Source organism: Vitis vinifera, chromosome 14 (assembly GCF_030704535.1).
Source record: "Vitis vinifera cultivar Pinot Noir 40024 chromosome 14, ASM3070453v1".
Lineage (NCBI taxonomy): Eukaryota > Viridiplantae > Streptophyta > Magnoliopsida > Vitales > Vitaceae > Vitis > Vitis vinifera.
In genome coordinates, this window is record NC_081818.1 from 4,261,663 (window position 1) to 4,323,731 (window position 62,069).

The following is a 62,069-nucleotide window of genomic DNA, read 5'->3' on the forward strand; positions in this document are numbered from 1 at the left end:
CAACATTCCATTAAAGAGAATCAATTATACTTCAATTCTCTATGTAAATAACAATGAGATTGAGTTTAGGTTTGTGACTTGATATCCACTAAATGTAGACTCTCCATAAACTGATATCTATAATATAACAAGGTAGTATTATCACCTATTAAGATTACTTTTACAATCCCTGAATTACAAATCTTACTTATTATGTGATCAACTGACATAATCTAACTCCAAAGACCATATGTCGAATTACACTAAAGAAATTACTTCGACTACAAATTTCATGATTACATGTCTCTTGGATCACCCAAGGGGACACGTTATCTCAAACTCATGAGATATTATGGTGTTTTTGTTGAGAATACATGTTGCTACCAACCTTCATCAATAGTGATCTAATTCTTAGAGATATATGATCATTTTAGGGTCTTACTCATAGGTTAAAGTTTCCTGTTAATTTCAACATGAACTCAATATCCCCTCAAGATTAAGAGTTCATGTAGTATAATAGCTTAATGAATCATGACAACTAATAACCTTACGTCATGATTCACCATAGATCCTATTTAGTGTGCATTACATACACTAGTGCACTCACTATGGGAAACCTATTCCAACAACCAAGACAAAGCATCCCTCAAATTAGAAGGTAATGCACTATAGTTTCTATTGAATGCCTAAATCCATGAACCAATTATGGACAAATCGTTTACTTACAAGAAACTTATGACTTGTATTCTCTATGTAACTCCTAATGCACTTAAATTATGTACAATGTAAGATATATGAATCAAATGTTTAAATCAGTGTCAATGCATAAAAGGGACAATAAGAGGATAGTCAAGTTTGACTTTATTACATCATGCCTTACTTTAGTTTAATCCTAACACGTATTTTGTGGTGGCGCATTTGTTTTGAGATATTTGAATTTTAGGTTCATAAGTGTGTAAGAGTGTTGTTTAGATTGCACATAACTTCGTTTTTTATGAAAAAACCAAGCATGTTGAGATTGATTGCTACCTCACTCATCATCACCTTCAACATGCTACTCTTACTTTGTCTTTTGTTCATTCTTCCTTGTATATTGCAAACTTGTTTATCAAGTCACACCCACTTCCTTATTTTTGGTTTTTGGTTGACAAACTCTTGATACTTCTTAAAGTTGCATCGATGAGTTTATGAGGGATATTAGATTTATTTTTTATTAGAGTTATTTATTTATAATGTAAGCATTATTATTTTTTTTAACATAGGGGTAAATTAGTCTTTTATTTCTTTGATCGTAATCTTATTTAAAGCCTATTTTGTGTTATGTGTATTCATTGAATGGTTATAATAATAAAACTTAAAAACTTTTTTTCTCCTTTTCTTTATGGTTTTTTGAATCTCACAAGTGTGGGGGGCTTCCTTTCACGTGTCCTTCCCAGACTTAAGACCCTTTGGTCGTCCAGGGCAAACATATAACTCATCTGGAATCACTCCGTTTGGATCAAGATGAGCTCCGTCTAACACCAGAAGTGAGAAGTTTTCCTTCTTCCACAATGCTAGACGAAATGGACAAATCAAGTTAGTTAACCTTTTAGACGGGCCTACAATGCCAGACGGAATGGGCAGGTCGAGTCGGTTAGACCTATCAAACAGGCAAATCCATCCAGTCAGGTCCTCAGGATTTCTGGCATGCATGGTCTACCACGCATGATGTCTGAGCATTGGTCTAGACGTCTGATGTTTGAGCGTCGGACTAGACGATTGATGTCTGAGCAACAACCTAGCCCTGATGTCTGAGTTCCGGCTTAGTTGCTTGATGTTTGAGTGTCGGCCTAGCCGCTTAATGTCTGAGCGTCGGACTAGACACCATTTACACCCAAAAGTCAATGTTAATTAATTGTTACACACATTCCCAGACATTGGCAAGTTAAATGGACAGTCAGCTACACAGTCCGAGATTTTGGCACAACAGTCAGCAAATGGCACCAGTTAGCCGCTCTTACTTGATGTGATTGCCCAATCCACACCGCAATAACGACGTTGACAATCCACACAATCATCATTACAAGATAAAGGACAGTGCCATCAACTCTATATAAACCCCCCAAAAAGCACGAACAAGGTACTCACGCATACCCTCATTCTCTCCTAAAAAATAGTTTGAGTTATCCTCATCTAACTTAAGCTTCGGAGGAGTGTGCTAGGACTACCCGTCCGAACATCCTTATATGCAGGAAAAAAGTTTGTCCGACTTTAGTGAAGTTGGACGGACTCCTCAAAAAGCACGAACAAGGGAAGAAGTTCGCCTGACTCCAGTGAAGCTGGACGGACCTAACTCTAGTTGGCTCGACACCAACAACAAAGACCTTCCTTTTTTTAATACAACCTCGCTTCCTTTAAGCCTTGTACCTGTCGATTGAGCTCATCAATCGGAGAGTAGCCTACGTGAAAATCATCTCCCATTCCAACCTCATAGTTGAATTCCGCAAGACCTCAAAGCCATACAAGTACATTTTCATTCTTCTTCACAAGGTTCTTGACTTATTCCCTCGTCGGTGCCACCGCAATCACCACCCTCAACCTTTCCTCATCCCTAGCATCACCATATGTAGTCCACTACATTTCTAAGCAACTCCCTTATCATTGACATCATGATGGGAGCAATAGCATCAACACCAGCTTTATAAAATCAATCAAGGCGACTATACCTACATGATCACCTTCCAAGAACATCATGGATTATAAAATGGAGCGTAGTTTTTTCTCAATATATACATATTCTTAATTTTATATTATTTTTAAAAATAATACAAAATAGCCTGGGGTTGTTCTTTAAAAATTAATTTTTTAATCTTGTTTTTAAAAACTATAACTTAAAAACATTTGTTAAACATGAAAAAAAAAAAGAATTAGAAAAATTGTTTTCTAGTTTTAAAAATAGAAAATTATTTATAAATTACTTGGCCAAACAAAATTTTAGACTATGTTTGGTTCCCGGAAAGTTTAAACGAAAATACAAAAAAAAAAATAGAGAGGAAAAATAGAAAAAACGAAGGAAAATAAATATTACATTTAAAATCGATAAATTATTTTTATTTATTACTTCAAAAAAAATTTCATTTATAAAAAATTAAATAATGTAAAAATATACAAATTTCTTAATAATTTTAACTTTCTTTCGCATTTTCCATAACAAAACAAAACATGAGAAAATAATTTTTTTAACATTTTTTTTCTTTCTCTAATACTTTCCAAAACCAAACATAGACATAGGTTTTATTTTTACATGATTTTCAAAAACCATTTTTTTTAAATTCATTTTTTAAACATTCTTATTAAAAAACAAGTTTTTTTTATCATATTTTTTTTTTTCAAAAACATTTATTATGATTTATTGTAATCTTACTATTAATATTTTACTCAAAATTTTTTATTTTTAATGACAATAAATTTGATTAATATTATATAAATTGAGTTTATAATTTTTAACAAAATCAAAATAAAATTTTAAAATCAACTTATCCAATTAAACAAGTTTTTATTTTTTATTTCTAAAAAGTGTTTTTTTTTTAATTTTTCAAACACCTTTAGTTAAAAAAAATACTAAAAAATAATTTTTTATTGTTTTTAAATTTTAAAACAATTTTTTAAAAAATAGGTATTAAAAAACATGGCCAAACGAGGGTTATTTTATCAACATTAATGTTGGTGCAATGTCAACCAAATTGAGTCCATCTACCTTCTCTGGAGTCAGACAAGCTTTTTCCCTATACAAAAGGATGTCCGAACAGGTGGTCTGGGCATGCCTCTCAGAAGTTTAAGTTAGAAAAGAAATAGGACGGATCTAATTCTTTCGAATGGCTCTATATGCGCGTACCTTTTTCATGCTTCTCATGGGGCTTTTATAGAGTGGATGACATTGTTATCATAGCGCTGATGATGCCTTCATACCTTTTCTATGATGGTGGTTGCTATCAAGGCAAAAATCAAGCCTTAGCAAGAAAGTCAACGTCATCATCTCTGCGCGGATTATGCAATCATATCAAACAAAATCCGCTGACTGGTGTCATTTGTTGGCCATTGAGTAAGAGTCTCGGACCATATAGTTAACTATGCATTTACGTTTGTCAAAGTCGCAAATTGCGCGTAGCAATTAATAGACATTAACTTTCAAGCATAAATGTCATCTAGGCCGTTGCTTAGGCACTAGATGTGATTATCCGTCTACTCAATGCCTGGAATCTTCAACTGTATTGGTTAATCCGTCTGGAGATCTTAGTTGACATGGTTTGTCCATTCTGTACAACTCTTAGAAAGAAGGAAATTTCTTTCCTCTTGTGACAAATGGAATTTGTTTTGGTTCAAATGGATGATTCTAGAAGAATGATTTGCTTACCTTGGACGGACCAAGGGTTTTTTATTTGGGGACGGTCATGTGGAGGGAAACCCCCCACAATTAAGGACATTTATATATAACCAATCTTAGTGCTCGTTTGGCCACATTTTTTTAAACTTGTTTTTAAAAACTATTTTTAAGCTAAAAAAAAAAAAAACTGGTTTTAAAAATAAGTTTTGAAAAATGTGGCCAAATGGATTTATATTTTCCTTTTGTTTTTAAAAACTAGTAAAAAGAACTCCTACTTGTTCTTTAAAGATTGTTTTCTATTTCATTTTATTTTTAAAAATCATTTTCAGAAAAGAACAATGAAACATTATTAAAAAATTTTAAAAACAGAAAAATGTTTTTAAATTACATGACCAAACAGACTCGTACTTTTTTTTTTGGTCTTTGACTATTTCAAATTCATGAGATAATAGGTTTTAGGTATAGTTTTTATAACCGACAATGAGCCTTTCAAAGGTAAGCTACTTAGAAACTTTCATTATATCTACGTGACAACATTCATTATTTAGTTAATTTTGGTTTTTGATAATCTATAATTAATCTCTTTTTCCCTTTTTACCTCAAAATTATTGTTATTGCCATGCATGTTGATGTACATGAGGTTTGTTTTATAATTTAGCCCTTTGTCATGTGGCAACACTCTACATAAAATCAACCCAATTTAAAAGCAATCATCAATGAATGAATGACGGAGCTAGCAGTTTAGTTGGAGGAGCAACCCTTCAAACAAATATGAGCTAGCTTTAACCCATTGGTTCAGAATTGTCATTAGGGGAGAGGAGGCACTAGCTGGCTCCGCCATCAACCTTCACTCATCCACCACCTCCACCAAAGGTTGCATGAGTACAAAAATCCATGCAATAGACCTTTGAAGACAAGATTGACCATATAGTCCACGGTCATCGCCACCAATTCCGACTTTATCATGAATCCATGGAAAACCACTTCAATATTTTTGTACTCTCTTTCTTAATATAGTTTGACGAAGAGAAAAAATATATATATATATATATATAAAATCATATCTTTCATCGTGGAAGAGTTAAAAAACAAAAAGTAGAAGATGAGTGTTATCCATGTGGTGGGCCTACTTACCTTTTTTATGTTGCCGACATATATATATGAGGCAAATTTTAATTTGCAAAATTTGATTTTTTTTTTTCATATTTTGTCAAATTAAAGTCATCCCAGTTTTTTCGTAAAAATATGCAACAAAGCATAATTTTTTAATATATATTTTATAAAATTATTAATTTATCATGAAGTAGAATTTTTCATATAATCTTCAAATATCTCAAAAGAATGAAGAGATAGTCATATGTATATTTATAATAACATTTTTTCTTTATGGATGTTCAAGTTTTGAATATACATATAATTTGAGATTGGGTTAATGAATATTTCAAGAAACAATCAATTCAACCTCAATCTAACCTAAGGTATTTAACCTAAACTCTGATTTAACCTTATTTTTCTAAATTCGGGTTGAATTTGGGTTGTTCAAATTAGATTTAGGTTAGTCGGATTAGACTCAGATTGGTAAAATTAGACATGGATTGGTCAGGTTATATAATTAAAATTTATTTATAATATTTAAAAAAAACTTTTTTAATGTATTTAAATGAAAATTTAAGTAGTAAGTATAACAAATTTTCAAGATATCAACAAAAAAATAAACACTAATATATATATATATTATTTGATTTTTTTTTAAAAATAAAAAAATAAATATTATTATATAAGATAATATACATTAAAAATATTATAAAAACATTAAATCAAGTTTTGGTTAGACTTGAGTTGTCTAAACATTAGTCTAAGTTCAACTCAAATTGAGTTCGTGTTAAAAAAACATAACTTAAGTTCAACTTGATTAGGGTTTGGGTTAGGTCAAGTCAACCAATCCAAATTACACCTCAAATATATATAACTCAAGTTTGTCTTAACGTGCGATTGGGTTTGAGTTAAGTCTAGTCAACCCACCTAAATTACACCTCCAATATGTATATATCACAAAAGTAATTATATAATTATATATATTTTAAAATATATATCAACAAATATAAAGATAAATTTAATTACAGAATTTGAGATTTTTTCTTTTATATATTCATTAAATTACTAAGTCAAAACCCACTTTTTCATAAAAATATGCAACAAAACATAATTTTTTGATATATATTTTATAGAATTATTACTTTTTCATAGAGTAAATTTTTTCATCAAACCTCCAAATATCCCAATAAATAAAATAAAATTAAGAGACAGTTGGACACTATACACGTGTATTTATAATTTTCTTTATAGATGTTTAAGTTTTGACTGGTTTTAATTTATATATATATATATAGATATATGAAAATATTTTTTCTTATTTAAACAGAAATTTGAGTGGCTCAAGAAACCAGGCCATCTGTTCCAGGTGGATCCTCTGATTAGTTTTAATTGAGAATTATTAATTCATTGGGTTCCTAGTACATCTAGCTCTAAAAATTATTTTTATGCACCGAAAATAATATGTCATTAATTTATATTAAATAATATTAAATGTCATAGTATGTGTATTAGGTTCTTATTTCAAAATTAACATAATTAACGGTCATTAATTCAATTTATTGTTTTCTCTTTCACACGAAACCTCATGTGTAGAGTTCATAGCCTTTTGATTCAAGCTAACGTAACATGAAAATATGGAATCTAATCCACCAATACAATCTTAGAAGAATATTCTATAATCTAAAATATTTTTTAAAATATATATATATAAAATTTAATGATTAGAAATTTATTTTTTATTTTTAATAATAGAATATCTTTAAAAAACATCTTTTAATTGTTTTTTTAATTTTTATTTTTTAAAATTGTTTTAAAATATAATTATATAAACAGTGTATAATAATTAAAAATAAGGTTTTAGATATAAAAATTATTAAAAACTGATAACTTTTGTTTTATAAAATATTATAAAATAATTTTAAAAAATTATTTTTTAGAATTGTTTTTAAAAAACAGTTATCAAATTGGGCTAAAATGTTTTGGATGATTTATTTATTTATTTATTTTAAATTTACTTTTTCAACAAAAAAGAATGATTTTTCTTCAAAATTAGGAGGGTTTCTTCCATTTTCAAAACTTGAAATTGTTTAAATACCATTTATATTCTTGATTTCTTAAATTTAAAAAATATATATTATGATGTGGTGCATGCACATATTAGCCGTCGAAATGAATCATTTTTCTAAGTAAATACAATGAATATTTAAAAAATCAAGAATATTTATTGCTTATATTCCTTAATAAATATCTATAATTTAGGGACGAGTAAGCAAATTTAAGATAATAAAATAAATTTATTTATTTTTTTGGTATCAAGGGAGATTCCGAGGCGGATCCCTTCGTATGTGGAATTACTTCCTTAGCCTTCCAATTTAGTAAATAATTTCAGAATTTCTACATTTTTAAATACATGATAATAAAGATTATCCCACGTGGAGAGTAAATATAAAAAAAAATTAAATTAAAAAAAAATATATATATATATATATATATATATATATATATATATATATATGTATTTATGTATTTATTTATTTTTTAAATAATTTATATTATCTGAAAAAACACTTCACGCTATTTGGGTTCGGCATCTGGTTTAAGATATTCCAATTGCCGTGTGGCTCGTGTCGTGACGTAACCAATTTTATAATCAAATAATAATTTTTTACTTCCCTTTCAATTTACTTTCCGTAATTGTTGAATCTTCCCATTAAGTTTTCAATATTATCACTACCACCCCCACTATTTTCAAAAAATATCACCGATATCCACGATGGCATGAGTCATGAGTCATGACCCTTGATTATCGCGGTTTGGGATGAGGGTCATGAGTCATGAGTCCTGAGTCCTGATACCCTGACTAAGGACCCATTTGCCCATGCAAGAGTAATAAAATCGATGTGTGTAGATGGGCAAAATTGGAACTCAGTGCGACAGAAACAAGACACCATTTTATTTCATCTGTACAAAATTTCTTGACTTTGAATTGAATATTGTAATGTCCCCATCATCATTCATGGCTATGAAATCGAGATTTTAATTATTTTATTTTTTAATTTATTTTTACCTTTCAAAAAATAAAAATATAATTTTATATTTTTATTAACCCGCTTTTATCTTATTGGGATTTGCTTCCATGTGTTGTATAGGGCATTGCATTCTTGTGTCATGCATAGCCATCCGATGTGTCTTGTTGTCCGCAGTCTTAATAGGTGTGACAAAATCATTTTACAATTAATAAAAGTATATAAGTGGAAAATTGTCTTATTTCAATTGTAATTTCTAATTAAAATAATAATAAAATAGTTATTAAGTTTCAAAAATAGTAATTTCTTATTAAAAAAATTATTTTTACCTTTTCTTAATGCATATTTCAAATTGAATCCCTTCCTAAAATAGAAAAAGGTGTTAATATTTATAATTTTTTTAAAAAAATTTAAAGCCAAAAATGCAAAATGCCACGTGCTGAGGTGGCAAAATGTAGTCAAAGAGATGGTTGCCAAAACTGTAGGCACAACCTAGAGGCTAGACCCAACCCACCAAGATATAGGTATTTCAAAAAAAAAAAAAAAAAAAAGAGAGAGAGAAATGGAAAGCTGTGAGAGGAGGGGCAATTACAGAATTTCAAAAAAGCTTGCTTACAGAGCAATTAAGAAAAACGGAGAGCTGAGAGAGAGAGAGAAAGAGAGAAACTGAGAGAGAGAAACCGTCGCTGTTAAGGTCAAACCCAACAAACCCTCACCAATAATCATCATTTTCTCTCTCCCTTTTTCTCCTTCGGATGCTTTTTCCGATCGCTATTTCTCTGCCGCCGGCGCCGTCGGACCTCTGCTTCCCGGTGACTCCCCGTTGGTCATGAAGAATACCAACCACAAGCCTAAGAATAATGGCTTCATCCCCAATTCTCTTCGATTCATTTCCTCTTGCATAAAGACAGCCTCCACCGGCGTTCGCTCCGCTGGCGCTTCTGTCGCCGCTTCTATCTCCGGCGATCCCGACGAGCGTAAAGACCAGGTTATCATTTTGTTTCTTTTTTGTTGATTCTGTATTGTTCCTTTGGATTTTGATGATTTGTTGGATTGGGTTGGGCTGTGTTTGGTTGTTGATTCAACTAAAGAAATGATAGTTTTTGTACTCTTGTTGCTATTATTGTTGTTTTGGGATATTGATTGTTTTGGAATTTAGGTTATAGATTGAAGTGTTTTGTGTTTTTCTAAGCTTTTTGGAACTTTATCTGTTGGATTGTTTTTGGGGAATTCAGTTGGCGTCTGCTTGCTCGACGAGAAAATGGGGGAAAATTGGAGAACTAAGAAATGTGAAGGAAAAGGAAACAAACTATTGAGTGTTGTTTGTTTGTAATTTGTGTAGGAAGATGAACTACTCGGCTGAACAAATGGGGTGAATTTTTATTGATATTTAATTTTCTGAGGAAAGTATGCTCTTTATGGTTTTCGAATTTAATCTGTTGGATTTATTTTGGGGGATGCATTTGAGCTTTGTTTGTTTGCTGAGAAACAGAACGAAAAGTTTTTATTTTTTTTTTAGGACCTTTATATTGTAGTTGATAACTTGATAGTTAAGGGAAAAAAATGAAAGGGGTTTTATGAATTCTTCCTTATCTGTTCTTCCCTTTCATTTTCCAAAGAGTGTTGTAGGATTAACAATCTGGGTAACCCAATATCTTCCTTCTTTTTTATCCTTCCAAAAATTTATTCACATAAATGAAAACATCAAGATAACATTTCCTTCTTTTTTTTATAAGTTGAATTGTATGAGCTAATTTTTCTCAATTAATTTGGCTAGCCTGCTGGATGTACAAATTTATCTAAGCAGTAAAAAAAACCAAATTCATGATTGGGTTATGCTGTCTTAAGACTGAGAAAAATGCTTTGGAGGATTTATATTACTCTTTTTGGGAATAATGATGAGATAAAAATAAACTCAAAATATAGAGAAACAGAATACATATTGTGCATAACATGACAGTAATGATTGGCATGAATTACAGAATTAGTGAACTATGTCCTATATAATATAATGTTATGTTTACACCACTGGTAAGTACATGTGGGGTCCGTGTTATCATGGGCAACATTGAATTGTGTATGCTTTCCACCTTATCATGCATGGCAAACATTAAGATGATCAAAGATTAAGAGCTACCCATCCTACAACACTCCAAACCAGTATGTCATCCTATGTTATTAAAGAAATCAAGTTATGCATCAGATGATTGCTAATATCCATTCAATTTTATATTTATACATAACATGCATTGGAGATACATGATCTAGTGCTGGGCTTGGCAAAATATGGATCTCGCTTGAAACTACAATATGTATTAGATAGCATTCTTTTACACTAATGCAGATTAGAAGTAGAAAAAGTAGTATTGCTTGAGTATGTACTGCTTTGGCGAAGAAAAATGGCTTCCTTTGAACCTCATATCAATACACACCACAAAAATGGCAGAGTTGGCCCGAAATTGGTTTTGTAAGTTGAGAGTTCTTACCAATGATTTATGGTGTTTTTTTTTTTTTTTTTTTTTGCTTTTAATGGATAAAAAAAAGAAGCAAATTATGGTACACCCACTATGATTTTAGAGTATGCTGAAACACACCACATAGGATAAGATGCTGTTTTATGGTGTATTTCACATTGTACAAAATTGCTATCACATTTTGCATGTTCACGGGATGCGAGGGCTTGTGGGCAACATTTAGGCTTAATGTCATTAATGCCATGTTTTGTGTGCTATGAGAATTTGCAATGTTATTTTAACTTAGAAACAGTATCTTTGGTAGTGATTTTTTTTTAGTTTGACTTAGATCATAATAGAATTGTTACTCCAGATAGCAGTTTTTGTTTTCTTTATAGGATTACCATCTGAGATAGCTGTTTATTATCTTTTAGTATCCAACAGAACTGCTACCTGAGAAGGTGGTTTTGTAAAAATTGCGGTGAAAAAGCATGCATTGTGTGCCATATGTTAAATCTTGTTTCATGTGGTGAGATTTACCATGGTATTATAATTATTTAGGGGTGTGGTTTGTTCCAAAATTTATTTCATTTTTTTGAATTGGAAAAAACAACACTTTGGTTAGAAAATCGGATTTAATAGGGAGTCAAGCATTAATTCCTCCGAGGAGGAGGTGAGGTAAGACCAATAAGAAGCAACAGATAAATAGTAAGAAACATCTAAAATTACTCCCTTCATTAATAATTATATTGATGGTAGGGAAAACCTTCAAGCAGGGGGGTATTATTTGGAATACTTGTTTTACCCATCATCATCCTGCTATATATTTGATGAAATTACATACCATATATTCTGCTTATTGCTAATTCCAAAAACCTGGAAACCTGCTGGCTGATATTTAATTCCTTAAAACTGATAGCATTCTTAAAAAGACTGGAATGAGGATAAGAATTTATGATATTGGTTTTTTATATTTCATGTACATGGTACTTAACAAATAATGAATATAGTGTGTGTGTGTGTGTTTGTAGACATATGCACTTGCATCAATTGGAAATAAGAGTTAAGGGGTAAGAGAATTAAATCTCATGCCTAATCGAAAAAAAGATGAAATGATGAACAAGGCTTTACAATCTCGATGAGGACTTGCACCTGTATGCCACTTATGAACAATGCTATAGAGAATTTTGTCATCTGCTATATGTATCTGCCATTTTGTTGCTTTCATTCTATGTCTTAATAGATTAAATAAATTAAGACCCTCTAAATTCCTATGCTTTTTTTGTATTACATCATGTATACTAGCATGACCCAAATTTTTTTGGCCAACAGGTACTATGTGCCTGCTTTGACAGACTAGAGCTTGGTCCATCTAATTTCAAACATGTTCTGTTACTTGGCTACTCCAATGGTTTTCAAGTCCTTGATGTTGAAGATTCCTCTAATGTCAGTGAACTGGTTTCAAGGCGCGATGATCCAGTTACATTCTTACAGATGCAGCCTATTCCTGCCAAGTCCGAGGGTCGTGAAGGATTCAGAGCATCACATCCTTTACTCTTGGTTGTCGCAGGTGATGAAACAAAGGGCTTAGGGCCAATTCAAAGTGTTAGAGATGGGCCTGTCAGAGATGGCTATATTGAGCCTCAAGCAGGAAACGTTGTCAATTCTCCTACAGCTGTTCGGTTTTATTCATTGAGGTCTCACAATTATGTGCACGTCCTGAGGTTCCGATCAACTGTATATATGGTTAGATGCAGTCCCCGAATAGTGGCAGTTGGTCTTGCAACACAAGTAAGCATTAGGTTGGGTTAGGCATGTATCATTCATTTGAGATTCCAGTGTTGAATGTAACAAATTAATCTACCAAATTGGTTTATATATATATATATATATATATATATATATATATATATATATATATATATATATATATATATATAATTCTAGTATATCATATATGATTGCTTTTACTTCAGAAATATCCTTGACCGAATAAGATAGGTTTGATGATTATATATATATGTAATTCTAGTATATCATATATGATTGCTTTTACTTCAGAAATATGCTTGACCGAATAAGATAAGTTTGATGATTATTACAATCCAATAGATACTTTTATGGGGTTTTCCATCCAGTTCTTTTTTACAACCCAGAAGAATAAGATTGGAACATAGCAGGAGTTCCAGTAATTAATCAAGATTTCCAGTGGACAAAGGGTTTGTCATCTTGATGCAAAGATTTGTTTCATTTCCATTTGGTTAAGTTAATAAATGGCGCTAAACAATTTACATCTTTCTAATGTTTTCCTTTTTAATATTTTGGTGACAGATATACTGCTTTGATGCTCTCACTCTTGAGAATAAATTCAGTGTCCTCACCTATCCTGTTCCTCAGTTGGGAGGTCAAGGATTGGCTGGGGTTAACATTGGCTATGGTCCAATGGATGTTGGTTTAAGGTGGTTGGCTTATGCTTCCAACAACCCACTGTTATCAAACATGGGCCGCCTTAGCCCACAAAGTCTTACTCCTTCTCCAGGTGTCAGTCCATCAACTTCTCCCAGCAGTGGAAGTCTGGTGGCTCGGTATGCTATGGAATCTAGTAAGCAGTTGGCTGCAGGGATAATTAATTTGGGGGACATGGGTTACAAAACTCTATCTAAATACTGTCAAGAGCTTCGGCCAGATGGGTCTAGTTCTCCTGTATCATCACATTCAAGCTGGAAAGTAGGAAGGGTTGCATCACATTCAAATGAAACAGATAGCGCTGGAATGGTTAGTATTCACTCTGTTTGAGAATCATAATATTTAAAAGTAATGTTTGTTATGTGTTTACGAGGAATGAACGATAGTCAATATTCAAAATCTTGGCTGCAATACTATATTTTGGAACGAGCTCATGATTTTTAGTCTAGTACACTCGCTGAAGTTAAAGAAAAAACAAAAGAAGATATCATGGGATAACTAATATATCCAGTTGGTTTCTGGAAGTCCCAATAGACTTTTGAGACTTACAAAACAGCAAACAGATGTTATATTGTAAATAATTCTGTTTTAGAAACTCAATTATCTATGCATAATTTCGGGATTTTCTTTTTTTTTTTTTCCTTTTATGGTTTATTGCAGGTTGTTGTTAAAGATTTTGTTTCCAGAGCTGTTGTATCACAATTTAGGGCTCATACTAGTCCGATTTCTGCCCTATGTTTTGATCCGAGTGGCACACTTCTGGTTACTGCCTCTATACATGGGAACAATATAAATATCTTTCGGATTATGCCATCCTGCTCACAAAATGCATCAGGTTATGATTGGAATGCTTCACATGTACACCTTTACAAGCTCCATCGTGGCATGACATCAGCTGTATGTTCCCTCCCTCACTGTTTCTCATCCCTTTTCTTTTTTCTATACTCATGTTTTTATTTTATTACTGTTTTCAATTGTTGTTTATATAACAGGTGATACAGGATATTTGTTTTAGCCATTATAGTCAGTGGATAGCTATTGTTTCATCCAAAGGGACTTGCCATATCTTTGTTCTATCACCTTTTGGTGGCGAAAGTGGTCTTCAGATACAAAATTCTCATGTCCGTTCCTCCCTCTTGCCAGTTCTATCTCTACCATGGTGGTCTACTTCATCTTTCATGATAAACCAGCAATCTTTTTCTCCACCTCCTCCACAAACTATTACCCTGTCTGTAGTTAGCAGGATAAAAAACTCTGGGTGGCTGAATTCAGTGAGCAATGTGGCATCTTCTGCAGCTGGAAAGGTCTCTGTACCATCTGGTGCTGTTGCTGCTGTTTTTCACAGTTCTGTACCTCATGATTTGCTACCTGCTCATTTAAAAGTCAATGCTTTGGAGCACCTCTTGGTTTATACTCCTTCAGGTCATGTAATCCAATATGAACTTTTGCCATCAATGGGGGGAGGAGAGCCAAGCGAGACTGCTTCAGGAACTGGGTCAGGTTCTTTAGTGCAGGTACAAGATGAGGAGTTACGGGTCAAAGTTGAACCTGTTCAATGGTGGGATGTTTGCCGAGGAATGGCTTGGCCTGAAAGAGAGGAATGTATTGCTGGGATTATGCATGGCAGGCAAGAAACTGTGGTAATGGATACTTCTGATTGTGAAGATAATGATACCGGAGAAATGGATTTGGTCAAGCCCCATGAACGGTTGCATTGGTACCTTTCCAATGCGGAGGTGCAGATTAGATCTGGGCGGATACCAATTTGGCAAAAGTCTAAGGTATCTGTTATAGTTCCAATTCTTTGGTGCTCTTAATTGTCACTATTTTCCTCCATGCTTATATCCTTCTATCTATCCTTTTTTAGATATATTTCTTTACTATGGACCCTCTGGTGTCTGATGAATGCAATTTCACTAAAGATACTGGTGGAGAGATTGAAATCGAGAAGTTTCCTGTTCAAGAGGTTGAAATAAAACGGAAGGACTTGCTTCCTGTTTTTGACCATTTCCATAGGATTCAATCTGATTGGAGTGAAAGGTAAATGTCAGTGATATCCATGCTAGCTCTATTTTTTACCATTTCCATGGTTTATGTTCCCCCACTCAATGCTGCATCGGTAGGTATCTGTGATCATGGATTCTTCAACTTCACCAACGTACCCATGTAAACTAGATATGACAATAGTGTGGATGTGAGGGTCCTTTTCAAGTACTTCTATTTTGCTTTGGATATTTGCTATTTTTTTTTTTCTTCATTTCTAAAAATAAAGATAGAAGAGACAAAAAAGAGAATTTTGTTTTTTCCAAGGGATTAACATATTTTTGCTTCTAATAGATTTCAATAGACTTCCAATTGATTTTTCTCTTTATTATGTTATATGCAATCACCATTCAAGATCACTTTTTAGCCTAGTCCTTGTATCCTAAAATTTGATGTGTGAATGATCAAATACTTAGACATATAACCACACCGAACATCCATACCTAAAGCCATGTAACTTAGGAAGGTATTAATTGGAGATTGCAAGGCTTGGCTCAAGTAGTAAGAGGTTGGGGTGGGGGTGGTGGGTGGAGTTCACCTATCCAAGAAAAGAAAAAAAAATGTAGATTGTAAGCTCAACTGTATGTCCTTAGTGTTGAATGCTCACACAACAAAGTGCCAAAGGTACAGTTCCTAGATATGGGAATAATAAGGGTACATTTGTTTTTGCCTTTTTTGGTATAAAAGTAAGCAGTGAGTGAGGGGATATACATAAATTATATTTTAATAATATTTTTTTGTTTTCATTTTCCTCTTCGTGGGAGCATAGAAAATTTCTGGGGAACTTCTGGACTCTGATCCCTTTTAGATTTGCAATGTATTGAGCCCATAACATTTGGGGAATTACAATGCTTATTCACTCAATCCTTATATGGATACACTTTGACCATTGCTTCTGGTATGGTAGTGATTACGGATAGTATATTTGATTGTCTCAATGCCTGTTTTGACTTGAATAGTAGTTTGATTTATATGATGCATTTGGAAATTTTGGGTAAGTTTGAACATCCTGTAGAATTGGAATAAATTCCATTGGTTTAAATTACATTTGGTATAAGTCCATATCATTTTCACATTGTCTGGCATGACTTTACTCATTGCGTGTCATGCAGTTTCAAATTTTTTGTCACTCCATTTTTTCCTGTACCTTTATCCTAATGGATGGATGCCTTTAAATTGTATGGAAAAAAGGATGAAATAATTCTGTTTCACCATTTGTCCAAATGCAACCATATTCCTCCAGCTTTTCATTTTATAATTTATAACTTAAACCACTTCCTAGTTTCTCCTAATGGAGAACTCTTTGCAGCTTCTTTGGCTTGCTTTGGCACCCAGCTGCTGAATGACACCATTCTTGGCATCTCAAGAAAAGCTGAATTGCCTGCAGTTATGTGGGAAACATCCACCAAATGATCTAAAACAAATTGAGTCTCCTTTCTTGCACAAAATGAGTCTAACTAAAGCCTGAAATCAATTTGTTGGGCTTGTCTTTCTCTACCCTTGTTTCTTTAGTATAGAACATGTTAAGATGCCTGCCTGGTTATCTTGTGCAGGGACCTTAGTCGTGGAATATCTCCAAGTTCATCTTCTGAACCTCATGGTGCAAAAGAGAAGTTCTCAGAAGGTGTGGCTAATCCCCAATCTAAGCTGGTTGTGCCTGGATCAGTTGGAAACACGGATGGTGGTAAGAGAATACTTTGATTCTGGTATCATTTAGTTCTATTAAAATGAGGTTCATACAACTCATCTTATTTTTGGCATTTCCATCAGGTCCGCCAAGCAAAGATGAGACTCCATGTGATTTAAATCAAATGAATACCGTGAAAACCAGTTCACACATTATCCAAACTGTGAAAGAGAATGGAGTGAAAAGTGGGAGTGGTATTTTAGCACCATCCCTGCCAAATCATGGCCCCTTTAACAGAGATAGTGTTTCAGGTTCTCCCAAACAAATGATGGGCATTTCTCCTATCGAAGACAGTTATTTTGTAAATAGTATATCCTCTATCAAAAATGGTTCACTTTCTTCTGCAAGGACTATTGGTAAAGAAGTTGAGTCCTCAGATAGTGTTGGAACCAGTGAAGCTTCAAACACAAGTTCTAATCGTTCTGATTCAAGCATGAACATTCTTGATGAGGGGCCAGTAGAACCATTATATTTTGGGCAGTATTTTCAAGAGGGGTATTGTAAAGCATCGACTCTTGATGAATGCCGTGAATTAACTGAAGTTACTGATGTGGACAGCGGCAGTAGTCCCTGTGACAGGGAGAAATCCGAGGAAGATGAGAACAATGATGACATGCTCGGAGGTGTATTTGCCTTCTCTGAAGAAGGTAGGAATCTAAAACAATATAATTATTCAAGCATCCTAACTTCCCTTTTGTCTTATGCCTCAAAAAGTTTTGAATGACTCATGTTGCCCATGCCCTTTTCTTCTTAGAGCTTTGCCAACATATGCGAACATTCTCCTTGCATGCATGTTCACCACATCAACCACAACATGGTTAATGTCACAAAACTGAAATTAAAAAAATCAAAATTTATTAATTGATTACTGGATGGCACTTGTTTTTCAAGAGATATATTATGACAAACTTAATTGTGATTGTTTGTTGCTTAAAATTCCATATCTTAATATGTGATAATTGGATCATTTATACACTGCATTCTTGAGTTATTTTGTTCTTGGTTAATTTTTTGTTATGCAAAATGAGATAGGATGATACCTGGGTCTTGCCTCCTGAATCTGTTAACTTGTTTACCCTTAGGCACCCGATTCACGAGTTACATATTCACTCTTATGACATCTAATACATTGCTATGACTTGTGAATTCCGTTGTGCATAGTGCCTTTACTGTATAATTTTAACCATTGATTTATATTTCAACCTTCCTGAAATTTTCATTTCATATGTTCCAGCTTGATGTGTAGCTTCGTTCCTGTATCTAAAAATGTGCTGAACTTATTACATCTCCCCACATGTTTCTCTCAACCTTGTAGAAAGGTTGGTGAGGGGCTAGCCAAAATGAAGGGTGTGGATCCAGTTCGACCGAAAGTGCAGGGCAGAGGTTGACCGATGAAGGGTGTGAATCTTGTTGGATACAAATTGCAGGCTACTGTCATTTCAACTATCAATTCGCCACTGACTGATTGATACAAGAATGTGAGGTGTAAACCTTGGCCCATCCTAGTGTTGCCAGACCAAATGCCTGGTTTCTTCCTTTCTAATTCTGGTGTACATTTGTAGATTGGAATTCATAATACAAATGATTTGTGTGACATGTTCTTTCTACTATGTGTAACATTATTTATTCTTCAAAGAAAATGAAAAAAAAAAAACAATAAAGATGAAAAAAGAGAGCTCTTTATACCGTACAAAATGCATTATTTCACTATCCTATCCACAGGTGCACTCTTTTGTGATGCTTGGATATGACTATTTCAACACCCCTTTTCTAAAGAGGGAATCATCCTACCTTTTTTGTCAAGCTGGAGTTTAAGGTGAGAGCTGTATGGCTCTTTCTTTGCTGTGATCATTGACTTCCATGTCGGGTTTCTGTTGAATAGGGTTCTTGTCAAGACCTAAGATTGGGATTAACTTCAAAATAGAAAATGTTTCTTATAGTCTTGTGGGGTCTTGTTTACTGATGCAATTTGATGTCTTCAAATTTGTTTTTGGTCAGGGCATATAGTTATACATGCACCCCCGTTTTTAACTTAAGCCTAGGCATAATTTCAAAATTTTGCATACTTGTCATGATATCGGTGGATGCCAATATTTCCAAGTCTTGCTAAATACCAGCTGGGGCGTGTGTTTGTGTGTGTGTGAGAGAGAGAGAGGAGCAATGATTGGAGAAGTTTGATGTACATTTTTGGAGGCATTGAATGGGTAATTGGTAACACAAGCAGGTGTGTGGGCACAGAAGATTCAGTCATCCAAACTCCCCTTTGATGGTCACTGTTAATTGAATTGCATTGGATACCATCCTTCATCTTTGTACTCTTGTGGCCTGCCATACAATTGCCAAGAAACAGATGCTTTCCCCTTCGCCACTGCCCCACTTTGATGCCCTTCACATCACCCACTCAAATAAATATACAAAACCAGTGGTCCCTCCCAACTCAATTCACTGAGATACTCTCCACAATCCATTAATATCCTTTCCCAGCTTCATTCATATATGTACCCCCCAACCACCCTTTCAACAAAATTGTAAGATGCCACCAATCCCATAACTGGCTAAGCCTTCATTTAGATCATCTCTGAGGACGGCACGGACGTGGTCGGTGTCTTATGTGTTCAATGCGTTCCATGCTCTATAAAGGTTACCATCCTTGGCCTCAAGTTGTCATAGCACCAGTCTTGAGCTGGTTTTAAATGCAGGTCTGACAATGGTTTGGGTTTTTATATAATAAGGTCAAAATACTTCTAACTAAATCCACACAAGGGTTTCAAGCAGACCAAATCTGATGTCTTAACTCCCAAAAACCCACCCCCAAATGTGGTTTTTCTTGAATCTGCTAACAGGTTCAGGGCCTCACAGATCAAATCTGACTTCTTAACTCTACCTAACAGTGAGCTATAATCATGGGCTGTGCTTAGCTTTTCATAGTTTAGCATGGGCCAGACTGCAATAATCTGCAGCCCATTATCAACCCTTGATGAATAAATGCACTCTTGGTTTTGCTTTGAGAAATTACCAATTCTGAGGGCCAGAGGCCTACACAGATGGATTATGCATTACGGAAATCACTGAAGATTGACCAAAATGAAACTCTAGCCTGAAAATGAGTTGCTACAAATGGGCATGGCATTTTAGAACACTAAAAACATTTTAGGTCAGGCAGGACTTGATCAAAGTTAGTTGAATTAGTGATTATGAATACATGGTCTTTTTCATTTGTTGCTTGAAAGTTTCAGACTTGTCACAAGTCTAACAAGAGGAACCACCCATCATCATCCAAACCATTATCAATCTTCTACGACATCATTTCTCATTTGAATGCTAATCCAAATGCAATCAGTACAAGAACCAACCAAAAACTAAAGAAAACTGTCCCCTACCAGATCCTTGAGCTGGCGACACCTGTGCAATCCCTGTACCCGAAAAATCTTCTCTGTAATCGAAATTTTCCACCCAGTGTGAAGGATGAAACATCTCAACATCACCCAATACCAGAAATGAAAGATTAAACCTTACACCTTATTTGGAAGAATGAGGACAAAAATTTAGGCTGTATGGCATATATCCTATATGCTCAATTGTCCCTTTTCTAGTTCCTTCAAACCAAAAAACCAATGAAGACTCCAACCAACCAACCAAACAGCAACAGCACCACAAACAACAACAACAACAAAAACAAAGGTAGCAGCAATTTGATAAGAATCTTGAGAGGATTTAAAGCATAGATGTGAGATGTGAAATGTGAAAGGATAAGGAGGGAAATTTTGGAAGGGGGGGATTAGGTGAAGATAGAAAGAGATATGTTCTTTTGTACAGCTACAGCACATCAAATCTTTCTATTATACCAACTTAATCTTTGGTGAAAGAGATGTTAAGTTTTCACTTTTATAGTTTTATAGCATATCTTTTACATTTTTCTTTTCAAAGTTACGGAATCTAAACATTAAAAATTAAAAAGAAATCTTCTAGATATAGATTTAATATTTCTCCATCACTTTCGCGGCGTTTGACTAACCACTCTTTAAAGTAAGTTTTACGAGCGTTAAAATCTTATCATATTAATATCCTTAAAAAAAGATCGAGATCCATCATTTGACGTACGTTGATCATTTGAGTTTTGGAATATTTTCAAATACCTTGTTTTTTTGGTAGTTTTTGTTGGAACCAGAACATTTGATAAGGATCAAATTGAACTGATATCTAGAAGACTTAACCAACTGCAACTGGGTTGTCCCAATTCATTTCATGCTGATGTGATGCTGTGTTGGTGATATGGAAGGATTTTTAGTGCAGAAAATGTGATGACCCCACAGACAGATTAGCATCTTGGAGAAGAAAAACAAAAGAAAAACCAAGGAAGAAATATAAAATATTAGGGAGAGGTAGCAATAATTACTAAAAGAAAAAGATGGGAAGGTGAATGGTACATGGCATCAAGTTTTGGATCTTGTGAGGCTTTTAAATTTCATAGTTTACCTTGCTCATAAATGATGGGTTGGCAGAGGGAAGCAAAGGAACAGAAGCACAAATCCAGAGAGGTGAAAAAGGGTGTGGGGGGACTATATATACTGTAAACATATTACCACAAAAGCAGGAATCTTTGGATTTCTATGCTTTCCTCCTACCGAAGCACTTTCTGAGTCTTGAGTCTTACTGAGAGACAATTGATAATTCTTTGTTCTATGCAATGAACCTATAAGATCTGCAAATTGAGTGAAGAACTTGAGAGCAGCTACCATGGATGGTGTGGTTCAGTTGCAAAGGCAGTTGCTTGACTACACAACCCAACTGTTTCAAGAGGTTGGTATATTAAGCTATGGACAACCGAGGAAAACCCAGATGGGTTTTGTTCTGTTTTTTGCTTCTACTTTTCCGATTTCTTCTCCCTCTAGCATGTTGGGTTGGCTTTTGATGATGGGTTCTTGTGTGTGAGAAGGGTTTCCTAAATGATCAGTTTACCCAACTTCAGCAACTCCAAGATGAGACCAACCCAGACTTTGTGGTTGAAGTGGTGTCTCTCTTCTTTGAAGATTCTGAGAGGCTTCTTAATGAACTGGCCAACACCCTGTGAGAATTTAATACATCAACACCTTTCTTTTTCAAATATTTCTTCTTTTATGGTAGGATTTCCCTTTAAAAACTCAGAGTTTTCTCAATGTTGCTGTGTGTTTCCTTTTATTCTATCTTTGATACAGAGATCAGCAGAGTATAGATTTCAGGAAGGTGGATTCGCATGTTCACCAGTTGAAGGGTAGCAGCTCAAGGTATTGTAGGTTTTCTTTATTTTTCTGCTCATGTTGCTACTTTTTTATCAAGCTGATTTTATCTGTTTCATTCAATTTTCTTCACAAAAATAGAAATTTTTTCTATGATGGATCATGTGATGTGAAAGTTTTTCCAACTTCTTACCACTTCTGTCTAGCAAGAAGAGAAGCACATGCATCCAGGATACCTGGGTTGAATTAATCAGTGTTTTATGGCAACTTTTGAATGTTAATAGAAGCCTATCGATTCAGTTGAACAACTTCTGAATTAGTCATAGAAAATTTTTGGATCAAGGTTTTAATATCTGAAGCTCATCTGGATCCAAAAGTTTGTCACTGAAGATGAGATGATTAGATTGTTTATTGCTATTGGAATCATTCACCAGCTGAATTTTTTTAATCTTGTACCCATTCATGCTGTTTTCCTAGTAAATTTTCAAATATTTTCAATTCCCATGTCATTGTCATACTGCCGTAGTCATTTAAGAAAATGGGGTCCTTCCATTGTGCTTCCTTGTGAAAGCAAGCATATCCTTAGTTTGGATGCTGAGAAAAATAAAATTTTGAATCTTATAACTAGTTTCCTTCTGGTTTCTTCATATATAATATGTTCTCATTAGGGCCGGTTGAGAGGAGGTTTTTGTTCTCTTCTCTCAACAATGAAAAATCTACTATTAAGGTTCTGTTTCATTTCTTCTCCTACTTTCTTCAAAGACCAAACAAAGCCAAGGGGAAAATTTTTGTTTATTTCCAATTCCTTGATGTAACAGCATTGGTGCACAGCGAGTTCAAAATGTCTGCATTGCCTTCCGCAACTTCTGTGATGCACAGAATACTGAAGGGTGAGTTTTTTCCGTTCTTTTACTTAATAAAATATTTAGATTATGTTTGGTTCTTGGGAACTATGAGGGAAAGGAAATGGGACCTCAATAAAATTTTCTGATGAATTTGAGCTTTTTAAAGTTAGCCTTTTCATATTCTGATGGAAAAGGGGTCTAGTGCAGGTGCCTGAAATGCCTGCAACAGGTAAAGAATGAGTATGCCCTTGTAAAGAACAAGCTTGAGACTCTGTTCCAGGTAAGGAAAACATCTTATCATATATTCCTTTTGTTTGGAGACAAGCTTTTCAGATTCCTTCTCTCAAGCCCTACATTTCTACTTGTTTTCCTCTAGCTGGAGCAACAAATTTTGGCAGCTGGTGGATCAATTCCTATGTAGTAAAAGGCAATAGGCTGTCATCCATGGTGAGCAAGAGGACAAATGGCATATTGCATTTGTAGAGAAGTTTCTTCTGCCTTTCTTTTTCTCCTTTTTTCCTTTCAAGGTGATTACTAGAGGGTTATGACGACGTTTGAGCTTGAGGTTGTACTATATCAATGGATGAATAATGACTGAATGTGAATCAATGGCATCACCTTTCTTCTCAATCTTGTAGTTTTTCTGGATTTACTTGTTCATTTCCAAGCATCATCAAATTGCTTCAGAAAGAGCATGTGTGTAGAGGATAAATCCCTCTCTCAAAACACCTTTCCTCCTATGATTTGTTCAAGATCATATGGATTAGTAACAATGGATGAAGTGTGTGGACTCAAGTATTGTCTAGACATTCAGGTTTGACAGAAAACAGAAAACAGAAAACATAAACTAGCCTTTTTGTTTTCTCATGGCTGACATGAATGAACTACAATAACTCCATAGTCCATAGGAACAAGCTACTCCTCAAGAGTGCAACCGAGTCCACACCTCAATCTCATTTTATATTTCAGTGTTTTTCATATTCTTGGGTATATTTATCAACAGCCATTGTTGGGATGTAACAATGCTACTCTTAAGCCCAATGATGGATCACTCAAATGATGGTGATTTCGAATGCCATAAAAAACTTAACCTATCCTCACCGGACACCAATTGATTTTAAAATAAGATGATCAAAACCCGAATTGGTATTAGATTCAAGGGTTCATGGGATGAATACTCATTGGATGGTTAAGAAGAAGCCACCTAACCTTGGGTTTCGGTAGAGTAGGTACTTTATTGTCCTCAATTTGTATGGCAGCTCAACTCAGACAACTTTCCTCCAAGTTGGAAATGGAGGGTCTCTTACCATGTCATGACATAACCTATATCTAAATTTAAAATTTAAATAGAATTTAATTTTCTCTCCTTCTTCCAAGAAGAAAAAGGTGACATTAGTAGGCATAGATGCATGAATCTCCAAAGGAATCCTCAAGCAATCAACTTCAATGACCCTGCCAAAACCAAATCAAATTAGTCTATCAGTAGTTTATGACTTCTGCCACAGCGCATTTCTCCCATCTGGATCAATTTTTTCAAGCCACTAATATGATACAAGAGACATTCCAGCAGGGATGGACAATAGGCATATAAATTAATCAATTTAATTCACATACACCGACCATTGGTTGTTAAGAACTCATCATCCTTTCAGCACATCCTTTTGTTTTGTTCTGTCTTTTGTTTTTTCTTTAGATGCCAGTTTGTGGGGGTGTGAGACAAGTTTTTAATAGTATATTAAGAGTATCGAAAAAGGGGAAGAAACCCCACTTGGGTTGATCTATGGAAGTTAACAATATTTTTAGTCACAACGACCTGATCTCTACTCACATTCATTGAACATCTGAGCTTTGTAAGGTCAACTGGTATCGGTTGTTGTGGGATGTCTCCTGTTCTGCTGGTAATGTATGTGCAAGTAAGGCCAAATGACATGGTTTAATGGCAGAGTATCGATTTGTTTTTTTTTTTTTTTTTTGCCTCTTGGGGTAGTTAAGCACTTAAAGATAAGCCACACATGGGTGATGCTTGTCTTCTATATCATATACATGACCATTTCCAACCTGACTCAAACTCCCTAGTTAGTTATTTAATAGAGAAGGAAGTAATGAAATCTAATTTGGAAGTCCCAGAGAGATTCTTTGCTGGGAGTTTACAGCTTGGTGGATTCCATCATATGTAAGAATATTTTAAGAGGAATTCCATATTTTTAATTCATTCAGATCAGATTCGTCTCAACTAGTTTATACTCTATATGTTGTTCATGCAAGGTCATGAGGTCCTTGGTATATTTTACTACAAGGTCTGAAGTTTGCCAGCCAGTCACAACTCACAACCAGTTATACAGAATTTGAGTATAGTATTAGGCACCAAGGCTGAACTGAAGATAATTTTTTAATGGGAATTTTCAGCCGTATTTGGTGAAGCAAGGGAAATGAAGAAACATTTTTATATTTCATTACTTCCCTTCTAGTAGGATAATGAGAAAATGGGGCAAAGAGATAGACAGAAAATGTTTTTGAAATTCAAGCAATCGATGAATTGAATTGAGTAAATCTACAATTCTTAGATTTCTATTTGCCAAATAGAATGAATCCTATATATATAGATACACAAGATGATGATAGTGTTTTCAGCCTCATTTAAGATAAAGATGCTGCTATTAACAGTATCATTTTCAGATTTATATTTAAAAAGCTTTAAAATGCTATTATCAATAACATTTCTGAACATTATGCAGATATTTGGGCATCAACTTTGGATTAGCTTGAAATCGACTATTACCAATAAGAACCTCAAAATCTACGATGTATCAGATTTAACCCAGTCATGGAATAAAATTGTCAGCCTAATTTAATACATCAATGATTTGATTAAGAAATACTCAATTAGAAAAAGGATTTGAGGCATTTGATACCATATTTAGGTGAAATCATTCAATATCTTCTCTTTAGTAGTCATTGATAACTTTGGTTACATATCAAAACCTTTATTCATTTTAAAAAAAAAAACTACACCTCTTAACCCCCAAAAGTATTTGCTACAACATGCTTTGAAGTAAATTATTTGATTCAGTTTTATGTATTTGGTCTTTATGGACTAACCAAATCATTCTTCTTAACTAGTATTTTTTTAGTAGGACTTTCATGGGCTTGTCAATTTGAAAGAATGATTCAACTCTGGATTGAAAAACCACAAGACAGCAAGATTATAGATGGTCTGTGTAATTCAGTTGCAAATCATTCAACAATTGGAAATTCAAAAGGTTCAATGTATGATCCTGGTTAACAAAATCTGATTCTGCATCTGATCAATTGATTTGCCAATGAGGCAGATTTGGCATGTTATTGACACATGCCTTCTTGTGGAAGAATTTTGTTTGAATAGCAGAAGAACAAGTTCAAGCAATGATCAGCCAAAAAATTCAACAGTTCATATGAACACACTGGGAAAAAAAGGAACATAGAAGTGAATCATCCCACTAATAAAAAGAATGTTTCACCAATCATGTTGATTATTATCAAAATCTTCTACATTTGCAGGGAACACTGGCTATTGCAAGAATTGAAAAGGAAAATCTTCTACCACAAGAGAAAATGCATAACTCAAAATGAATGTTCCTTAGGGCTGCACATCTCTTATATATTCTGCTTGCAACCCATCAGAGTTCAATCTTATCACAAGATTTTTTAAAGTCTGCATCTACTCAAGGCATTGCTATGAATTTCATCCCATGGTAAGCATGCACATTAGACACATACCCGAAAGTATTTTCATGTTTCCTTTGTATTCTATTAACCCTTGGTTTAACATTTTGAGTCATAGTCCTTGAGATTGATCTTGGTGCTCATGAAAACTAAACAAATCATTCCTTTTCCTTTTTTAAACACCAGGAATGATGTTCTGCCTCCCTAAATGGCTGAAACCGAAAGGAAACCTAAAAATGAAAAACAAAAAATTGGATCTGTATCAACAAAATAATACCCTTCTTTAGATGGACAATTAGGATACCTACTTAGTGGAAATTCAGAAACCCATTTCAAGTAATGGATATGCCTATGAAGTTTTCATTACAAAATGCAAATATTGGCTTATTTATTAACAATTTAATCAGTTCAAGTTCCTCCCACAAAGAGTCTTAATCAATAAAGGTAAGCAGGGTTGCCTAGCGCCATCAAATTAACACAGATATTTTAGAAAGATCTATAAATGTTCTGGAATGTGTATTCCCACCATGTTTGTCAGTTTGGACAAATTTTAGGCAATGAAGAGGCTCACATTTTCAAATATTTTTGTCACAAATGCTTTTTGTAACCTTTGGTCTTTAATTGCTTTATGTCTTTCAGGATATATTTTTAGGAGAAAAGACTTTGGTGACTGATCTGCACTAAGGCGATTTATGGAAGGACTTAGTTGGAAGTTGTATACCATTTAGCATATATGTTAGGAAGCTCTAATGAGTATAAAAGAATGTAGAGGGCACAGCCAAATCATAATATCATGCAACAGGGATAGAACACTGACCAATATGGTAATCTAAGAACATTCATCTTATCCATGTTCATATCTTTTAACTTTCCTTTGTGGTATCAGATGTCAGTCTTCAGATTTCAAACTACTCTGCATTAAAAGATCCATGTCATTGATTCTAGTTTGTGTATAATTTCTTTTCTAGACCTGGTTACTTAAGTATTTCACTTTTTAATGGATTGTGATCAATTTATTTTTCACATTATAAAGGTGAAAATGTTTAGTTAACTATAAATCATGTGTGCTCATAGAATAAGATGAAAGGACTACTGGAATACAAAAGACAGACCTGAATCACACATCAAGCTCGTGTTCTCCAGGAGACAATATTGGCTGAACTAGTCAGGGTTGTATGTCGTGATATACTATTCAGGATCTTTTGTCTTCAAAATCGACTGCCTGCTTCAAATACAAATGGTTGTCAAATTCAGGGTGACTAGCTCCAAAAGATACAGATGTCTCTGCTGTGTATCTGAAACAGAAGATTAGATGTGAGTCCAAGCATGGGATTGTCCTCTTTGTTTAATCATAGGCTATCATGTCTTTTCTCAAAGACTCAATCCAGTGCCTTGTGTAATTCCATTTGTCCCGATGATATCTTCAACAGAAATAATTTGTATTGACATCAGAATTCATTTTTAGAGAGCTTTCTCTCATTTTGCTTCAAGTAACAATTATCAATAACATTCCAAAAAACAAATAATAATCTCATCTGTTCTATGCCATTCACTAAATTTGATGCATCTTAGCAAAAAAAAAATGATTTGAGAGGAATTATCATATCATTCTGAATCCAACAGTCCCAATTTTATTAAATTTAGATAATACTAGAAGGATGCTCATGCTATATCTGTAGTAGACGTGAGTCCACGCACATTATTATGCAACAGATGTATGTTAAGCATGTGTTATTCATAAAAATATAAACACCTGAGCCTGAGATCAAAAATGGTATCCAACCAAAAGAGCCGCCAAAAAATAATGCAAACACTAAAGCAAAATCTATGCTGCTCAGTAGTTCCCCCACATCCAGAGACGAGAATCCACTCGAGTGAAAGATCAGAAGCATTAGCCCAGTAAGGGAAGCACCTATTACAGAAACCTATTTGGTGGTGTGGTCCATATTCTTTTCTGCTCAGCGAAGTTTCCAATCCTAGCAGACTGACTTTGGTTATTCAACACATCTGCAAAATGGTCATAATATTCCGTAGTATTCACACTTCTAAGTACTTTCACTAATCTTCCTTGTTTTTCATCAATGACAATCTGTCCATCGTTCTTCACATCACCATTAGCCAAGATCTTGAGAGGCATGTGTTGGAATGCTTGGTTCAAAAGAGGATCATCACCAGCCAAGACCACTGCACCAAGGATTTCACCCAAGAATGTATCCTGTAAAGGCATAGAAATAGGTTCAAACCAAGTTCCTACAGACAAAAATCTTGTGATGATATGATGCACATGGTAAGCCTGCTGCCCTAGACTAGTCTTCCCAGATCAGGGTTTTAGTTTTCAACTGAATTTGGAAGTTTCAGATGCTGTTTCAGTTTCAAAATATAAGAAAACATTTTAACCTTTTTTCTATAGAAGTTTACATAAAATTGAAAAGATTACAGGTTCTAGTTTTCAATTTGATCAAATGTTATAAAATCCAAAATTCAAAAACCTTGACACAGAAGGACAATTTATCATAATAGATTTAGAAAAATCCCTTGGAAGTATATGTACATAATTACCATGTGATGATATCTGTCACTCTTTTGTTGTAATTGTGATAGCCTTGAAAGTAGATTTTGGGTAAATGCAGCTTCAGGGGTCTGATTCTTGTGCTCCAATCTTTGAAGAACATGATTGAATGAACTAACACTCCTTTGCACACCCAGTGGAATGAGTGTGACATTGAGCTTTGAGTCCATCACCACCTTTACTGCTAAAGGGTCAAGAAACATGTTGAATTCTGCAAATTCATTTGAGGGAACAGTGAAGAGATTTCCTGTCTTGTTGTCAATGTGCCCCCCAACTATACATAGATCCTGCAACAAGAATTAACACAGTGCACAATATGTCACCAATAAATGCATGATATCCAAAATATTTGTTGAAGTTCAGTATCTCCATATATTGGAGTTTGTTCAACTTTCAACTTGCAGTATCAGATGCTACTTTTGATTGATGAGTAGAAGTATTTTGCTGCCTAATGATAAGAGTGATTAAAACAAAAAAATGTGTTTAGTGATGTCAACAGATTTTGTTTTCTTTTCTGAAGGCAATGAGAGCAAAACTTGTGTGCATCCCTGTAGTATGGAACACTATAAGGAAAACATAATTGATCTAAATTTAATTCTTTGCTAGATATGAATTGTCAATTAAATCACAATGCATGATATTGATTCAAAATAAAAAAGAAATAGCAAACCAGAAAACAAATTAGAGTGTGGTTATATCATCTCAAAAACACAGAGAGACAATTCCACCTTTGCTGCTAAAGAGTCAAGACACATGTTGAGTTCTGCAAATTCATTTTGAGGGAACGGTGGAGGGATTTCCTTTCTGAATGTTAAGGTGTCCCCCAACTATATATACATCCTACAACAGGAAATAAATGCATGATATTCAATGTATTTGAATTGATCCTTGTTGCTTCCCCACGCAATACCATTTAGCTAGTTCCCAAGATTGCTCAAACTAAAATAACTGCATGAAAAATGAGAAGGATACTGACCTGAATCACTGAACTCGCTCTCTCTGAAGAGATTACTTGGGCTAGATTAGTCAGGGGTCCATTGGTCAAATAAGTAATCTTAGATCCTGGATCTGTTGAATCTACAATTGATTTCCAAACTTCTAATGCTAATGGTTGCCTAACTTCAGGGTGATCCGTATCTCGAGGAGCTCCAAATTTTACAGAGTTTTCTGCTGTGTATCTGAAACAGAAATTAGGAAATTATTAGTTTACCACTGTTATAGGATTTATAGCATATACTCCAGAAAAATACATGTATCAACTACTCCAGAAAAATACATGTATCAACTACTTACATCAGGATTGCCAGTCCATATCTTATATAAGAAGAGTGTTGGCATTGTTTGCAAATGTGAAAACACACTGAAACCAGTTTGAAAAAATGTTTTTTATCTGTTTCCCAAGGAATTTGTATGGGACTTCTCTTGACAGAGCAAAGTTTATTGCATATTTAACTTTAAACTTGTAGTACTATCCCAAGAACCAAAGCTAGGTGGTGGCAATAATAATTCTTCTGCAACCTTGCCCACAATTTTAAGCATGCTTATTGTATGTTTCCTACCTGGATCCTTCTTTTCTTTCACAAGTATGGTTCAGTATTGGTTCTTTAAGTTCTAATTTTTATAGAGTAGTCAAAACTCCAGTTTCTTTGCAAGTCTCTCTATGGTCTTTCTATGGACTTACTCAAAGAACACACTTTAAGATTCACTTATAACTGCCATAGAGAAGAGGCCAAGAGTGGTACCTTCTAGGACTACGAGGCAAGTCACGAGCGAACCCATAAAGTGTGTCAGAGTCCAGCAAACCACCACCACCAAGTGGGATAGCCTTCCTATACTTGCAGTCTCCAAAAAGAGGGAAGGTTTGCTCCTTCTGGCCAATTGCAAATACATCTCCAAGACCAACTGGTATGTCATCCCGACCCATCATATGTAGTACATCATATACAATATCAATTGTTGCAGCACTTGCCCAGCCATTTGGACTTACCAATATTCCCTGAATGAATATTAAAAATATATGTGCCTTTAGAGTTTTGTTTTGTGAATAAATTTGGTGACAATTTGGTTTCAAATCAAGTCATGTGACAACAATGGTTTCTCCACACAGTCTATTTTTACTCTTAACTGTCATATGTTGTTGAGAGGCTCAACACAAGATATTTGATCAACAACCAATATTCCTAAAAACTTAAGTAGTTAGGATTTAGGCCTACAATGTACAATCCTATACCTGCATGTATAGAAAAACAAATAGACCTAGAGGTCAACAAATCACGAACAACCTCATTTGTACTTACAGATGGGTTCAATAAATTAAGGAAAAATACAAAATCAATGAGGTTCAAACTCATAACCACCCATTAAAAAAGGCTCTTATACCATGGATAAATTCCAAATAAATTTTTTATTTCATCTTGCAAAATCGTACAATATGCCCCTTACATATATACAATGGGAATAACAGAGGAAAGAAAGATTTACAACTATAATTTCCTTGCTTATAATCATCAAATCAAGGAGAAAAAGTTGTACAACACCAAAAAAAAGAAAAACACTATCTCAAGTAGTCTACCAATCAGTCTAGAATCAAGTGAGTAAATAAAATATAATAAACTCTAACAGTCTCCCTCAAGTTGGAGCATAGAAGTTAAACATATCTAGCTTGGAACACAATCTAGGAAAGGTATTACGAGTGAGGATTTTATAAGAATGTTTCCCAATGGGTAGTGAGATTGAATATAAGGAGTAATGATATGCTTCTGGCATCAACAAATCTCAAATTAAAAGAGAAAGCTTATATATGCTTGGTTGGCTCAAGAAGGCAAGATTATTTGCAATAAAGGTAGCAGCTTGATTGTCACAATGCATTGACATGGGGGTGAGAACATCAACACCCATCTCCAAAAGAAAAGAGAGAACCTATAATATCTATCAAAGCAACCACAATTTATTTATCACTGAGCCAAGTAACAGAATTATCCCCCAACAAAAGTGCAATAGCTACATGTAGAATATCTATCAAAGCAACTGTTAGCCCAATCAACGTACCAAACCTCATTATCAATACAAAAGAAGAGGATATACATCATGTCATTTCAAGTGCCAGCTTTTGGTGAGGGGTTGGTGAGGGGCATGAATATACTAACACAACAACTACATAAGTAATATATGGACAACAGTAAGATAAATAAATTTCTCAGCAGGACATCAATAACACTTAACATCACCAAATGTCTCCTTACTCTCCATTAACAATGATTGTAAGTTGGAGTAACCAAGAGTTGACCCAATGTTGTCTTCATAATCTTGTAAAATTACAATCAATGTTTTAGTTCAAAATTTTCTTGTACTTTCATAATCAAAGTAACAAAATTTTGACCTGGTCTAAAGTTTAGAACCTATGAGAACATAAACTCATTTTTCAGCCATATATTTCAATGGACTTAATTGCTGCCAATTTTTAAGTGTTAGCACTAATATGTTCATCTAGGTTGAGCTATTGACTATTCAAAAGCACTGTCAAAAGCCCAGCAAAAAGAAGTACTACTCTACCTTGAGGTCAATTTGTTCCACTGGTAATTTCAGGAGATATAGAAGAGCTATCAAATCTCCTGTGCTCATATCCATGTCAAAAACAAATGGTTTCCCCTTTTTTCTTGTTCCAAAATCTGGCTTGTAAACTATTTCCCCATAGTAAGGAAACTGTGTTGATATGTTAAACCGCCCGCTTTGCTGAGGACGGCTTATAACCTGCATTTGAAAAAATACTACTTGGAGTCATCTCCTTTTTTTGGTTAGTCAAAAGGATAATTGCATATTTTAACTTTCCAATTCATGGAAGTCTACTACAGTTAATTGCAACTGTAGTAGGGAAGAAAGGAGTAAGCAATAAACCCAAAGTATTGCAGTGAAAATAACTCTTAAGAGAGCTTACATCCAAGAAGCTTTTATAAAATTCTCTGTCAAGCAAACTGTTAGCATCTTGATTTCTTTTAGCTTCTGTAGCTACAAGGACACGCACTGAGTCTGGACCAGTTACCTCCATTGTATAACCATCCTGTTGGAATTGTGTTGGATTTAATTAGTAATAAAATTTCATGCAATATACTAGAAATAATATGACCTAAATTCACCAATGAAGTAAACATTATACTTTAGTCTGAGCAATGGAAGTTTTTTTTCTTCTTTTCTCCTTTTTTTTTAATTTTTGATAAGCAAATAATGCAAATATATTAAAAAGCGCCAACAAACGACACACAAAGTTCATTTGGACTTATACAAAGAGCACCCAAGAGCACATCCAACAAGAGAGAACACAAAAAACAACTTCCTTTTGTAACCAATCTATAAAATTGAGTAAAGGCATAGAATCTATATCTAGTCTAAGCGTTAGAAGTTGAAGCTCTATTCATGTGCTTTCAGTTACTTATTGGAAGCATGCTTTTTAGCCTTCTAGTTTCAATGCAATTTTTGGTCCTAATCCAGACTCGAGCATAATGCTGTATATATGGCCAGATTCAGACACCCAGCATAAAATTTCAAGAATTCACCTCAAGTTTACTAGATCTTGCCCCAGATGCCCCATTTTTTTTCCCAAAATGTCAGCTTAATTCATTAATAAAAGATATATGTACATACATATACACATACATACATATACACATACATACATATACACATACATACATACATATTATATAAACTTTTATGATTATCGTTTTCCAAAGCTTTAGGCTTCATGGCAGAATCCAGAGGGGAAATTTGTTGGTCCAAATTTACACAACTTTGTTCTTCAAACCATATCTTAGGCTAATTAAACTGACATAACTTATGTTTTGCATATGAACTGACTAATCATTATCTATCTCACATGACTCCTGTGTGCTTTGGGCATGCATTTCTAACAAACTTCCATTTCAAGGCCTAGGACAATCAGTTTTCGCTATAATGTTCTTCAGATATGATTTTCCTTGAAATTGCATCCAAGCAGGAACTATAATTTATGGACACCCAAAAATTAGGTGAATGAAGGACAGTAAGTAATTTAATAAATTTTTAGCAACTAAAAAAACAGCATACCTTACATCTCCCTTTCTGATTCTTCTCAAGGCAAAATGGATCTCGATTTCCGGTCTGAACATGACCACTATGCACACCATTCTTGAACTTTGAGGTTGTAGAGCCATCATTGAATGGATTTGAGCCATCTGATATTCCATAAGGTTCATTTGAAGTAACCACTGTGATGTTCGTATACTCCATAACAGCAAATTCATTTTCTCCATTATCATTTGCTGAATTACGCATGATCGATAAAGCAACACCAACCATAAAATAGTCCCACATGAAAACATTCTGCAAAAATGTTATCATTTTCATTTCTGAAGTAGACCAAAGCCAATTAAAAGATGAAAGTATATAATAGTTATACATCAAGAAGAATAGTATAAAAAACAGTCTGTTCAAATAACCTCATGGAAGTGGTTGTTGAACCAGGTATCGTGAGCCATCTTCATGGCTTTGAAGCTGTATTGTGCCTCGTAAGTATTCTGTTTTTGCTCAAATGCCTTAAAGAAATTCTCAGTAATAGGGATGGTGTTTGTTGCATCCAGTGGAATCAGTGTAACTGGAATACCAGAATGCAATACCTGCAACAAAGAGATATGTGAAGTGCAGGCTCAACTGCAGCCATGATAAGATCAAATGATCAAAAACACATTTCTATTTACTGATGTTGACAAGGGGTTTGGCCCATTGAATGTTCAAACTACAGAATTTTGTTCCTTTTTCTTTTATTTTGTTTTTTGGTAAGCTTATTGTTTTTCCATTATTCACTAATATCTATTTTCACTACAAAAAGGTGATGGTTGCATATTTCCTACTTTTGTTAGGGCAAGATGGCATATTTCTTGTAGTCTTGTGATTTCTTCATAAAATTAGTACTTCTTCAATGTAAAATATATATATATATATATATATATATATATATATATATATATATATATACATCAAAGTGGAAAAGCATAACTCATGTTTCCAACCTGAAATACCTGGAATAAGGCATCTTCTTCATTTTAAAACAACATTTTACCTAGGATATGATATTGGCCATGAGCACACCTCATCAAGAAAACATGATGCATTACCTCATATGCAGCAAAAGGATCTTCAAAGAAATTGAATTCTGCATATGGATTGTCATCGCCTGGAAACAAATTGCCAATATTACCACACTCTTCTGGCCTGGAGTTGTTCTTCTTTGGACAGTGTGGCCAAATACTACCACCCATGACATAAATATGCTCAATATTTTTCTTCAGTTGAGGATTTGTCATAAGAAAAATGGCAAAATTTGTGTGTGTACCCAAAAGAAACACGGTTATAGGACCAGCAGATACTGCATTAATCATCACTTGTTGTGCAGTAGGTTGCTCAAGAGGAGAGTATCCCCTGCTACCCTGTTTCATTTCAACATGTATGAGCTAGGTACATATCTTCTTTCAGAAAAAAAAAAAAAAAAAAAACAAACAAACAAACAAACAAAACAAATGCCTTTTGGTTCATGAAATATTATTTCTTTGATGAGTGAAAATTCCAGCAACATGTTAAGTCTATTCTTGTGGAAAAAGAACTTGAATTGAAAATTGTTCATGATTAGAAAAATTATCCACATGTGTGACAACCATACTTAAGAGGATTCTAAATGCTCGAAGACAGTTCTAATTTGGTATTTAACAATATGCAAATATAAAAAATTGTGACCAATGGAAGTAGAACTTCCTTAGTTTGAAGACATAAATGTTAGGACTAGTAGTTTCCAAATTTAATTTTGAGAAGCTGAAAATCTAAGTCAATCAATATCTACATTTTATAATCCAAGTAACCTAAGAAACTTGAGACTTCTAGCATGTAAAAGTTGTGACCTGTTCGATATTTTAAGAAATTCCAACCGAGTAGGGTGAAGAGAATGAAGAAGAAAGAAGGAAAATAAATCTAAAGAAATAAAATCTTTTTCTTCGTAAATAGGAAATAAGAGACATGTAGATATTAAATCAAGAGGTAGGGGGATGGTTAGGAGATTTTTCATAAAACTAGATGTCAAAGAAATAAAAATCAAGCCAAGCATTGTGTTGCATGGACTTGGATACAAGTTTCAGGTGTTTGGTGCCCATCTACATGTTGGACTCATTCAATTCCAAAATCTTAGAACACAAGAAGACAACTTAATTTGGGTAATTGCCTATTCTATACCCCAAGCCAAATCAAAGTGTATAACTAAGATACAATATCCAAATTCGAGTCTAAGAATACTTAAAAAGAATTTGTTCTAGTTTTTCTTTATTAGGCACACTTGTATACATGGACACATATCCCATACTGAATCCCTTGACATGTCCTATTCGACATGGACATCTTACATACTTTGAAGTGTCCATGCAGCATGGGAGAAGAGAAATAAAGAAAAGCCTCCTTACATGTATAAAACAAGGGAGAAAATCATAATAGACCACTCATCTAGGGGCCAAGAAGTTGCCAATAAACTTATCTTAAGAAGAGGCTCCCCTCTTTATTAATATGTCTACTTCATGATCTATAACTCTAGTTTTCCACCTGAAAGCAAACATAGCATCCCTTACAAGTTTTGCATTTGTTGAATCCAAGGACATACCTTCATGTTCCACTTTGTCTCTCAGAAGGTCCATGCAACAACTAATCAAAAAATCCCTTTAACCAAGATGTTTCTAAGCCCAACTTAAAGGCCCCTTCCAAGTGTCCCAAAACCACCATTATTTTACACAGGAGAAACAAATGGACAACCATTTCATTGCTTCCTAGTCCCTCCATATTTAACTAAGGGCTTTATGAGACCTCCCTATTGGAGCATGTCACTATAATTCACTTCTTCTGAACCAGTGGCCATGAAAAAGTTTGAATTTCAAGGAGGCTTTAGATTTCCTAGCTCAATTTAGTTGGAAGAAATCTAGTCTAAAAATTTATATTGAAAGAAGAGTAAAGTGTAAAAGTGCATTAGCTCTCTAAACACCTGCAACCCCATTAAAGAGAATGGGGGATGACTATCTATTCCCCAACATAGGTAATGGGAGGGAAATTAAATCATTAATTTCAAGATGATAAAGATTCCCATTAAAGTCAAATTTTCACAATTGTGAGTTGTTAAGGAAGAAGGAGAAAATTTTTGGGGGAATTCAATGGTGGAAGAGCTAAGGGAATGAGGAACAAAAAAGTTTATCTCCCAACCAAAGGTCTTCCAAGAATCTAACCTAAAATTGATCTCAAACAATACTCTAACCAAGTGAGTGAACTCTTGCAACTCTAAAGGATGACCCTTTGCAAACAACAACACAGGGCACCAGGTTAGCATCCCTTTTGTTTGAATGTAGCTCATATTTTCTTTAGATGGTAGAATGCCCAAAGGAGTCATATTCATTAAGGAACCTCCATAACCATTTGCTAATAAAAGCTCTATTGTACACTAAAAAAAAGACCCCTATAATTATTCCTCTCTCATCATTAGATCTACACAGCATCTTCCATCATTGAAGGACTGAACTCTATCATATGGAGATGATATAAGGCCTATTTCAACTTCTAGTTCCGATTATCAATTATATTAGGGCATTATCCATCAAATTCACTTCCTTTATGATTCCTTATCCTTCAACTTTGATATCTATTATCAATTGCACTTACTTTCATTCACATAAATCTATAGCATTATAGAAATATAAATACAGATTATCTGATCACCCTCAAGCCCAACATCAGAAGCATCATATGCAATCAATATACACTTCCTAATGTCATCTAGATCTCCAACTACATAGGGAAGGTGAGCCTTTGTTTTATTGTTGAACAATATCATCCAGAAGGTACAACAAAATCCTCCTACTTCGATTGCAGAACAAATGAATCCAACAGAGAATCAAATGAACTAGAAATTTAAAGAGTACTTATCATGAATACTAATTCCCATAAATGTGCAACGCAATCTAGGAAGAATGTGAAGAAATGTACTTAAAATTCAGAAACACAGAAAACCCATGATTTGATCAAATCATTACAATCTACAAGGAAACTGATCAGATTTAGTTGATAAAAAAGACAGAATGAAAACCACCCATAAATAAATACAAGTTCCACTTGCAACAAAATTCCACACACATCCATGTTAATATAATCTACAAAAGAATGTGGTATGAAGAACTCACAATGAAAAATAATCCAAAGAAAAGATTTAGCTGAAATTTACACCAAATTGAACGTTCAAATGAACTTTAAATTCATAATAGAAGAAACCCTATGTTAATTTAATCCAAAACATACTCAAATTAACCATGTAAATGACCAAAATGCAGTTCTCTGTAAAATCCATCAAAAAAGAAAGAAAAAAGAAGGAAAATTTTTTCAAAATTAGTGAATCTTGATACCTGTGGAAGAAACCCTTTACGTAAACCGTACATAGTGTCGATATCCAAAAGTCCTTTGGCACCCATTGGTATTGCTTGTCTGTATCTGCAACCACCTGCAGTGGAAGTGCCCTGCAAACCACTTTACATGTTACAAAACGACGTCGTCTGTTCTTGTTTGTTCTGTTCCCTCCAAAATTCAAAATCCCAGCTGGGATTAATTTGATCGAACGAATTTTAATAATATAATTTTGAGTATTGACTTTTAAATTTTTCAAAAAAAAAAAATTCTATAATTACTAATATTAATTGAATAGCCAATTGAAATTTTGAAACTTTAATTTTTCGTAAACCTTGTGTCATAATTGAAGGTCAAATCTTAAAATAAAAAATAATAACATATTTGATTGTCGGGTTATCATCAAATAGGTTTATGAGAGATGGTATTTTTTAATACCGTATTTTAATTATTTTTTGGAGATTTTTTTGAAAAAAAAAGAGTTACATATTTATGAAAAATGATTAAAAATAAAGCATTGTAAATAAAAGTTCATTTTAAATTAACATTTGAAAACTTGAGAAAAAAAATGTTGAAAACATTTTAAGTTCCCAAACCGACTTTTATTTTAGGAAACACCCGAAAATTAAGAAGGTAAAGAAGTTGAATGGTGAAAAAGTATCACACTCGGACCTTTTAAATATATAACTAGCTCAAGGAGAAGAAGATTAATGACCCAGGTTTTCTTAGTTGCCACTGAGGCAAAAAACCAATACTCAACTTCAATGAAAGAGCTAGCAACTGTCTGTTGTTTTTTAGAGTACAAAGAAATAAATTGCCTTCGAGGAAGAGGAGGTATGCCACAAAATGGAAGTACAACCTTCACAATTGTTTTCCTAATAAGCATCCGAGTAGGCAATTAAGTGTAATGGTTGAGAATGGTGGAGAAAGAGACCATATTCCATAGTGTGTTCAAGGTACCATAGGAGATATTTGGTCGTAGTCCAATGAGTTTGATTCAGAGCATGCATTTATTGAGCCAATTTTTGGGTGGCATAAGCCACATCAAGTTTGGATATTGGGAGGTACTACAGGCTTCCAATTAGATTACAATACTTAGAGGCATCAACATGTGGAGATCCATCATTTTGAATGAGTATTGCAATTGAGTGAAGTGATAAAGGATTTGATACATTCTATTTGAAATCTTTCAAGGAGGTCTTGAAAAAAATTTTATTGAGAAAAGAATATTTCATTTGCTAAGAGAATGACCTCTACACCACGAAAAAAAAAATGAAGGTGTCTAAAGTCTTTGATTAAGAAGCAATTAGAGAGAGTGACACTAACATGATGAATAAATTGTTAAGAGTACCATGTAGTTATCAAGTCATCCACATAGACTAGAAAGTAAACAAAAAGAGAGTTATAAGAATAAATAACTAGAGAAGAATCAAAGCGAGAGTTCACAAAGCTTAAAGATAGAATGAAGGTCTTAAACTCAATGAACCAAGCCTGAGGTGTGTCTTCAAGCTATAAATAGATTTGCGTAAACAACAAATGTGATAGGATCCAAACTAACAAATGAAGCTAGGTAGTTAGATATGAACACTTCTTCATAGGGATACTCAAGGAGGAATGTATTGTTGATATCTAGTTGATGTACTTCCCATCTATGAGATAGAGTAATAGAGGGAACAATTTGAATGGTTGTAAGCTTGATCACAAGATTGAATGTCTCATGATAATCAAGGTTAAGTAGGCAAGCCTTGTATTGAGAAATACTACCACAAGGATTACATTTTATCCAAAAGACCCATTTACTGCAACAATATTGTGTCAAGGCTCATGAGTTATCAAATCTTAAGTACCATTTGAGGCAAGAGTCTGAAGTTCTTCACTCATGGCATCTATCTATTCTTTGTGTTTTAAAGCTTGTGTTATAGTACTGAGCTCAAGGGCTAAAGAAAGGGATGCTTGGTGGAGGTGGAAGTAAAAACTCTCTCAAGTTTGAAGATGTTATTTTTAGACCAAGTCTACATGGGATGGTAAGGAAGTGGGTTAGTGATAGAGAGGGGAGAATTACTATAGGGTCACTGCTCAAGATAAAACTTGGTAAAGTTTGATTGATGGATGTTGGGAATGAGAGGTCAACCACAAAGGGAATAATCGAAGGTTGTATGAAGTCATGAATGGCATAATAAAAGGAATGTGAATAGAAGAATGGGCGAAGAAGATAAGGATTGCAGTAATAAATAAAGTAATCCACAAGAAGGAGATGATGAATGAAGAGGTGGGTTCAATAGGTAAGCATAAGACAAAATGAATGAAAAGATGGGGGAGCTTGATTGTTGATAGTGATCATAAGAATTCCAAGATGTAAACTTGACTAGAATGGATGTACAACTTGTGTGTAGGACTAATTGGAGGAACAAATAAGGAAAATAAGATTAACTAGCGTAAAAATATGGATTAGAGATAGTAGTATCCATAGTAGGCAACATTGAGTGAGAGAATGGAGTATTCAAAATGGGAATATCATGTGGTATGAATAAAGATATGGTACTGGTTTGTTATGGCAACGAAAAAGAAGAGTGGTTAGATGCAAGTGAAACCAAATAGGAAGTATGGAAGTGGATGTAGGATAAAAGGAACAAACATGAATATTTGAAAAAATGATCAATAAAAATGACACAATAAAAAATTCCATCAATAGAACACATAGGGGGAAGGTTTTCATACGTTTGTATTAACAAGATCAAGTAGATAACAACTTTGCAAATTGGACTTGCCAAAGGCAACCTGTGACTTTTATAACACTAACGAGAATCACAAGATGACAAAGATAAATTAATGAAAACCATAAGACTATTCTAAGAAACAATTTAGTACATTATTTTAGATGACGAGTGACCAAGTACATCATGCCAGTTGTTAAAGGAGGCTTAGACACCCATGTAGGTTCATTTTATTCATGAAGTGGAAGCATCTCTAGTTGACTACTTATAAACATATTCTTGCTTCATCCACGAGCAAGAAGAACCTCAATGGTTAGATTCTTCACATCAAAGTAAATTGTTGTCTTACAAAATTTTGAGATAGAATTTAGGTTTTACTTCATGGGTACACAAGACATTAGAGAAAGAAAATGAGTGAGATGGAATTGAGAGAGTGGTCTTTCCAACTTGAGTGATATTCAAACATGTTAGCCCAAGGGTTCTCCTGATCGTGTTTTGATTATAACAAAACATGGTTAAGTTACTAATTGGTTTGAATTATAAAGAATTTCAAGTGTTAATTTGGAAATCATCAAAAGACCCAATGAATGCACCATGAAGATAATTGGAAGACTTTTAATCATAGGAAACATACGTAAGATGAATGCATGGGTGCACTTAGGATTTTCATATCTTTCATATATCTTTAAAAACTCGGTTTATGCATTAAAGTAACATTTTCATCTAAATCTGAGTTCTATCAAATGAACCTTAGGCAAAACATTTCAAAATTAGCATATTAATTTACCTAAAGACCTTGCCTAAGTGTTAAAAGCAAAAAGACCAGAAAAAGATAGGTTTTCAGGCCAAAAATGGTGAACTAGTCAAGACACTGTCCAACTGGCTAGGATACCAATCGACCGGTTACTCCTTCTCGATCGAGGTCCAATCAAGAGATGCAAAAAACCTTCTCTCTTCCAATAGCCTTTCATTCTCGCTTGAGGGATATGCTTTTCTGGTCAAAGTCTGATCAAGGGTAATGGTCACTTGCCAAGCATTAAATGCTCCGACGGCTAGTGAACCGGTCAACCCCCAGCTCAACCGATCGATGCTACTTTTTGGTATTTTGGCTCTCAATGTTAGAAACCTATAAATTAATAGTTCCACTTCATTTATAAATAAGAGAACACTTGCATTTATTTGTTTACCTACTTATTCTGGCCTTAAAAGCTCTCATTCTCTTCTTGGTGCATTAAATCTCTATTTGCATATTCTTTAGTGCACCTTTGTGATTCATCCTAACCTTAAGTTGTATTTGAGTCATTGTTGAGCTAGGTTGAGAAATTCAAACTTATTATTTGAATGTTTATAGCTTCAAGTGAGTAGAGACTTAAAGATATTGTGTAAGAGCCCATTGAAGTCGGAACCCAAGTGTAAAAGTGATTAAAAGCTTGGTTGAAGTTTCAAATATAGTGGAACCCTCACTCAGTTAGGAGTTTGAGGAGAGTGGATGTAGGTAAGGAAGTGCCGAACCACTATAAAATCTGAGTTTACTTTCCCTAACCTTATCTCTTTATATTTATGCTTCTTGTGATTAAATTTATTGCGTTTGAAAAAAGATTTTTTTAAAACTCCAATTCACCCTCCACTCCTTTCTTGGTAGTTTCTTTATTAAGATTAACCTTTATTTTCTCAAAACCTCTGTCATTACTCATGATAATGTCATCTAAGACTTCATATGGTTGGTGAAAAAACAAGTTATTAAGTTCAAATGTAACATGATTTGAGGCACCAATATAAATAGCCAATTTATTAAGGAGTTGTTGGTGGCGATAGCTAGGTTTGAAATAGGTCTAGATGATGAAAAAAAAAAACAAGTTCTTAGCAATGTGATATTGGCTAGCAGTCTGATCTTTCTTCTCACAAAATTAGCATATCATAGTAGAATTCTTGCTAGGATGGTGATTCATAGAATGAGGCAAACCTTGGCCTTGGTTTCCTTTCTTGTTGAGGAAATATTTTTTGCCAAGTGTTTTTCACTATTAGAGAATGGAAATTGTGTATTGTTGATGGCAATGTTACCAAGATTTCCAATAGAACAAAGCTTTTCCTATTTGAGGAAGGCTTCATATTCAACTAATTTGTTGTGAAATTCACCAAAAGTAATCACAGTATCCCATGCTCATGCATCAATGACGATTTCTTTAAATTCAAGGCCAACGTTATTTAGTGTGTAAGTAATGAGGTAGTGTATGAGTAATTAGGTATCAGTTTAGAATGGGCGCTCCAATAAGATCATGTTCATCAACAATATCATTAAATGTGGTAAGGTAATCAGCTATTGATTAAGAGCATGATTGAGAAGAGCGAATTGTTATGTTAACCCCATTGTTCTAGAGGATAAGGGATTGACATAAAGCATTGCAAAACAAGCCCAAACTTCAATAGATGTTTTACATAAACAAACTATAGGTACAACTTCATGGTTGAAGGAACCAATGAGGCCTAAGAGAAGAATTTTATCTTATCTCATCCGTAAGATATAGTTTCTTGCAATTGATTGTGATTTCTGATAATGGATAGGGTTTTGTTCAATCAATATAACCTAGTCATACCCAAAGATAAGTACATCAAATCGTGTTTTTCATGAGTAATAATTTGTGGGGGTAAGCTTGAGTGGAAATTGGTCAATTGCATTTATAGTAATGAGATTGTCAGTTGTGATGAAGTTGTTCAAGCTTTTATTAACCATGATGAAACATAGGGTGAGGGAGATTTATAAAAAAAAAAATGGAAGAGAGCTATAGAGGCTCTTATATCATAAAGAGGTAAAGAAGTTGAATGGTGAAAAAATATGTATCATTAGTGGACATTCAAATCTTTTAAATATGTGCAAGACTCCATACAACAGATATATAGATTATAGAATGAAATAAATAAATTACTCCTAAAGTTAAAAGAGTCCGCTATCAGGATTAAGGTTCTATTTGATAATTATTTTTAAAAACAATTTTTTGTTCTCTAGAATTAAAAAAAAAAAAAAAGGAAACCACGTATAGCAATCAAAAAATATAAAATATGGTGTTTTCAAATCATATCTTTTAATTATTTGCAACTATTTTCACTTATTTTTTAAGAGTTGTTTTAAAAAAATAATTAGATAAATATGGAGAATGATTAAAAATAAAACAATACAAATAAAAGTTATTTTTAAAATGTATTTAAAAATATAGAAAATAGGTTAAAAATATTTCAAATTTCAAACAAATATTTGTTTTACAAAACATCAAACAACAATTCTCAAAAATTATTTTTCAAAATTGTCTTAAAAAAATAGATACCAAACAAAGTTTAATTCTCTCCTAGATATGCACTTTGCTTTTGTTTTTGTTTTTGTTTTTTCTTTTCTTTTCTTTTCTTTTTTCACTTTAATCTAAATAAAGTTTGAGCAAAAAAAAAAACATGTTAGACGCACCTGATCAATAATTGGAAGATAACCACCCACATCAGGGAGAATGGTACCATTTGGTAAAATACCACCTTCACCCCCCACTCCAACCGGAATATCATCACGACCCATCATAAATAAAAGGTCATATATGTGATTTATGCCATGTCCACTATCACACCATCCGTTTGCACTTAGTGTAATTGCCTACAATACAACAAAATATAATATTTTTAATAATTTTACTTCAAATATGTGATCATAAAAATAGAAATTTACAAAAATCATTTTGTATTTCACCCATATTTAATTTAATTTACCTCATAAATTTAAAAAAAAAAAAAGTTTAATACATTTACAAAAATTAAAAATTCAATATTAAAAACTACATTACTAAATTGTTAAAAATATTTTTTGAAATTTAAATGTTAAATTTGTTTGAAATAAAAATCTTTTATTTGAAAATTTTGTCCTACATTTAGAATATAACTTGAAAAATATTATATTATAATTTTTTTATATAACCCACTTAAAAATTATATATTTTTATTTTGTATTATCTTAATATAATAATAAGCCCATTTAAATAAATTTTTATTTCAAATTTATTAATAATTTTAATTTTGTATTGGCAATGCACTAAATTCAAAATTGTTGTCCTATAAATATTTTGAATAAAAGTAAATTAATAAATATGGTTTTTATTTCATTTATATTTATATGATATATTAATAGAAATATATTACCATTACTATTGTTATTATTCTTAATTTGACCTAAAAGATTAATATGTTGAGAGGAGTTTACTTAATTGGGGAGAAAAAATAAATAAATATAATTCTAATAAAAAAAATTAAATAATAAGCTATCATTTTTTTATTTTTTATATTTAGAAGAAAATGGAAAAAGAAATTCTAATATTTATTTAGAATTTAAGCTTAGTAGAAGAATTTTTTTTTATTTAAAAAAAGAAGAAATTGAAGGATAAAAATGTAATAAAAATTATAAATTCTTAAAAACTACTTACCTTAGTTTGCTTTACAGAAAAGGCAAAATTATATTTTAAAAAATTAAGTGATTTTTCACTAAAATTAAAATAAATAAAAAACCAACATGTTACTTTTTTATTTAGAAAAAGTAAAATATATTAGTTTTTTTCTTCGACTAAAAATTTATAATAAGTTACGAAAAAATAGAAAAATAAACAATTTAAAGCCTAAAAATAAATTGTTTTCAACAAAAAAAACTAAAAAATCAAGCACCCTCTTATGGAGGTGTTTATTTTTTTTACTTAATTTTAAATAAAACTAAAAACTAAATAGTGCTTTAATAGTTTTAAGTATTAATAAGTTGTTTGTTTTTGTAATATTTTATTATTATTAAATATTGAAAAGAAAAAAATTAATATGTTATTTTTTTTCATTTAAAAAAAGTTAAATATGTTACTTTTCTCTATTCAGTTAAAAATTAATTATAAGTCATGAAAAAAAATAGAAAAACAAAAAGTCCTAAAGCAAATTGTTTTTAATAAAAAGTTAAAAAAAATAAGCACCCTCAAATATTCTGACTTTTTTTTATTCCGTTAAAATAAGACATAAAAAAATAAAAATAATAAATAATTTGAAGTCTAAAAGTAAATTATTATCAACAAAAAAAACTAACAAAAACGAACACCCTTTAAAGCAAAAATTAATATCGCTATTAAGCAGGTAAAAAATGATGATTAAAAAGGGTAAAAGAAAATACCTCTAAGTTGAATTCAGATGTATTTTCCTTCAACAAATAGAAGAGACTGAAGAAATCATCCATATCGACGTCGGTATCCATCAGAATTCGTCGAGGTCGAGCTCTGATTTGAAGTTGAGCATGGGCAAGTTGATGTGTGAAAACATTGAAGTACACCAAAGCTCCAACAAATCCGATGAAAACCAGCAACCCAATGAGCCTCGCCATTGCTTTATTATGAGCCACAAAAACCGATATCATCTCCTCCTTGGATAATTGATTCAATTTCAAAATATAATTAGAATTTCATCCATCAACTCGTGGGTCATTGTCAAAAAAAAAAAAAAAAAAATCAAAATCAAAATATCATGCTAAGCTTGAGAAAGTATCAAATGAAGAAGAAAAAATAATATTTACCTTCGACAAGAAAAATTACACCTTCACAAACTTTTTCCCGGAAAGTCAAAGGTTCGAAGGAAAATGAAGTCTAAGAATAGTTTCAGAGAAGGAAAAAGTTTAGTCTAAATATATGTACAACTAAGAAAATAATGTACACAAAAGAAATATCACTAAATAAGGAAATTATTATTGAGGGAAGAAATCTAGTAAGATAAATGTCCTAATATGATTAATTTTAGAATCACTATCAAATCAAATATTCAAATTTTTTTTCAAAAACATAAAAATAAAAATTTAATAATTGGATTACCAAAAATAATTAGTGATGTGGGAAAAACAAAGATTATAGAATTACTATGTTTCCTTTGTGCTTAAATAAAATCATATTCGAGGATACCATTGCTTTGAAAATTCATATTTATTTGAAATTTTTATCCGTAAATAGTTTTCAATATAAATATATTTAAAATAATTCATTAAAAATTACATTTTAAGTGAATATCTTATGTTCTGTTTGGTATCGAAAACAATTTTAAACAATAGTTTTTGAAAATTGTTCTCTATTTTTGTAAAACACAAGGATGTTTGAAAACCCAAAATGTTTTTAACCTGTTTTAATATTTTTAAATATGTTTTAAAAATAATTTTTTATCTAACGTTTTATTTTTAATCATTCTACATATTTGTATAATTATTTTTTAAAACAATATAAAACAATTAAAAAATATTATCTAAAAACATCATATTTTCTATTCTTAAGAGTATAAAACAGAAAACAGTTCTCAAAGAGACCCTTAAAGTGCCTAACCATGTTTAGTTTGTCCTATATATCATGGGATAGAATAAAATATGGGACATTATATTTTGTCTCATATTTGGTTGATGATGAGATATGATAAGTTTTGTCATCACTTATCATATGTTTAACCAAACACCGATAGGATAAATAGTGGAATATATTATTCATCTTTTATTTTTAATCCCTTTCTGTATGAGATATGTTAATTGCATACTAAGATGTGCGATATGTATACCTCATGTATCATAAATTTACTTTTTATAACAATTTTTTATTTTGTTTACGTACTCATTTTGTAGAATATTTTTTTTTATTATAAATTAAATTTATGATTAAAAAGAAAAACCAAAAAAATATTTATAAAATAATATTAATATATGATATAAATTATTTTTATATATTAAATAACATAATATAAAAAAAATATTTGTAAAGTTCAAATATTTTAATCATAAATATTGTTAAAGATAAGAGAAATTTCATTTTTTTTAAATAGAAAATATTGGAATATGATATGATTTTTATTTTCAACATTGAAAATAATATATATTTCATATAATTTTTTATTCATTTCACAAATTAAATATAAATGTAATATTATATAACATATATTATTAAATATATTACCTTAAATATCATGTTCATAGGATATGCATATCCAAATATATCATATCCCATTTGAAATCATATCTTAACATATGTTTTTTCGATCCAATGAGATATGATATCATAAGGTATACATATCCTACGTGACATTAATTATGTGATTGAGAAAATAAAGGTTAATCTTAATAGAAAAAAACACCCAATAGGGGGTGAATTGGGGTTCAAAAAAATTATTTTTCAAACACAATAAATTTAAACACAAGAATCACAAATATAAAGAGATAAAGTTAAAGAAAACAAACTCAAGTTTTATAGTGGTTCGTCACTTCTTTGCCTACGTCCACTCTCCTCAAGTTTCTAATCGAATAAGGGTTCTGCTATACTTGAACTTCAACCAAACTTCTAATCACTTTTTCACTTGGATTCCGACTCCAATAAGCTTTTACACGATTCTCTTCAAGTCTCTACTCACTTGAAGGTTCTAACACTCAAATAACAACTTTGTAACTCTCAACCTAACTCAACAAGGGCTCAAATACAATTTAAATACTATGAAGAATCACAAAGGTGCATTAAAAAATATGCAAATGAAGATTTAATGCACCAAGAAAAGAATGAGAGCTTTTAAGGCAAGAACAAATAGGTAAACAAATAAATACAAGTGTTCTCTTCCTCATAAATGAAGTGGAGCTCTCAATTTATAAATTTCTAGCCTCGAGAGTCAAAATGCCAAAAATACAACCTTGACCAGTTGAGCTTAAGGTTAATCGATTCGCTAGTTGTTGGGCATTAAATGCATGGTAGGTCACCGTTAGGCCTCGATCGGTCCTCGACCGAATCTCGACTGAGAAAGAAAGACTACTAGAAGAGAAATAAGATTTTTGCATTTCTCGACCAGACTGGGAAGGGTCAACCAGTCGACTGGTGCCTTACTTGGTTAAGTCGGTTCATCATTTTTGGCCCGAAAACCTATCTTTTTGCTTCTACCACCTAGGCAAGGTCTTTAGGTAAATTAATATGTCAATTTTGAAACGATTTGCTTAAGGTTCATTTGATAAAACTCTAGTATAAACCAAGTTTTTAAAGATGCATGAAAAAAATATGGAAATCCTAAGTGTACCCATGCATTCATCTTACATGTGTTTCCTATTATTAAAGGTCTTCCAATTGTCTTGATCATGCATCCATTGGTTCCTTTGATGAATTTCCAAATGAACACCTGAAATTCTTTATAATTCAAATCAATTAGCAACTTAACCATGATTTGTTATCATCAAAACGTGATTAAGATAACCCTTGGGCTAACAGTGACCAAATATATAATTATTGCATTAAAAATACGAGTATTCACATCTCAAATTAGAACTTTTCGATATTAGAAAAATAGCGGAAGATTAAGTTGAAAAAAAATCATTATAATTAATCAAGTTAAAAGACTTAATTGTTTTATCTTCGTATTCTAAAACATAGAAGATACTCTAAAAGAAAAGGTAAGGTAAATTTTAATTAAATATAAATAAGTAATATTTATTTGCAAATTTTAAGTTAAATAGGAGCAAAATTCAAGTATATTATACTTCATTAATATAGATATTACACCACTTTGTTTTAAAAATAGGAGATACATTAAGGGATGGCAACGGACGGGTTTGGGATAGGTTGTTTTTCGTCTAAACCTCGCTCATTTTATTCAAAATAATTCTCTTTTTTGTTCCATTAAAAAAAATAAATGAGATAGGGCAAGACAGGTAGGTGTACGGATTTCTCATACTCCCTTGCCTCACCTTGTTTCTCTTTTTTTTGAAATTTTTTTTAAAAAGTTATTTTAAATTTTTTTTAATTGCGCTAAAATAAATATATTTTATAAATAATTAAAATATTATAATTTTTATAACTTATTTTATTAAAAAGTGCTATTATTATTATTATTATTATTATATTAAAAAAAAAAAGGGAATCTTGAAAGGTGCATTATTAGGAAAATATGAATTAATTGATAACCTTAAAAAAAAAAAATAGGTTTCATAAAAAATACATTTTGAGATAAATAATTCTCAAATCATGCTTTCAAAACTACCCTCCACTGCCACACTCCCTCTCCTTCCATTCTCATCCTATGTTTTTTCCTTCAAGAAGTCAACCCTTCCCATTCCACTTCTCTTTATGCTATTTAGTGAAAACGATTTTTAAATTTTGATTTTTTTTAAAAAATAATTCTCATCTTTTTTCCTTAATTTTTAAGAATCTAATTAATTAAAAAAGCCAAATTTATTTTTAAAAAGAATAATTCATTTATTCATTATTTTTTTCATTTTTTATTTAAAATTTTATTTTAACATAATGTGTAATTAATACATAAATTAGTTTTTAATATAAAATATATTCACCAATAATAATTAATAATCTAATAAATAGACAAATAAATGTTAATATTTTAAATAATATTGATTTCAAATCTATATATATATAATATTTTATTTTGTTTTGTATTCATAATATTTTTATATTTATAATATTTATAATTTTTATATTATGGATCTCATTTCTTATATTTTTTTTTTTTGAATTTTTTATAGAATATTAAACCTAAATTAAAAAAATAAAAATAAAAAAACATTATCCACGTTTGTTTTTTATTTTCTTCAAAATAAAATAGAAAAATAATATAAAAATATTAAATTACCTTTATGTAGACCCCTCTTTGGCTACAGAAGAGTGAGCTGGGCTTTTTTTTTGGGAAAGTGGGGGACGACCTCTCCACAAGTGCTAACAGCTGCGTGGGACGCGTGGCAAGAAGACACCACCACTTCGCCATGGTGGTGGTTGGGATGGGGACTTCTTCTGAACAGAGGAGAGATGAGTGGATGGTGAGCAGTAAAGCTGGTGAAGGCTCGGTGGAGAAGAAACCAGTTGGGGGAAGCTGGCAGAGAAGTTGGAAAGGGGTAGGTATGGAGTAGTCCGAGGAGGAGAGCTTTTTTCTTTTGGGATGGGTGGGGGGAGGAAGGAAAGGAAAAGGGGGGCTTGAAAAAAAAAAGACAGAGGGATTTTCGGGGGAGAGCAAGAAAAACAGAGAGCTACAGAGCAGGGGGGTCAAGAAGAAAAACAGAGCAAAAGGAAGAGGAGGAACACAAGATAAGTGTTAACCTTGATTTCATGTCTCTGTTTTCTCGTATGTTCCTTATTCTACTGATTTTTGCAATATTTTGTGCACAGTTCGGATGTGGATATTGAGCCACACATTTGGTCTTTTGGTCGGTCCCAAAGATAACTTTGGATTTGTTGTCATTGCTTTATCTGCCATTGTTATCCTCACATTACCTGCTATCATTTTTCTTGCTGAAAAGTAACCTCACCTTGTTTTAACTTTGTTGTGAAATGCTTGAGAATCATTTTCCGTTTATGTTTGATTTAATCTCTCCCACCCGGTCAGTAAGTTCACTGATAATCTATGCAGTGGAGCTTCCACTGATGTCTTGTGTTGTTTATTATGTTATGCTCTGTTTCTGGAGACGTCTCTTTGCTATAATTTTCCTCTGTTTTCGGTTCTCATCCAAATGCATGAGCTATAAGAAGAGTGAGTTGTGGTCTCTCACGGCAACCTTCACGAGTTAAGGTCACCGTTCTTAGTTTCAAACATCGCGGATGGATCACAGCATTCGTCAATATTTCAGAAAATAAATGGGCAGTCTTATCTCTTTTTCTACACTGTCGCCTAATTTGCAATCCGGAAATACCAGTGTACACAGTCTGAGAGTGCCTATGTGAATGGAGGTTTGCAGACTTCTTTACTGCCAGCAAGCAGTGGCAATGGCCCGGCCCTTGTATCACCCTTGTCTCCCATATTTGCTCAAGCTCCTGCGGAGAAAGGTGCAAAAGGTTTTATGATTGATTTTCTCATGGGAGGAGTTTCTGCCGCAGTCTCCAAATCAGCTGCTGCCCAATTGAGCGAGTTAAGCTCTTGATTCAGAATCAGGAAAGAGATTCAGCACTGGGCGTTTTTTTTTGCTGAGCTTAGCAAGTTTTCCATGGAAGAGGTCCTCAAAAGTTTATGAGCGTTAGCCACCAACGGGGTTAGGAAAGTAGATGAGCCTTCATTGTAAATGACTTACCACTGGAGCAAGGCCGATTTCTGCCTTCAGATATGTTCAAACTTCATCACCAGTAGCATTTGCGGGATTCATTGAACGGCACCGCCATCAAGCCCTCAAGGATCGTCAGCGCACCATCAGTTCCTCATCCAGAAGTGGCGCATGATCAGATTCTCCTTGATCATCGATAGCTTCTCCACTCCATTGATTTCCCCATCGCACAAGCTTCGGCATCAGCATGAGGAGAAGAAAAACGAGCTGAAAACAGAGCAAGATGGGGATATTCTGGAGTGACAAGAAACAGGGGACGTTTTGAGAGAAAAACAGAGAGCCGGGTGAGGAGATTTTAAGAGCAAAAACAGAGAGGAGAAAGAAAGTTGGGTGAGAGTTATGGGGCAGCGAGTTTTCAGGGGAATGAGCTAAGCCCAGAGAGTGATGAAGTTTCATGGAATACTATGATTACGGGGTAAGCCCAGAATGGGGAGTTGTCGGAAGCACAGAGATTGTTTGAGGAGTCTCCAGTTCAGGATGTCTTCACTTGGACAGCAATGGTGTCAGGATATGTGCAGAATAGTATGTTGGATGAAGCCAGAAGAGTTTTTGATGGAATGCCGGAGAAGAATTCAGTTTCGTGGAATGCTATTATCGCAGGTTATGTGCAATGATGCCTCATGGGCAGCTATCATTGCTGAATATGCCCCAAGTGGCTATGGTGAAGAGGCTTTGCATCTATTTATGAAGAATAGCACAAAATCTATAGTACAAACTTGGCCTTCACCCCCCAGAATACTTGAGAACAGGTAAAGTGACTGCTGCAAGTGTAGTTTATAGCTTTGGCACAGTATTGCTTGATTTTCTCAGTGGAAAACATATTTCCCCAAGCCATGCACTTCCTCATACCTGGCATGAATTTTCTGGTGTTAATGGACTCGTGTTTGGAGGGTCATTCACGGATCTTTAAAATTAATTTTAATTTTCAAAACTTCAATTCTCAATTGATTTTTAAGATTTCGATTTTCAAATAATTTTCAAAACTTCAATTTTTAATTTAATTTTCAAAACTCCGATTCTTAAGTTTAATTTTTAAAATTTTAATTTTCTAAACTTTAATTTTTAAAACTTCAATTTAATTTTCAAAAAAATCAATATATTATTTTTTTCATTTAAAAAAGTCAAATATTTTAGTTTTCTTTATTTAGTTAAAAATTTATAATAAGTTATGAAAAAAATAAAAAAATAAAAGACCTTAAAAGCAAATTTTTTTAACAAAAAAAACTAAAAAAACAAATACCATCAAATATCGGATTTTTTTATTCCATTAAAATTTTATAATAAGACATGAAAAAGTAAAAAAACAAACGACTTAAATCCGAAACAAAATTATTTTTAGACAAAAAACTAAAAAAACAAAAATTGATAATACTATTACGTGAATTGAAGTTGAGCATGGGCAAGTTGATGTGTGAAAACATTGAAGTACACCAAAGCTCCAAGAAATCCGATGAAAACCAGCAACCCAATGAGCCTCGCCATTGCACTATTATGAGCCACGAAAACCGATATCATCTCCTCCTTGGATAATCGATTCAATTTCAAAATATAATTAGAATTTCATCCATCAACTCGTGGGTCATTGTCAAAAATATATGTACAACTAAGAAAATAATGTACACAAAAGAAATATCACTAAATAAGGAAATTATAATTGAGGGAAGAAATCTAGTCAGATAAATGTCCTAATATGATTAATTTTAGAATCACTATCAAATCAAATATTCAATTTTATTTTTTTTCAAAAACATAAAAATAAAAATTTAATAATTGGATTACCAAAAATAATTAGTGATGTGGGAAAAACAAAGATTATAGAATTACTATGTTTCCTTTGTGCTTAAATAAGATCATATTCGATGATACCATTGCTTTGAAAATTCATATTTATTTGAAATTTTTATGTGTAAATAGTTTTCAATATAAAAATATTTAAAATAATTCATTAAAAATTACATTTTAAGTGAATATCTTAGGTTCTGTTTGATAATTGTTTTCAAAAACAATTCTAAAAAATAGTTTTTGAAAATTGTTCTCTATTTTTATAGAACACAAGTTTGTTTGAAAACCCAAAATATTTTTGAACCTGTTTTTAATATTTTTAAATATGTTTTAAAAATGATTTTTTATCTAGTATTTTATTTTTAATCATTTTATATATTTGTATAATTATTTCTTAAAACATTATAAAATAACTAAAAATGTAATCTAAAAACATCATCTTTTCTATTCTTAAGAATATAAAACAGAAAACAATTCCCAAAGAGACCCTTATCTAACCATGTTTAGTTGTTCCCATATAGCATGGGATAGAATAAGAGATTGGACATTATATTTTATCTTATGTTTGGTTGACGATGAAATAAAATAAATTTTCTCATCATTTATCATATGTTTAACCAAACATCGATATGAAAAAGGGTAGAATATATTATTATACTAAAATGTGAGATATGTATATCTCATGTATTATAAATTTACCTTTTTATCAATTTTTTTATTTTGTTTACATACTCATTTTGTAAAATAAAATTTTATTATAAATTAAATTTATGATTAAAAAAGAAAAACAAAAAAAATATTTATAAAATAATATTAATATATGATATAAATTATTTTTATACATTAAATAACATAATATAAAAAAATTATTTGTAAAGCATAAATATTGTTAAAGACAAGGGAAATTTCATTTTTTTTAAAATAGAAAATATTAGAATGTGATATAATTTTTATTTTCAATATTGAAAATAATATATATTTTTTATTCATTTCACAAATTAAATATAAACGTAATATAATATAACATATATCATTAAATATAGTACCTTAAAATATCATGTCCATAGGATATGCATATCCAAATATATCATATCTCATTTGAAATCTTATTTTAACATTTTTTTTTTCGATCCAATGAGATATAATATCATAGGACATACATATCCTATGTGACATTAATTATGTGACCAAATATATAATTATTGCATTAAAAATACAAGTATTCACGTCTCAACTTAGAACTTTTCAATATTAGAAAAATAGTGGAAGATTAAGTTGAAAAAAATAATTATAATTAATCAAGTACTTAATTGTTTTATCTTGGTATTCTAAAACATAGAAGATACTCTAAAAAAAGGTAAGGTAAATTTTAATTAAATATAAATAATTAATATTTATTTGAAAATTTTAAGTTAAATAGGAGCAAAATTCAAGTATTTTTATACTTAATTAAAATAGTTATTATACTCTTTGTTTTAAAAATAGAAGATACATCAAAAGATGACAACAGGCGGGTTTGGGATAGGTTGCCCTCATCCTAACTCCACCCATTTTATTCAAAATAATTCTTATTCTCGTTTCATTAAAAAAAAAAAAAAATAAGTGAGATAGAGCGAGGCAAGTCCCCTATTTCTCTTTTTTTTTAAAAAAAAAAGTAAAAATTTATTTTTAATTGATTAAAATATATATATTTTATAAATAATTAAAATATTTTAATTTTTATAACTTATTTTATTGAAAAGTATTATTATTATTATCATTATTATTATATTAAAAAATGGGGAATCATGCATTATTAAAATATGAATGAGTTGAGAACCCAAAAAAAAAAAAAAAGTAGGTTTCATAAAAAAAAATACATTTTGAGAAAAATAATTCTCAAATCATGATGCCAAAACTACACTCCACTTCCACATTTCCATTCCTGTGTTTTTTCCTTAAGGAAGTCAACCCTTCCCCACACCACTTCTCAATTCATCTATATTTTCTAAATAGTGTACTTATATATGATTCCACCTATTAAAAATAAGAAAGTAAAAATTAAATTAAATTAATTTTATATATAATCCAGGCGAGGTTGGACAAGACAATACCCAAACTCTTCTCGGGTTTTTAAGAAAAATCTCAAATTCACCCCTAACTTATTTATTTACATTTCAAACATGTTCTATTAGGAGCATGCACTAGCTTTTTTTGTCCTTAAATATAATCAAGATTATCAATTGAATATTTGCTAAAAATGACTTACTTCAACCCCCACATTGAACTTTTTCTAATAACTTATGATTCTTTACACCTGCAATATCTATAAAAGGGCTAGCTATTTGTACATGCTTTTGAAGAATATTTGTTCATTGATTCAAAGCTTACATTTACATAATTTGTTTTATTTAATATACGCACTTTTTATATTGATATACAAGGGATTGAATAATGACATAATATTCATATTGTCATAAATGTTGTTGTATCAATGAATATAAATAAAAATTACCATTTCTCAACATGCAAATTAAAATCAATTTCAACATATGTATAGTATTGTTTTTACTCAAAGCATTTTTTATAGAAATATTTCTTTAAAAGTGGTTTTAGGAAAATTACTTATCAAGTATATTTTTTTTCGAGAAAATATTATAAATAATTTTTTATTTTTTAAAAAAATATTTTCTAAATTTTACCAAATACCTCATTTTGTTCAAAAATGGAAGTAATTTAGAATTGGACATTTTTAGTAAGAAAATGATTATGATAAAAATAATTAGTTAGTGAATAAATTATAAGAAGCGATTATAGAATAATCTCAGAAATAGAAAAAAAATGAAACCAAGATAGACTCACATTTTTTTTTTTTTAATTCAAGTTCAATTTTTGCTTACATGCTAGTTTCTATAGAGATTGAGCCAAAGAAAATGGAGAAAAAAAATATAAGAAAAGAAAAAAAAAACAAGGAAAAGTTATAAAATTATTCCCTTATGAGAAGAAATCTTTTGACAAGATTGGCTCTCTCCTTTTCTTAATATTTTTTTTCCACTCATTTTGAAAAAATTCAAATATTAAAATATATATATTTTTTCTTTTAACATTTTTGCTATTTTCCAAAGAGTCTCAAAATGACGGTCAAATTCTTTTAAATTTACATCTATAGGAAACACTCCAACATAACAGAAATTGAATGCAAATGAATACAAATGCACTGAATTTCATTTGAAATGCATTTTGTAAGCCAATAAACGGCAGTGACGTGGAGGATAGGTGATCTACCAACAGTTGTTGGGGTTCCCCATGAACTCCTCAAACTTTGAGCCAAAAATTTGAATTTGAAAATGACCGTGTCAATTCTTCCCGTTATCTTCTGCCCCTTCAACCCTCCCCATTTCTATTATAATATTCAGGTTATTTAAAAAAATAATTATGAGTATTGAAACAACATTACAGTAGTAGGCGTTTTTTAAATATTTTCATTCAAAATTCAAAAATACAATAGTGGTAGTGGTGTAATTTCCTTTTATGAGCCACGTGGCAAAATATTGGATGGATGTGAGAAATGGTTTCTGCAGCATTATATTCTTCCGCAATATAAACCCTTGATAAACCTCTGGATTGTTTCTACGCTGTTATCTCCATTCTCAGCCATATAAACCCTACAGAAACCCTAAGCCTCTCATCCCCAATCCGCATAATGGCCAAGAAGAAGGCGAACAACCAAGACAAGACAACCCAACAACACCAAGACCCGACCGACCACGATACCACGCCCATGGAGGACCCTTCTGAGAAACTCCAAAACCTCAAGTCCCTCAACTCTCTGCTCCTCAAAGAGACCTTTGAGCGTCGTCAACAGGTGGAGTCTCTGCAGCAGTCCAGAGAGGCTTTGGAGTCTGAGTTGTCTCGGTTTGCGATGGAGAAGAAGATCTTGGACGATGAGTTGAAGCAGCTGAGGGAGCAGACAATGGGGTTGGAGTTGGAGAAGAGCGTAATGGGTCTCTTTGTTGAGACCCAGATTGATGATTTGAGGAGAGAAGAGGGTGAGAAGGTGAAGAGTGAGATTGAGGTGTTGAAGGAAAAGGTCAATGAGGTTATGGGCAATCTGGAAAAACAGAGGCTATTACTAGATCATGTCAGTGGTGAGAGGGATGGAATGAGGAGTGAGAGAGATTTTTGGGCTGAGGAGGCAAATAGGTTGAGGTTGAAAGTGGTTGAAATGGAGGGGAGGGAAAAAAAGAGTGAAGAGAAGGTGAGTGTACTGCAAATGGAATGTGAGGTACTGATAGAAGAAAAAGAGAAGAAAGATGAAAGCATCGAGTCCCTGAAAATTGATAAAGATTTGGTCGAGAGGAGGTTGGCTGAATCAGTGAGGTTGAATGATGATTTGAAGGCTAAGATTGAGGCCATTGTTAGTGATAAAGAGGGGATTGAGAAGGAGAGAAGTGCCCAAATGGTGTTGATAAATGAGTTGAAGAAGGAAGTGGGTGAACTCAATGAGAACAGATGTGCTCTGCTGAAGGAGCAAGAGGATTTGCGGATCAAAGTTTGTGAATTGGAGAAGAATCTAGTTGAGGCTAAAGAGAAGCAAGAGAAGATGGAAATGGAGAGCAATACACTGATCTCAGAGAAAAACGAGATGGAAAAACGCTTGGAAAGTTTAATGGGGGAAAAGGTTTCCACCATGAAGAGTCTGGAGGACGCTCAGAAGCAACTAGAGGTTCAGAAGCAAAAGGTGGAGGAGATACTTAGTGAGAAAAATGCGATTGAGGAGGTGAAATTTAAACAGGAGAGTGAAATTGTTGAGTTGCAGAAGGACGTGCGTGAGCTCGTGGATGCTCTTTCCAAATTGGAAAAGAAATTTGGAGAGATTGCAGAGAAGAACAAGCAATTGCAATCTGAAGCTACCCACTATAGAGATGCATTGAATCAGATTACAGTAGAGAGAGATGATGTGAAGAAGGGTCTTGCTGAGGAGAAAAAGAGCGGAGACAACCTGAGGACAAAAGTTGTGGAAGTGGAGAAGAATACTGAAGAAACCTTGAAAGAGCTGGAGCAGATGAAGAGGGACCATGAGAAGCTCATTGGAGAAAAGAAAGAGTTGCAGAGCCTCTATGAAATGTTGAAGGGCGAAAAGGCTTCAGCAGAGAAGAACCTTGTGGAGGCTCAACAAGGAATCGATGATATGCGGGGTAAAGTTGAATCAATGCTTGCTAATTCAGAACTGGCCTTAGCCATGTTGAAGAACACCGGAGCCCTGGTTTGTCCATCCAAAGATGAAAATAATGGAAAGCAAGAAGAGGGTGTTTATGAGCAAAACACCAAAGAAGAAACTCAGCCATTTGCAGCACAGCTAGAAGTCATAAAGAATGCTTTCAGAAGCAGAGAGACCGAGGTAGAAGACATGAAGAGGCAAGTGGAGACTCTGCAGAAGACTCTGGCTGAGGCACACAAGAAGAGGAATTTCTGGACCTTGGTGTCATCTGCCACAACAATTTTTGCTGCAGCATCTTTTGCATATGTTGCTAAAGGTCACTGATGAGTTCATTTTTCCCATGAGCTTGTTGCTGATAAGGTCAAGTTGCTATGAATTCTAGAATTAACAGTCTTTTAACCTGGACAGAATGATGCCATCTTGGTTGTTTTTAGTTTTCTATCTATTGAAGATGATGTAACCAATGCTAGAATCACAGGATTCACAACAACACATCAAGTTTTAATAGTTCTTTCCTTAACATGAAGAATCCATCATCATCTGTCTTCCATTCAATTTATCCTGGGCTGTTCTATTTTACTAGTCTCAAACCAGCCTTGTTAAGGGAGAAAATGAGTTCAATCAAATGTACTTATTCCAAGTCCTACTCAATTTCAATTTTTTAAGCTTTAAATTTATGTATGTCTTAACATTATGAAAAAGTACATGATATAATTTTATGTATTTTTCTAACATTATAAAAAAAATATTAAATTAGCTTTGGGTTACACAAGCATTTGCCCAAACCCAAATTAAATTAAGTTGAAATTAAAAAAAGTTGCAACATGCTACAACAAAAATTGCACCAATAAATAATATTAACAATTAGGGTCTGTTTGGAAAGTGTTTTTAAAAGTCCAATAAATAATATTAATAAATAGGGTCTGTTTGGAAAGTGTTTTTAAAAGTTATTCTGAAAAATCGTTTTTAAGAATAATTTTGTATGTTTTCAAAAATAAAAATACGTTTAGAAATTGAATTCCAAAAAATAATTTTTGTTATTAAAAACTAAAAAAAAAAAAAAAACATGTTTGATTGAGTTGATAAAAATAATTTTTTAGAATACTTGTATGAAAAGGAATACCATATGAAATACACCTTTGAACAAGGCAACCCAAATTTTATATGCAAGAAGGTTAGATGAAAATCCATTTGTTTGATAGTTTTAAAATATTTCTTCAACAACACCATCATGCCATGCCCATGCCCATCCACTCAGGCTTTTGCTTAGGTTAACTGGCTAAAGATCTCTCTCTCTACTTTCTCTCCCAACACTCCACGTACTCCCACGGTCCCACAACTACAGCCTCCTCATTAAAATCTAAAGAAATTCAACTGCAAAGGGAAAAATACAAAAATAAATGGAATCAACAGGGTGGAATTTCCAGAATTTCTAAATTCTCACATAAAAAAATCGATTATTTGATTTACTCTGTTTTTTTGTTATTATTCTTATATTTTTTGTTCCAGTTTTTTTTTTTCTTCAATATTTTTGTAGGTATCATCATGTTTGGTTGTTGAGAAAATTGAGGGTAGGAGAATTTTGAGGTTTTTGTTATGGGTTGTGTGGAAGAAGAAATGATGAGGAGTTTTGGATTTTCTTGATTTGTTTCATTTCCTATGTTTTTTCAGATCCTAATAGGGATAATCTTCCCCACTCCATACCCACAGAAGGAAAAACAAAAAGGTGCTTGGAGAGGAGAGAGAGAAGAATGCCAAAAAAGGGAGGAAAAGTTCATGCAACCTCCAATGGATTACAATTGCCCACACCAGAGCAGCACATTCGTTTCAGATGTTCTCTAAAATCAGGGTATTTGAAAACACCAGGAACACAGAAAACAACTTAATACTCCTTTGTCAAACGAGTTTCCAGTATTTTTTGTTTTTAAGAATAGAAAACAATTTTTGAAAACATCAACCAAACATGCCCTTAATAGTTAAGAAAATAGATCATTTAGACATGCCTTAATAGTTAAGATAATAGATCATTTAGAGTTCATTCCTCTGAAAACAATGAGACTAGATTCCCCCCCTCCATTTTCAAAGGCATCTAATCCATACCATGTGCTGCTTCTCCTCATGTCTGAATTTAGATGCTTGAACCATTTTGAAGTTAACAACTAGGCACCATGTGACTCTTCTGCAGTCACTGAAATTACACAAGGGAACTTCCATCTTTCATTCATTTAGTATTCATATATGTTGGAGAACCTTACGACAGGAAGGCCTTTAAATAATGCAATGTTTTGACTTCAAAATGCTGCTTTTGTCCCCTTTTTTTCTTCAAAACCCAATCCTTCTTCAAACTTGCATCTCTGTCCCCACTCATTAGTTTCTTCAGGTAGATT

General features: G+C 32.7%; 4 protein-coding genes across 8 annotated transcripts; 3 read left to right on the plus strand and 1 right to left on the minus strand.

Moving 5' to 3' along the window:
• The first annotated feature begins 9,002 nt into the window (after nucleotides 1–9,002).
• LOC100250287 (autophagy-related protein 18h) lies at nucleotides 9,003–18,807 on the plus strand. 2 transcript variants are annotated; one of them, XM_059742398.1, is made up of 9 exons: nucleotides 9,003–9,451; nucleotides 12,249–12,707; nucleotides 13,248–13,691; nucleotides 14,043–14,279; nucleotides 14,375–15,163; nucleotides 15,250–15,422; nucleotides 16,979–17,109; nucleotides 17,196–17,759; nucleotides 18,347–18,807. In XM_059742398.1, the coding sequence occupies exons 1-9, from the start codon at nucleotides 9,293–9,295 to the stop codon at nucleotides 18,349–18,351; spliced, it is 2,961 nt and encodes a 986-aa protein (XP_059598381.1). In that variant the 5' UTR covers nucleotides 9,003–9,292; the 3' UTR covers nucleotides 18,352–18,807. The 2 variants fall into 2 exon arrangements, with proteins under 2 accessions (XP_059598381.1, XP_059598380.1); XM_059742397.1 differs by having other exon boundaries at nucleotides 17,196–18,807.
• Nucleotides 18,808–21,199: 2,392 nt separating this feature from the next.
• Nucleotides 21,200–23,803, plus strand: LOC100250410 (histidine-containing phosphotransfer protein 1). Its single transcript, XM_002265271.5, has 6 exons — nucleotides 21,200–21,912; nucleotides 22,049–22,179; nucleotides 22,308–22,376; nucleotides 23,147–23,218; nucleotides 23,381–23,453; nucleotides 23,550–23,803. Exons 1-6 carry the CDS (start codon nucleotides 21,850–21,852, stop codon nucleotides 23,592–23,594), a joined length of 453 nt encoding a protein of 150 aa, XP_002265307.1. The 5' UTR covers nucleotides 21,200–21,849; the 3' UTR covers nucleotides 23,595–23,803.
• Nucleotides 23,804–28,480: 4,677 nt separating this feature from the next.
• On the minus strand, nucleotides 28,481–47,254 carry LOC100245166 (nucleoside hydrolase 3). 4 transcript variants are annotated; one of them, XM_059742565.1, is made up of 14 exons: nucleotides 47,175–47,251; nucleotides 46,779–47,024; nucleotides 45,060–45,239; nucleotides 38,894–39,004; nucleotides 35,809–35,902; nucleotides 35,591–35,649; nucleotides 34,916–35,092; nucleotides 34,524–34,799; nucleotides 33,379–33,501; nucleotides 32,997–33,194; nucleotides 31,187–31,440; nucleotides 30,421–30,622; nucleotides 29,435–29,731; nucleotides 28,481–29,090 (listed from the first exon to the last, which is right to left on the minus strand). In XM_059742565.1, exons 2-14 carry the CDS (start codon nucleotides 47,016–47,018, stop codon nucleotides 28,791–28,793), a joined length of 2,511 nt encoding a protein of 836 aa, XP_059598548.1. In that variant the 5' UTR covers nucleotides 47,019–47,024; nucleotides 47,175–47,251; the 3' UTR covers nucleotides 28,481–28,790. The 4 variants fall into 4 exon arrangements, with proteins under 4 accessions (XP_059598548.1, XP_010660034.1, XP_010660036.1 ...); XM_010661732.3 differs by having other exon boundaries at nucleotides 35,591–35,902; XM_059742566.1 differs by lacking the exon at nucleotides 28,481–29,090 and adding an exon at nucleotides 30,173–30,284 and having other exon boundaries at nucleotides 29,638–29,731; nucleotides 35,591–35,902; nucleotides 47,175–47,254.
• Nucleotides 47,255–58,038: 10,784 nt separating this feature from the next.
• On the plus strand, nucleotides 58,039–60,202 carry LOC100262311 (uncharacterized). Its single transcript, XM_002264178.5, has one exon. The coding sequence runs from the start codon at nucleotides 58,165–58,167 to the stop codon at nucleotides 60,004–60,006; it is 1,842 nt and encodes a 613-aa protein (XP_002264214.1). The 5' UTR covers nucleotides 58,039–58,164; the 3' UTR covers nucleotides 60,007–60,202.
• Nucleotides 60,203–62,069: the final 1,867 nt, after the last annotated feature.

Bases quoted from the DNA above. Each gene is read 5' to 3' on its own strand.
- LOC100250287 (XM_059742397.1), top strand. From the start codon at position 9,293: ATGAAGAATACCAACCACAAGCCTAAGAATAATGGCTTCATCCCCAAT. The intron at 9,452-12,248 runs GTTATCATTTTG...TTTGGCCAACAG, and splicing joins CCGACGAGCGTAAAGACCAG to GTACTATGTGCCTGCTTTGA. The intron at 12,708-13,247 runs GTAAGCATTAGG...TTTTGGTGACAG, and splicing joins CAGTTGGTCTTGCAACACAA to ATATACTGCTTTGATGCTCT.
- LOC100250410 (XM_002265271.5), top strand. From the start codon at position 21,850: ATGGATGGTGTGGTTCAGTTGCAAAGGCAGTTGCTTGACTACACAACC. The intron at 22,180-22,307 runs GTGAGAATTTAA...TCTTTGATACAG, and splicing joins AATGAACTGGCCAACACCCT to AGATCAGCAGAGTATAGATT. The intron at 23,219-23,380 runs GTGAGTTTTTTC...GGTCTAGTGCAG, and splicing joins GATGCACAGAATACTGAAGG to GTGCCTGAAATGCCTGCAAC.
- LOC100245166 (XM_010661732.3), bottom strand. From the start codon at position 47,018: ATGATATCGGTTTTTGTGGCTCATAATAAAGCAATGGCGAGGCTCATT. The intron at 39,005-45,059 runs GTGCGTCTAACA...AGTGGTTTGCAG, and splicing joins ATCTTCCAATTATTGATCAG to GGCACTTCCACTGCAGGTGG. The intron at 35,093-35,590 runs GTAATGCATCAT...TCTTTGTTGCAG, and splicing joins ATCCTTTTGCTGCATATGAG to GTATTGCATTCTGGTATTCC.
- LOC100262311 (XM_002264178.5), top strand. From the start codon at position 58,165: ATGGCCAAGAAGAAGGCGAACAACCAAGACAAGACAACCCAACAACAC.